Below are 72,089 nucleotides of genomic sequence, written 5' to 3'. Positions count from 1 at the left end.
CTCTCCTCCCTCCTTATTCATCTTCTCACACCCTCCTCCCTCCTCCTCCTTCCTCCCCCTGAACCTTGTTTCTCTATCTCAACCCTTTACTGCATGAAACTATGAAGGATACTACTCTCCACTTCTCAATCTTGAACTCCTTCTAAACCTTGCAACCCCTTATTGACCCTAGAACTTCTAGTTAGATTTCTCAACCCTATCCATATAATTTAGACCTTGAAATTCCCTTCTAAACCCTTGAAATCCCATGGAGGTGAGAGACTCCATCAATCAGTGTGATCAATCCCTCTTTTCACCCAAGTGTGCATGAGATTTGATTTCCACAATCTAGCCTGCACCTCTCACTCTAACACAAAATGAGGACCTATGCTACATTTGTGAACACCTATGCCACAATGAACACTAGCATGATTGTAGGTGACCAACACCCTCAGATTTGGAAATGAGAGAGACATTAACAACACAAAGGTTCAACAAGTAATACCTAACACTACAATGACTTCCATGTAAAAGAATTTACCATAGTGACATTTCATTGACAAGAAGATCAAACAATAGCAAATGGAATTGTCTTTTGCAACCACAACCTTTACTAGGCAAAATGAGTCCTCAAAAGAGGTTGTTTGACAGATGAACAACATGCCACACATAGCAATAGACACAAGGAACTACAACATACAATAAGAAACATAGTTAGAGCAAAGAATAGTTACACAAAGTACCAATTGCAAGTAGACACATGTAGCAAGGAAAGGCAGACACAACTACATCACATGTAGGCAAAGACCCAACTCTACAACAAAGTGGACTCATGCAATGTAAAGGAAACATATCTCACTTTCACAATGTAAGCATAACTAGGCAACAAACGAATAGAAAAGGAAATGATCTCTAGCATAGAGAAAACAATACTTGAGCTTCTACAAAGCATCAAGCACAAGTGATGGGATGATGCTACCCAAAATGGGGACTATCAATTACGCGATGGATACAGGAGGTATAGAAGAAAACATAACCCCAAAAATGGAGAAAATTGCAAGGAATATCACGAATCCTATACTTTTAGAAGAGAACATGGATGAACGTACTGTCTCAACATTGGGGACAAAACTAGATAATCTTATTGTTGTTGCAAACATGTATGAAATCATAGCACCTGACAATTTGGATGAGAAGCCAGCAACTTCAAGGAGAATTTGGATCTATATCCACATACAATTTCTTTGGATATGCCACGATTAACAATCATATTAGACTTGAATGGCCTGTTATTAAGTCGCTGCCTATTCAAGTCTCCAATACATCCATCTATTATGCATGGAAAAAATAGTTATATGGTTGTTCGTCCTGGGTGCATAGAATTTCTTAAAATCTTGCTACAAAGATTTAATGTAGGTATCTGGTCAACTTCGATGGAGCATAACGTACTTGATATGGTAGGAAAGCTGCAAAATTATGCAAATGAGAGCCTCCCTTTCTTTGTTATATGGTCTCAGCAAGGATGCTACACTTACAATAAGACGAGGATAAATAGGCCTGACAAGGTTGGTGTTGAGGCAATGTTCAAACCCTTAGCAAAAATCTCAAAGGCATTTGGATGTGATGCTAGAAGGACAATCCTTGTTGATGACTCCCCATACAAGGCTTGCATTAGCCCTCCATCAAATTGCATATTTCCTTAGACTCACAAACTAGAACCAAAATACTAGACCTCTACAATGATTTAGAGTGGAACAACAGATCAAGTCCATGATAGAAACATTGAAACTACAAGGCACATCGGCAAATATTTTAGGCAAAGATAGAATCCCCATAGATTCCAAATAATCTTATGTCCATAAGGTCAGACATGTGGTAGAATTCTAGCTAACCTAAAGAGATTGGTTACCCCCATAGAACCCTTGTTCAACAATTTGACACATGGCATTATCTACAACATCATACTTCTCTATTACCTCACCTACCACATGATCATGGACATGTTACTAGGCCATGTCATCAACCATGTCATCACAATGACTCAGTATCACCACATCTGCACTACCATGTGACACACATAGTGCCATCTAAGCATAGTTACACCCACCACTTGCCTCATCACCTTTTTGACCCCTCCTTAATCAAGCCATATCTCTTGATATAGAAAGAATTAGAGGGTGGTCCAAAAGGGATAGTTGATCAAAATTTTGAGCTCCATAGCCTCATCAACTCACTTGTAGTATTTCCCCCTTTTACCGAATGGTTTTCCACCTCTACTTCTCTGGCACTTTGAAGCCTCTCCATTGATGCATTTGAACCCAAATCTTTGAAAAAGAATGAGCAAAAGAAACCATTTCTCGCTTTTCTTTCTATGAAAGTTGGTGTAGCATAGATTAATTTGCCATAGAGGGGACATTTGATTTTCTCCACCCAAGCCATTCATTGCATGCTTAAGATTCCCAACTACTTCCTGGATTTAGTCCCTTTGATCATATGTGGTTTCACATCATAACTTGTCCTGAAACCCAATTGTACAGAGACCAACCAACAAAGCTCATAGGATTTTTAGAGGTAGAATTTTTTGTATTTTGCATTTCACATGTAGTCATTTTAAAGACTTATTGACTATTTTTTGGCCTTTGTACACACTTTGAGATTATAAAGCCTTTTAGGCTATTTCCAACATCTATTACCACACAAGAATTATAAAAAAATTGATTATATTGTAGTTATATCTTTACCAATGCAATAAATTGCAATTGATATAGGAAAAAATTTTCATAGGAACTTTGAGTACTAGTTTTCATCATCTTGACCACCAGCAATCTCAATTTGGAGGCATCTACTAAGCTACACAAATCAAATTATGGTACATGGAAGTATTAAATGGAGACCATAATGGTACTTCAAGATAAGTGGGAGTGTGTAAATGGGTCTACACGTAGACCCTCTGGTGACCCAACAATACATGGGTCTACATCTAAACCATCTGGCAACCCCACAGTAGTAGCAGAAGGGTATCTACCTACACCATATAGTAAACCCACATTAGCTCTAGCTATTTATCAAGCTAGGTAGAATGGAGCAAGTATGCCTATCATTTGATCAATTAAAATATTCAAGATGTCATGCATGGACAACTCAAAATGGTCCAAACATCCAAGGAAGCATGGGATATGTTCTCAACTATTTATGAGTCCAAGAACACTTCTAGAATTTTGGCATTAAGAAAATCATATCAATAAAAGGTTCTATACAATAGTAATGAATCAAATCATGCTAATATCCTCAAAATCAAAGACCATAACAATCAAGTTATAGTAGTAGGAGAGACCATCATGAAGTTCGCAGAGATGGTTCAATCAAGTTATAGTAGTAGGAGAGACCATCATGAAGTTCGCAGAGATGGTTCAAGTCATTTTCAATGGATTGGAGGGGGATTAGTTAAACCCCTACCCTCAATACCCCCCCCCTCGAAAAAAAAGGGAACATAAATTCAATCAATTTCTATCATACAACTATAGTAGCATTCGAGACAGTCAGGGCTTTTTACCTTTGTCTTGAACAATAAAAAACTGTTTTACTCCTTTGTTTTTTACTACAGAAGAGGCATTGGCATTCTTACTCTAAGGCAAAACCATGTCAACTTGTACTGGCATCTTCGAAGGTCGAGAAGGGCATTGCAAAGCCATATGCCTAAATTGCTTGCATTCAAAGCAAGCACCTATAAACAGCTCCCATTTCAGCTTGTAGAAAGCATTGCCCATGGAAACATTATTGACAGTAACTGAATAAGAAGCCGATGCTTGGAAATTTGTGTAATGCACAATACTTAGTAGGAAGATGCCCTCTCTTGCACTTTGATGATTTCTTAGCAAGAACGTTCCTACTCGGTGCTCGGGTTGTAGAATTGCTAGTTTAAAAAAAAACTAAACAGGGGTTTGTTCTACATGGAAAATATGATATGAAGACAAGTGAATGAGCATGTGTGCAAGAAAATGTAGCAAAAGAGATATGCTAACTCGTACTTATATTATAGAAAGAGTCTCAACCAATACAAACAGCCATATTTACATAGTCAACTTCATGCCTTAGGAAACTCTCTCTCTTGAGCAACATGACTCCTACTCTCCTAAGTCTATCACTCGTCCACCAGACATATGAGTGAGTAAGCTTGTTTTCTCTAACTTGGACATTCTGCTTAAATAACTCATTTTACTTGCTCAAGGGATGCACTACTAAGAAATCCTTAGGTATCATGTGCGTTCAAGAGATATTTAGAAAACCCCTCAACTAAAATTTCTCCCCCAATAAAACCACCCCTATTTATTTATGAACTAACTGGTTTTTTTCAAAAGTTGAATTAAGAAACCCCTCCTATTATTATAATCCATGCGGTACACTAAAATTTTTGGAGGCGAGAGAACTTGCTTTATTTATTAGGTGAAAAGAGTGTTGTCACAACAATAGTTGTGGTGAGAGGTGACAATTTTGGAAAGACTCTTAAATTATTGGGCTTGTGATGTCACTCCTGAAATATTAAGCAAAAACAGTTTGGAAAAGAGTGGACAACAAGGACGCTGGTTTGTGATGTCACTCATGAAGTCACTCATGAAATATAACAAGCAAAAACAGTTTGGACAACAAGGACGCTTTGACTATTGGGCTTGTGAAGTCACGCATGAAATAACAAGCAAACGAGTACAACGAGTCCTAAGTTCAGTGTAGCAGCTCCCTCATCCCTTCACAAGCTTGTATATTTCCCCATTTACAGATTCTACTTAGCATATCCCTCGTCTCTTCAAGCTCACCTCTATGGCTCCCCATGTCCTTCTTGTTCCTTGGCCTACTCAAGGCCACATCAACCCCATGATGCAATTGTCTAAGCAACTCACGGCCAACGGAATCCTCGTAACTTTTGTGAATACTCAGGTCAATCACGAGCGTTTGATTCGCTCTCAATCTCAATCTAAGCCTGCGTCTGAACGGCAAGAAGCGGGCTTTCAATCAAATCTCAGGCTTGTGGGTATTCCTGAAGGCCTCACTGCGGACGACTACGTACTATACGACCCCGTCAAGATGGCTGAAGCCATGCACAACATCGAGGGCTCGCTCGAGAACCTCGTTCAGAAATCCTCGCCTCCTGTAACTTGCGTCATAGGCAACGTGTTTCTGTCCTGCTCGCTCAACGTGGCGAAGACGCTGAACATCCCCCACGTAGCCTTTTGGACTCAGTCTGCAGCATCTTATGCTGCTTATCTAATTTTCACGCAAGATTATCATCCTCCGGCCACAGGTTGTATGTTTCACCTCTCATTGCATTTTCATGCTAATTTATGTGGGCTTTCAGCATTGTTAACCAGCATTTGATGTAAAGAGGCTAAGTTCTCACAGGCTTTCGTATTGTTCTCAGAGAATCATGTTCTTGACGGAGAGGCTTCGGACCGTTTTACTTACATCCCTGGATGTCCGCCCCTGAAAAGCACTGATATTCCCAGTTTCCTTCAACCCCGTGATCCTTCCGATGTTATATTTCGCTATTGTACCGAGTGCTTCGAGCGCATACACGAGTCTGCTTTTGTTCTCATGAATACCTACACCGAGCTGGAAAAGCTGACTTTAGAGTACGTCAGGAAAAGGGACAAGATTTATGACATCGGCCCCCTCTTGCCGTCTGAGTTCTTCGGCAGCCGCAGTGATCTGAAGGTGAAACATGGCAGTGCACTATGGGCAGAAGATTATGGCTGCTTACAATGGCTTAATCAGCAACAACCTTCTTCGGTTCTGTATGTTGCGTTCGGTAGCTTGGCAGTAGTCTCAGCCCAGCAAATGCAGGAGTTCGCAAAAGGCCTAGAAGCCTCCCAAGTACCGATACTGATGGTGATCCGCCCCTCACTGATGTCTGGAGATTCAGCAGTCTTTCCCGAAGGCTTCTTCGAGAGAATGAAGGATCGCTCATGTTTTGTGCGATGGGCACCACAGCTGCAGGTGCTATCACATGGCGCGGTGGGCGGCTTTCTGACACACGCGGGCTGGAATTCGACACTGGAGAGCATCGCAAGCAAAGTGCCGATGCTATGCTGGCCATATTTTTCAGATCAGATGATGGGCTGCAGGTGCATAGAGGAGGGCTGGGGGGTAGGGATGGAGCTGAGGAGGGAGGAGAAGGCAGGAGGGATAGTGGTGGCGAAGGAAGTGGAGGAGAAGGTGAGGGTGCTGATGAGCAAGGATGTGAAGAACGAAAGAAGCGCAATAGTGTTGAGGGAGACGGTGGCGAAGCTGGGCGATCATGCAAACGCAGCTGTGGTGGAGGGCGGCTCCTCTCACGCTAACTTTGAAGCCTTTCTCAACTTTGTAATTAGGGGACTCTAGGGGAGAACTAGATTTGCCTCACTCACCCTTTCCATCTGGCATAGTGACCACTAACTCGAACTTGAACCTGAACCCTAGTATTTAGGCAGGTAGCATTGTGGCATGATATGGAATACTTCCTTCTCGGAGCCACTTGTCATGATTTCAAATTCAATTTTTACATTTCAATAGTGTTTTTCTTTATTTTGAAGTGCAAGAAAAAGAAAATGCTATATCCCTTTGAATGCTATATCCCTTTGAAATGTAACTGCTCTAGTGGCACATCCAATTCTTTGTCGTTTCACATCTTCATCATCACTGTTTCTATGCCATTGCTCTACCTCCGTCTATTCCATGTGTCTCTCAGTCCGAGTTCCTTACCCTCCTTCCTTATTCCTTGCTCATTTCCTGTTTTTGGCAAATTCCTTTGCAACTCTCCTCTTCTCCAGCAATTTCCTTTAAACCTCCCCTCTTCTCCAAATTCAGACGTTTGGTAGTCCCTGTAGATACCTTTTTTGCACATTTTATTTCTATCTGGATGGAAATTTACAGGCAAACCTCCAATAGAAAGTTGCTCTGGATATATATGTATACCTCTAGAGTATGCAGTTGTATGTTGCGGCGGGTGAGGGACAGAGTTCACAAAGAGGGAGATTGTCTTGGATCCGAGCGGGTACTGCAATGCGAGGAGTAGCATGTGTGGCAATTGGCATACTTTTAATAAGAATTGAATCTTGCTGCGTGAGCATGGCGGGTCTATACATGGACTACATGGAAGAAATGGGCTCAGCAAAGGAGGATCACCTGATCTGGCTCTTTATATAAGTTCTCAAGGGCTGCAAGGGCTATGGCAGTCAACCATCGTGCGGTGACGGCTGTTGGCTCCCCTTGTTTTCACTGCATAGGACCTGGCCGCCAGGATATGAGCGCCTCCCACTAGAATCCAACCGTGCTGCTCTGAGTTCAAAAAATCTCACATTGAATTGCGATAAATTCTCGTGGTGTGAATCAATGAATGAATGAATGAAATAATCAGAAATCAATCTTGAGACCATACAAGGTTGCTGCCACTGGTTGAGCACAATCACCATTTGTGACAAGTTGCTACTCTATTTTTGGACACGATCGCAAGATCAATGAGCCGTATCAAATGTCGGTAGATGGAAAACTTTTACTGCCTCTATTACTACTACAAAAGCAACCAGGAGCTAGCCCACAGCGATTAGCAAGCAAGTAAGCAAGCAGTAGCAAGTCGGTGAAACTTTCAATGGAAATGAGCAGGGGATGTGTGTGTCTGTTTTTTAATCGGCGGTAAAGTCAAATGGAGAATGGAAACGAAGCATTTGGAAAGGGCTGTGTAATTATAAGGTGAGGAATATGAATGGGTCGGTGATTGTAGGTGCAAGGATTCGAATTTAGAGGAGGAAATTTAAAGAGAAGTGGCAAGGGAGCAAGAAAGCGCTAGAGATTTGGACAGTAGAATGGCATCCTGCTCGAATGCTACAGCTTCTCGTGAGATTTTCCTTTGAATCCGTTGTGGCTTGGTCTGTTAAAGCTCTTTCTCTTTTGCATGTCTCTGCGCTCTAGTTTGGATAGCTAGTTCTGCAGCAAAGTCAAAAAGCTCTTATCATTTTGTTTCTGATGTTTGCTCTGCGAAAACAACAATGCATCACTTTCAGCAAAGAAACACAACTACACATGTTTTCTGCCTATACTTTTTGGAAGAAATATAGCCATAAGCATCCAAGATTACGAACTCGCAGGGACTATCCAACAAATAGGAAGGAAAAGGTGCTACAAGAGAAATGTAGCACGTTTTCCTTCCTATCTGGATGGAAATTCACTATGCACAGTTTATTTGAAGAATCGCCAAAATTTCGCTCTCTCAGTCCCTCGCTCTCGCATTTGATCTCTACGTTTGGCATCTAGTCTAGTTCTCCGTTGTATTCTGATTCTCTAGCGAATTCGATTCCTACCCATTTCTTAATGTGGTGTTCCGTTTGTTCGATGAATTCTTTTGTTTGATACAGGCTCCATTCTATCAATTTCTTGGACGATTGTCCTTGTATCCACAATCTCTCCTGACTTTTAAAAGAAGGGCAAGCGTTCCTTCGGTGGCACAGCAACTACTCTATTTGTAAATATTACTCATCGATGTACAATCTCGGTAGTTCCACATTCTTGTATCACAACATGCTTGTATCCATTCTACGTGAGTTTCCTCTCATTGGTGCTCCATTGGTGTCCACTCAAACAAAGTTCTATTCTTGTGCTCTCTCCGTGTGTTTTGCTATGTGCAATTAGTAAATTATTGTCATTTGTAGCTGCATTGTTGTTGCTTGTAAAGCTAAGATTTTTTATTTTGATTTCAATGTCTAGGGCAGCTAAGTTGAAGCTGCTTTGTTGCTGCTTGTAAAGGTATATGTTTTAATTTTTATTTCAATGTCTATGGTAGCTGACTTGAGGCAGTGTTTTGCCTTGGCTGAACGAGAATAACAAGCTAGTGCGACCACTGCTACACTTTAGTTGCATAACACCAGGAAATAGCTCAAGGAAATATGGCCTCATAGTTGCATAAGGCTTCCTTGGATGACATCCTCATCCTTCGCGGGACGCAGCTCTTGCTGCTACAATGTTGATCTCATTCTATGCCTAGTGAAGTGTTTTCTACAAACCAGTTTTTAGAATCGTAAAGCCATGCATCAGTCTGTCGTTCATTTCAGTAGTTATTCTCCTCTTGCTTCTTGGAAGACAATGGGAAAACTAATGGAGACATGTATCTAGCTGAAATCAATCTAAACGCCTCAAAGTTCGGAGAGTTTGCGGAAGCGCTACTTGATGAAGCTAGGGATTCACATGATGGTCTAGTGGACTAGGTATACTTTGCACAGATGATTTTGCAATTCATTATTCTTGATTCATCCTAGGAGCTCTTTTTATCTTTGTGTGCATTCAATTGAAAATACTTAGTTTCTAGTTTTTCAAAAATTTTGAAGATGTAGGTCTTAGACGGCGACAGGAACCCTAGAAGAAGAAGACATGGAAATTTGCCATGTCCTTGAGAATCCCGAGTTCCCTACCGGGTTAAGCCTCCACGTCCTCACTTCATAACAAGCAAATCTAAGGGCTGCACTAGAGTCTGATAAGCACTTTTCAAGCAGAGCAATCCCAAGGCGAGACAATGGCAGTCAACAAGAGGTGGTGTATTCCCAAGGATTGGCTTATGCATCTCTAGTGAAAGCTAATGAAGAGCTGAAGTCACAGCTACACGGTATGTAAGAACGAGTGTTGAAATTGGGGAGAGTATGCAAGGCTTTAAGGTATCAGCTGTTGAAGCATCTACAGATCAGTTGCTAGAATTATAGCAAAAGTTGCACTCTGTGATGGAAATTTTTATGAAGAATTTAGATTTAGGCAGGGTCCATCTGGCTAGCTCTGAGCAAATGCTAGAGAAGATGATGCCAAGGTAAGAAGATTGAGCAAGTAAGACAAAAGGGTGACTTTTCTTTGACATTTTGCAAGGTATTAAGATCTCTTTGTCTCCATTTTGCAATCTTTAGGCCACGACATAATAAGCAAAATTTTGAAGCATTGCGTGGATTCTAGGTTGCCCACACCATGGCATTTGCTCTCCTTACTCCAATGTTTAGGTAGGCAAAAAGATTCATTTGCATTCCATTTATGCTTCACTAATTGTGATGCTCTAGCTCTTTGTTTGAATTTTCCTTAATGTCCTAAACAAGTATGCAAGTGGATGGCCTTTTGATGGAAACCATGAAACCAGCTTCTTTAAGCATGCGATGCATAAAGATATGCGTACCGATTCTCCTCCCGATTCTCCTCCCACACTAACAAGTGGTTACATATGAAATGTAAAGCACCATGTACAAAATGCAGTTCTAGGTACCAAATTCAAATTGCTATATGGTAAATGCAAAATGTTATGTGATCAATTTATAGTATTATGGGCCTAAGCAAGGGTACTTTCCTTGGTTGTATAATTTTTGGAGAGGAAGTTGCCCATACATGTGTGGTGATGTGCTAAATGCAAAGTAATATAATCCAAATACAAATTGCTATGTGCTAAACCCAAATTTCTATGTGCTATATACAAATTGCTATGTCCTAGATCCAAATTCATATGAACCCAAGGAAGGGCACATTCCTTGGTCTTATAATTTTTGGAGAGGAAGTGTGCCAACTCTCCCCCCACATAAATGTGTGGTTATGTGCTAAATGCAAAGTACTATAAGCCAAATGCAAAGTGCTATATGCCAGATTCAAACTTCTACGTGCAAAATTAAAAGTGCTTTGTGGCAAATGCAAATTGAAATGAATAAGAAGACGAATTGTGCAGAAGTATCCAACAAGTGCAAAGTTCTATATACCAAATGCTAAGTGCTATGTGCTATGTGCTATGTGCCAAATGCAAAGTGCTATGTGCTAAACTCAAATTGCTATGTGCTACACACAAATTTCTATGTGCTAGTTACAAATCGATGTGAACCCAACGAAGGGCACTTTCCTTGGTCTTATAATTTTTGGAGAGGAAGTGTGCCAACTCTCCCCACACACAAATGTGAGGTTATGTGGTAAATGCAAAGTACTATAATCCAAATGCAAAGTGCTATATGCTAGATTCAAAATGCTATGTGCAAAATTAAAAGTGCTTTGTGGCAAATGCAAAATTGAAATGAATAAGAAGAGGAATTCTGTGGAAGTATCAAACAAGTGCAAAGTGCTATGTAACAAATGCAAAGTGCTATGTGCTAAACTCAAATTACTATGTACTATATGCAAATTGCTATATGCTATATACAAATCAATATCACCCCAAGGAAGGGCACGTTCCTTGGTCTTATAATTTTTGGAGAGGAAGTGTGCCAACTCTCCCCCCACACAAATGTGTGGTTACATGCAAAATCCAAAGTCCTATAAGCCAAATGCAAAGTGCTCATATGCCATATTCAAAATTAAAAGTGCTTTGTGCCAAATACAAATTCAAATGAACCCAAAGAAGGGCACATTCCTTGGTCTGATAACTTTGGTGGGGAAGTGTGGTAACTCTTCCCCCACATAAATGTGTGGTCATGTCCTAAATGCAAAGTACTATAAGCAGAGCATAAATACTTAGTTTCTAGTTTTTCAAAAATTTTGAGGGTTTAGGTCTTAGACAGGGCAACCTTGGTCTCATATCACAGGTGCATCTAGGAACCCCAGAAGAAGAAGACATGTAAATTTGCCATGTCCTTGAGAGTCGCAGGTTTCCTGCCAACTCTCCCCCCACATAAATGTGTGGTTATGTGCTAAATGCAAAGTACTATAAGCCAAATGCAAAGTGCTATATGCCAGATTCAAACTTCTATGTGAAAATTTAAAAGTACTTTGTGGCAAATGAATAAGAAGACGAATTCTGCAAAAGTATCCGACAAGTGCAAAGTGCTATGTGCCAAATGCAAAGTGCTATGTGCTAAACTAAGATTGCTATGTGCTAGATACAAATTTCTATGTGCTAGTTACAAGTCAGTGTGAACCCAATGGAGGGCACGTTCCTTGGTCTTATAATTTTTGGAGAGGAAGTGTGCCAACTCTCCCCACATACAAATGTGTGGTTATGTGGTAAATGCAAAGTACTATAAGCCAAATGCAAAGTGCTATATGCTAGATTCAAAATGATATGTGCAAAATTAAAAGTTCTTTGTGGCAAATGCAAAATATAAATGAATAAGAAGAGGAATTATGTAGAAGTATCGGACAAGTGCAAAGTGCTATGTACCAAATGCAAAGTGTTATTTGCTAAACTCAAATTGATGTGTACTATATGAAAATTGCTATGTGCTATATACAAATCAATATCAACCCAAGGAAGGGCACGTTCCTGGGCCTTATAATTTTTGGAGAGGAAGTGTGCCAACTCTTCCCCCACACAAATGTGTGGTTATGTGCAAAATGCAAAGTCTTATAAGCCAAATGCAAAGTGCTCATATACCATATTCAAAATGCTATATGCAAAATCAAAAGTGCTTTGTGCCAAATGCAAATTGAAATGAACCCAAAGAAGGGCACATTCCTTGGTCTTATAACTTTGGTGAGGAAGTGTGGTAACTCTTCCCCCACATAAATGTGTGGTCATGTCCTAAACAGAGCGTAAAGTGGTATGTGTTGAATAAAAAGTGCAATGTACCAAATTCAAATTGCTATGTGCAGATTCAATTTTCTAAAAACAATACGTGTGGTTATATGCTAAAATTAAAACATACAAATAAAAACTATTCTATGTCAATACAACTATCTGCCCAGATCTAGTTTATCAAAATTTTAAGACAAGTAAAATGGTGGACATGAGACACACCACATGGTCCATTAGGATGCGATCCTCCCTCCAAATGTTAGGGGTGGTGATTTATTATTGATTTCATGATGTCCATATAATTTTGGAAGCTGAAATCCAACAAATACATGAATAAGGCGATACAATAATTGGTTGTCATTGAAGTCTATACAATATTATCACATGGACTATAACCATATGAATAAAGGTGTCGTCATCTTTGATCTTAAATCCATCTTGGATTTCTTTGCTCCCTCGCATCGATACCATGCATTAAAAGGGAGGAATACTGTAAGAAATTAGATTGGAAACTAGTAATTCTACTTCAAATCATTATCAACAAGGGAAAGTAAATGTGAAATGTTTGTAATGTTATTTTCAACATTGAGCCTTTGAATGTGAGGAGGAAGAACTTTGGTACTTGACATACAAAGTACATGGTAGAAATGACATTATTTTTTTAAAAATTATGCATTCAAATCTTCATTAAACATTCAAAAACTCCTTGAGATAACTCATGAACTCATTGCTAAAGAGTGTTCCAGAAAGGAAAATAAAGGTTAGCTAACAAATTTTTAATGAATCGCAATAAAACCGGCAAACTTTAAATTTCAATGAGCCAAAAAATGTATACTCTTTGGTTTCCTAGTTAACGAACAAATTTGAAATTTGAACCGGCTAGATGCTCTCTTTATGGCAGGCAGCCTAAAGGGAATTTTTAGTTTTCTAAGCCCTCCTTGAGCCATGTGTCATAAGAATATATGTTGATCTTCAAAAGATCTAATGGTGTGAATTGTGCTTTATTTTTTGATGTGTGAATTGCTTTCTCTTTCAAGAATAAAGAGAGAGAGACACGGGCTAAAAGACATGCTCTATCACAATGATTGAGTTTCTTATTCTTGGGGTGTTGCCGTTTCTTCATCCCCACCCATTATGAGTAAGCTGCTTCTCGACTTTTTTTAAAGCTTGGTCTTCGTGGTGGTTTTTTGCCATAGTTGAGCAAAGCATGCCAAGCTATTTCCCATCACAAGAGCTTAGAATGTAACTCTTCATCAAATCTAACCGAGGCCAACAACCATGGATGAGCAAGACTTGCCATCTCCAACAAAGACTCATGAATTACAAAGTTTCGAGTATTTATCTTGATGCAGGAAAATGAAGCTTCACCTCCAACAAGCTCGTATGTGAAATTTCTTTCTAATAAGGAAATAATCACAATTGCAGCCTGCATCAAATTTCTTTCTAGATGAGGAGATGCTAAGGGAGACGAATCACAAGGAGGGAGCATATGGCATGAAAGAAAGACTCACAATGACACGTGGTAAAGGACATTTACTCTCACATTTAATATAATGTTATAAAGATAGAGGTATATTAACCATACCCCACAAAATTCATGAATTACCAAGAACATAAAAGCCATGAACAAAGGGATCAAAGGGAACAAGGTAGGGAGAGCAAAATGATGCAATTTTGGGTCCAATCTACCTTGTTGATGACAATCTTTTACCCTCTCCTTTGACCTGCTACTTGGTGCGTGCATGGAGCTTGGTGCTACTAAGGATTCACTGATTAGTTTGTGTGGCACTTAGTGTCCTATCAGTTCTTAGATGTAGGAAAAAGAGTTTCATCTAAATAGGTTGGAGCAAATAATAGAATAATTGTATAGAGACAAGTAAACAAGCAAGTACATAGATAGGGTGAGGAAGTGTGTATGAAATGTCTAACTTATATTACTATAACAAAAGGATCATCATCTATTATAAATATTCATAGTTGCAATAGATGTGCTCATGAATAAGTCTCACACACTCAAGGCACAAATGTATCATTGCCTTGAACGACACTAACTAAATAGTTTGAGTAACTCTAACTCTAATCTCAAGAGCAATGAATCAGAAGCCATTCTACATTAAACTTCACACTTAAGTAATCCAAAGAAACATCTAGATTTGAGTGCTCCTATTAACCACCTTCCAAAAATTTCTTGCAATTAACTACAAATTGGCTTCCCTGGTTGGCTTCACCTACATGGTTTCCACTTGCTCTCTATGCCGCTCGGTCGCGCACTATTGTGGATAAATTTGACCAAAGTAAAAGGCATAAATATGTGTGTGTGCTTGTATGTGTGGCAATAGTATAATAAAATATAGTGTGCATAAGGCCCAGGGTTGAGGTGGCAGGGCATGACCATGTGCCACCCTTCCACGTAAGAGGACCCATAAGGTGTGTTGTACATAATCCATGGTAGTAATAATATAAAATGATAAGGTGGCATGGGTCCTCCATGTACCACCCCTCCACGTTGGCAGTCCCATGCCTGCATTTCGTGAGATATGGCCCAAGGACCATGGGAGAAGCAATATAAAATAGGTGGAGATGGATATTATATTGGATTATTCCCTCCATGTAGGATAGGCCCATGTGGGGGGGGGGTATAGAAAGTCCAAGAATGCAAGTTAAATAATGGGAAAATAGGATGAGGTGGCAAGATTCCTTGTGCCAACCCTCCACTTGTCCTCCTAGATGTTTGAACATATTATAAAATTGGGAAGAGACCAAGGGAGTATCTTAGACTTGGGATATGGGGGTTGATGTATGTGGAAAAATGAGGCAAAGGGTTGTCGCACACAATTGAGAGTGCGTAACCGCCTAGCCCACATGGGAGACTCTTCCACACACACCATGTGGGAGGATGCATTTATTAGGAGAGACCCCCTCTCTTGGCTATAAAAGGAGGGGGCTATTCCTTGATGGAACACGCTCATTCTTGTAAAGCCACCTACCTAGTACTTTGATTTCTTCCCCCCATCCTTCCTTTCAAATAAAGCATGACCCTCCTCCCTTGATGTCTCCATCTCTACATTCCTCGTCCCATTATGTACATGCTCCTCTTTCCCCTCTCCCTCTTCCCTTATGCCATAGTCTCCCTCTTCATTCCCACCCCTCTTAATTCCTTTTCCCCACCCATGTTAACGCTTCTCCCCTCACGTTCCCTTTTTCTCTATGGCCCTCGAGCGTCGCCATGCCTCGCGTCTAGCCTCTTGTCTCAAATTCTTTTCTAGTTAATAGAACTAGTGTGGCTGCTGGGATCAAAATCTCCACAGCTAGTGGCATAAAATTCGTTACTCCTACGGATGGGTGTAGTTCTACAGCACCTTCTGTGTGCAGTTCTTTGCTTCTACGCCTCGAATCTGCGTATCTTCTGCTCGCAGTTCTCCTTTTCTATGGTTGCAAAACTTCTCAGTTTTTGTGCCTTTAGCCTACGGTTCATGTGCATCTTCTGGGTTCCTGCGCCTTTAGCCTGCAGTTCCTGTGCATCTTCTGGGTTCCTGCGCCTTTAGCCTACGGTTCCTGCACATCTTTTGGGTTCCTGCGCAGCGCCATGCATCTTCTGGTTGACCACGCCTGCAAAATCGCTCCTGTGCATTTACAAAACCCACACGGCCCCTGGTTGTAGCTAGCGCATCTACGCATCACGAAAGATCATGAATCACAATTGTTTTCTGAGTTCTTGCATCTTCTAGTGCACCTGCGCATCGCGGACAAACTTTTCGGGCTCCTGTAAAAGATCTCGGGCCCCTATCCTCTTCTTCTTCTCCCTCTCTTTATCTTCTCTTCTCCTCTCCTCTCCTCTCCTCTCTTTTTATTAAGGAGTGGGAATTGAACCCAAGGCCTCCCCATTCACAAAAGGAAGACTTACCAATGGGCCAGCAAATAGGAAGTGAAGAAAGTGCAATGATATTGCTTATATGGTGAAATCTCATGAACTATAACTCTCTAACCGTAGGGAGTTTCCTCTTGTTTGTAAAAAGCAAAAGTACTTCATTTCATGTGCTCTATTCATATCTAATACTAGATTGTAGATTCTAAACTTTTTCAAGTTCACTCCTTGGACGCACGCCACACGAGGAGGATGGATATTTATGTCACTTCTCTATGAGTTCAAGGATTTGGTGCTTGGTCCTCTGCTCATTATGGCTACCAATTGGCGAGATCTCTTTCTTGATCTTCATGTCGATCTTCAAAAACTGATTGTACAATGCATTGTTCAAGGAGACAACGGGTGGGATGATACACCGTGGATGATTCAAGGTGAAGAACTAGTGATATACTAGGAGGACTTTGATTTCAATTCTACTCATTGTGCGGTGATCGAGCTACTTGCTGCATCGGAGGTAATTAAAAGGGGTGACATTCTTCGAAGGGTGGGATGCTCCCCAAGCTTGGGGGAGATTTGATGCATCTACTTATTAATTCCTGTGGATAAGCTCATCTTGAATGATTTCTTCTTGATCTCATTACAAAGATTTCTAGGGCTCAGCTATGGTTGGTAATGTTTTGACCAGGGAATCCCTTTGTACCTAATCAACCTTTTGTGCCTCATTTTGAGCTTCAAGATGTAATTCTTTTTGGTCTAAAGATAAACTATCAAAAAAGGATTGCAAGTTTATTTGGTGTTGAACGTCTTGCTCAAGTATTGAATTCTCCCCACCCTCTCCTTCTACCTATCTTGGACTACTGAGAAACTTGGGATGTCCGGGTTTTAGTCTTGGTGTGATGACATCTTGGCTCCTCCAATTTGATGGTGCATACAAACCTTCAACCAAGGCTGCTAGTGTGGGTGTGAAGCTCACTTCACCATGGGGTGAGGTGTACTGTTATAGCAAGTCTACACCAGCAAGTACTTGGAACCAAGCTGAGTACTCAGCACTCATTTTTGGGCTACAAAAGGTGCAAGAACATCGCATCAAGCAACTTGAGGTGCAAGGAGATTCTAACTCGTGTGTGAACAAGTTACTGGAAGGTGGAACGTGCAGAGCAAAGGCTTGGTTCCATGACATCAACAAGCATTGGAACTTTGCCAATAATTTGAAGAGGTAAAAATTCAGCATATCCCTCGAGCTCAAAATCTAGTTGCTGATTTCTTGGCACGTGAAGCTTGTACTTCAATCATGCATGAAACGAGCGGAAGCACCGCCCCAACAAAGCCGCAAGCCACGAATGAGGGTGATCATTTGTAAGGAATGCAAAGGTTGCGGTCATCATGAAACTAAGTGTTGGGCATATTTGATACAAGTTTACCGACTTCGGAAGATCATCAGAAAGGTCCTCAAGGACATTGCTCAAAAGAAGGATGCCAGACCGCACACCCCTTGAAGAAATAGCATGGTGATTACAAGAACTAGAAGAAGCTGAAGGTGATGTGCAAGCTCTCCAACTGTTGATATTTGTCATGGCATTCTTGTTTGCCTTGATGAACAACCTCATGCAGTGCCGTGTCTCTAACCCTCGCTTGTAAAGATGGATGTGATATCATGAGGGTTGGTCCTCTTAAGATTGTTTATGAGCTATTCTATGCTGAAGATTCTTCCCGTGTAGTATTTCACAATACACCAGTCACACCCTACCCTGCCTATGTGTGCTTTGTGGATGTATCTTCACCTAACTTTCAGTTCAAGCTACCTCTTTCCATTGTTTGCCCATAGATAAGCCTCATTTCGTCTCTCTCTTTTCCATTTTCCAAGCATGGCTGACATTCCTGTGTTCTGTGGATGGGTTGAAGAAAATCCAAATGAGTATCTTGTGGCCTTCAAGTGCCGTTGTGTTTCTCTCAACTTTCTTACTGAAAATAGGTGGCTGTTGGTTCTTCTCACATTTCTAGAGGGTTTGGCTCAAGTGTGGTATGAGAAGCAGGCCGAAGACGTTCGCCAATGCTGGCCAAGGTTGACAGCAGCGATGATTGAGTATTTTGATAAAGAAGAGGAGCCAGAGAATGTGTACCTACAGGTGGCAAACTTGAAGCAGTGAAAAGGTGAGATGGTGCATCGATATGTGGATCGAGCGACCGTGCTCCTGGGCCATTTAATTGCCACACAGGAGGGCAATGCTAGATTTTGAGTTGGAATGACTCAGCATGTGCTAGGCTACCTTGTAGCGGGAGCAAGTGACAAATTCTGCCTCAAGCTGAAATGGGAGAATCCAAAAACTATGGTGCTAGCACATGAGATTGCTCAAAAGTTTGATAAAGTTTATTCTGACCCGCTTCAAAGAAGACGATTGTCCCTCCCCAACCCCCTCAATTCTTGCAACAACCTGGGGGGTCCAACTCAGGGGCATACCCCCACCCTCATCAAGGATGTATCCACCACCTCCACCTCAAATGTATGGTCCTCCCTTAGATGCTTACCCTCAACAAGGAGTATATCCTCAACCTCTGCCTAGAAGATTTCCCCAGCCTCACCCATAAGCCCCCCTCCTTCCTACTCCCTCGGCCCCTCCTGCTAAAGAACTCGAAGTCAATGACCTAGCCAAGGCCCTGAATGATCTTTGGCTTGAGATGGTGGGCATCAGAAATCAAGCCAATCACCCTCCAAGAGAACGTGCCAATGTTGTGTGCTACGAGTGCCACCAAAAGGGTCATTATCGCACGAAATGCCCCAATATTCCAAGGGTGAATCTTCTAAGTGAATCAGACACTAAGGATTCTGATGTAGAAATCCTTGACCTTGGGAAAAGAAGTCATACCACATCGAACCCCTCTCCAAACTGTGGACCGGGCCGCCCGAGGAAGAAGGTGTCCTTCTCAGAGCCCTTAGATGCTGAGATGGCAGACCCACCAATAGAGAAGACTAAAATATCTCACAGGAGTAAGTGGTCACCCTTGGATTTTCCTATTGGCTCAGGCAAGAGGACTATTCGACCATTCAAGGCCTTGCTCATCGGTCTTTGAGCAACACGCTCCCTTAACTAATAGCATTAGGCCCTAAGGTGAGACATGAGCTACAGCAAGGGCTCTCAACAAGGAGGAGCAAGAAAAATGGAAAGGTACGAGAGGTCTCTTCTATCTCTGAAGAAATTGATCAGCACCCACATGCAGTAGATGTTATCATAGATAATTGACGTGTCAAAAGTGTGTGTGTCAATGGGGGAGCTGCATGTAATATCATGGTGCCCCGTATCATGAAGAAATTGAATTTGAAATGCATAAGGTGTTCCTCCACTCGAATCAATATAGCAGATGGTCAACGACTCGCCACCCTGGGAGTCATTGAGGATTTGCCCATCACTATCAATTGGTTGACCACCACCGTCAATTTCTATGTGGTGGACATCGACGAAGATATAGGCAGGAGTTACCCAACCATACTCGGGAGACCATGGTTCAGAAAGAGTGATGCAGTCAGCTATTGGAAGATAGGACACATGTCTTTTGGTGCTTCTAAGGAGAAGATCCTGGTGCAACCAGGTGCCACTGAACCAGAAGAAGAAGAGGAGCAAGATGATGATACTCTCTCATCCTCGGTTCTAAATCAATGGAAGAATTAGATGGAGGGGATGAGTTCTCAGAGGAGGAAGTTTACATGATGGGGGTGTCTCCGACCCCACCACCTTCAGAAAAGGTAACAGCTAGTCCTCAGCAGCTTGAATCTATGCTTTCCCAAGACCTCACACCACGTGAGAAAGACGAGTTCCTAGAAATGTTCAAAGATTTTCCTGACCTCTTCGCAACTAGCTACCGCCACCTTCGCCATGTGGTTGCCATAGAGCACAAGATAGAGCTGAAGCGTGATGCGAAGCCTGTGGCTCAGAAGTATCGGAGGTTAGGGCCCCTATAGACCAATGCTTTGCACTCAGAGTTGTAGAAACTTATAGAAGCTAGGTTTATTGTTCCGGTTCACAATACTGAATGGGTTTCACCAGTGGTAGTCACCCCAAAGAAAAACAACAAGTGGCGAGTCTGCATTGACTATAAGAAACTCAATGCGGCCACCAAGAGGGACCATCATCCTCTTCCCTTTCAAGACCTCATTCTTGAGAAGGTAAGTGGTCATGAGATGTATACTTTTTGTGATGGTTACTCCGGGTTTTATCAAATCAGAATTGTTGAGGAGGATGTGCTTAAAACCACATTTGCCACACCCTGGGGGATGTTTGCATTCAAAGTAATGCCATTGGCCTCACCAATGCTCATGCTACCTTTCAAAGATTTATGCAGATGGTGTTTGCTCCATATTTGGGGGTTTTCTTGGAGGTGTTTTTAGATTATTTTTGTATATTCTCAGCATGTAAGGAGCATGTCATGAAGGTTAGGTTGGCCTTCCAATGGGTCAATGATGCGAATGGAAGCCTCAACCCTAATAAATGCACCATTAGAGCCACTCAAAGGAGATTACTAGGACATATTGTCTCATCTGAGGGCATCAAGCCTAACCCCAAGAAGGTAGAAGCTATCCTCAAGCTCTCCTTGCCAACAACCAAACGTCAAGTACGCTCATTTGTCAATCTAGCATGATACTATCGCTGCTTCATTGATCAATATGTTACTTTGATGTGACCCATGACTATGCTATTAAAAGATGTAGTTGATTTCTCTTGGGATGAGGATTGTGATCGTGGGTTTGTACAAATCAAGAGTGCTCTGGCTTCAGAACCCATTCTATGCAATCCTGATTGGTCAAATACTTTCTATATCAATCTTGGGTTTGGTAAGTATACTTTGGCAGATATTCTTCTCCAACAAGGGGAGGATCGGTTCATGTATCTCGTCAGTTTGCTTCTCAACAATTGCTCGAAACTGAACGACGCTACTCTAAGGCTAACAAGCATGCTTTGTCTTTGGTATTTAGCATTGAAGAATTTAAGCATTATGTTGCTGGAAAGTCCTTCATTATAATCTGTAGCAATGGTCTTGCGAAGCAGGTTCTTCAATCACAAATCCCATGGGCCAGTTGGCCAAATGGTTGGCAGTTTTACAAGAATATGATTTTTCTTTCAAAATTGTAAAAGGGGGCTGTTCCAACTTGAAGAATGCTTTGATTGATTTAGAGGAGTGCCTCGATGTAACCCTTGTAGTGGCCATAGAAGTTGGGGATCCATGGTATGGTGGAATCTATAGGTTTTTGACCGCTTTCTCCTTTCCTCCGGAAAGTACTAGCTATGAGAGAAACAGAATCCGTAGAGATAGTAGGCGCTACACTCTCTTTGATGAGGTGTTATACCGTCAAGGCTTGAATGGGGTACTAAGATGGGCCATTGATGCAAATGAAGTACCTAAGGTATTGAGGCATTATCATGATGGATTTTGTGGAGGCCACTATGCCGGTGACTAGACAGCTAAGAAGATTTTACATGCTGGTTACTATTGGCCGACCTTGCTCAAGGATGTCACTATGTATTGCAAGACTTGTGAACCATGCCAATTCTTTGGTACTAGGAAGGATTTGCATCCTGGGCAACATCACCCAGTGATGTCCATCCATCTGTTTCAAAAGTGGGGAATAGATTTTGTTGGGCCCCTACCCATGACTACTCGCAAAAACGAGTATCTTTTGGTAGCCACTCAGTATGTCACTAAGTGGGCTGAAGCTATCGCCCTCCCCGTTGCAAATGGTAAGGCAGTTTCAAATTTCATATTTGAATGTATCTGCACAAGGTTTGGGACACCCATGGAAATAGTTTCTGACCATGGGAGTCCATTCGTAAATGAAGCAGTTGCTCATGGATCGCATGGGTATTGATCACCGCACTTATAGCATCTATCATCCAGTGTCCATGGGACAAATGGAGCAGACCAACGGCCTCCTTTGTAAAACCATGGGAAAAATGGCCACACGGAACAGGAGCCAGTGGGATCAGAAGGTCACCGAAGCCGTGTGGGCTTACAACATCACCCATAAAACGTCTACAGGTCACACTCCTTTTGAGTTGGTGTATGGTACTGAGGCAATTTTACCACTAGAGATAGAGATTCCGGCCTTCAGATTGGCACGAGAACAGAGGATGACAGAAGATGAACATGTAGAGGCCAAGTTGGCACAACTTGAGAAGCTAGATGAAACCCGATGCCTGGCACTCCATCAAACAAAGATCCAAAAGAACCGACAAAAGGCCCGCATGGATGCTAAGATTCACAAGGGATGGGAAAGACACTTTGCTAAGGGGGATGTTGTGCTATGCTTTGATAATAGATTGGACGACCAGATGGATAAAAAGTTCCTTCCACTATGGACCGGTCCATACACAGTCATCAAGGAATGTAGCAATGGGTTTCGTACAAGTACAAGAGCTGCATGAGCCATATGACAAGAAGGTGATCAACAAGCATTATCTCAAGCTCTTCTTTGTGCATGATGGTCCCAGGCATGGAAATGCTGTGCATTCCCTGCCTGGGGGGGGAACTGTTATGGATAAATTTGACCAAAGTAAAAGGCATAAATATGTGTTTGTGCTTGTATGTGTGGTAATATTATAATAAAATATGGTGTGCATAAGACCCACGGTTGAGGTGGCAGGGCATGACCATGTGCCGCCCTTCCACGTAAGAGGACCCATAAGGTGTGTTATACATAATCCACAGTATTAATAATATAAAATGATAAGGTGGCATGGGTCCTCCATGTACCACCCCTCCACCTCGGCAGTCCCACACCTGCATTTAGTGAGATATGGCCCAAGAACCATGGGAGAAGTAATATAAAATAGGTGGAGATGGATATTATATTGGATTATTCCCTCCATGTAGAATAGGCCCATGTGGGGGGGTATAGAAAGTCCAAGAATGCAAGTTAAATAATGGGAAAGTAGGATGAGGTGGCAAGATTCCTTGTGCCAACCCTCCACTTGTCCTCCTAGATGTTTGAATGTATTATAAAATTGGGAAGAGACCAAGGGAGTATCTTAGACTTGGGATATGGGGGTTGATGTATGTGGAAAAATGAGGCAAAGGGTTGTCGCACACAATTGAGAGCGCATAACCACCTAGCCCACATGGGAGACTCTTCCACACACACCATGCATGTGGGAGGATGCATTTATTGGGAGAGACCCCCTCTCTTGGCTATAAAAGGAGGGGGCTATTCCTTGATGGAACACGCTCATTCTTGTAAAGCCACCTAGCTAGTACTTTGATTTCTTCCCCCCATCCTTCCTTTCAAATAAAGCATGACCCTCCTCCCTTGATGTCTCCATCTCTACATTCCTCGTCCCATTATGTACAGGCTCCTCTTTCCCCTCTCCCTCTTCCCTTGTGCCATAATCTCCCTCTTCATTCCGACCCCTCTTAATCCCTTTTCCCCATTCATGTTAACGCTTCTCCCCTCACGTTCCCTTTTCCTCTATGGCCCTCAAGCATCACCATGCCTCACCTCTAGCCTCTTGTCTCAAATTCTTTTCTAGTTAATAGCACCAATGACTAACTGCTTGGATGCTTGTTGGCTATGCTTGGTACCTTGTTACTAGACTATTCGAGTTGACATTCAAAACTTACTACGGATTGACATTTCACCTTGGCTCAAAAGTTGCGCATGTCCTCATGGTCATGGAACTAGTGGAAATGATCCGTGCTACAAATGTAGGTCCTTTGGGCCGTCAAGCTTCTACCAATACTAGCCCTAAATGTACCCATGATGCAAACCATCAGAACTATGCCTTCTTTTCAAATATCCTTTGGGATTGTTGTAGTTAGCTCACTTGGGTCTAGTAGTTGCTTGTAGAAATGTTGCGGGATGGTTGGCACCAAACCGATTGCTATACGGACATGTCAATCTACAGATCCTTCAATGAATTCCATAGCTCAAAAGTAGCATAAGAAGATGAGTCGCCACTTTTTATGAGGATGTGCCACTACATTCGTGGCCTCACTCATCCTGCCCCTCCATATTTTTGGGTAAATTTCTTTGTATCTTGTTTGTAAAGTTGGAGTTGGAAAGCGCATTAATCGGAGGCTACAAATCTTAAACCCACTCTCTTATTGTGGCACCTTTTCTTGTGCATGCTATTCGATCAGCTCTTTATCCTTCTTGATGGAACACCCCAATGGCAATGTAGGACCCGACAGAACATTGACCACAAGATATCATCAGGAGATAGGTCATCCAACTCATCCGAAATGATAATATGCACCGTATTCACATGAGCAGTAGTAGGGGAAGCACAACACTTTGGGTGTGAAACTATTTCTTCTTTGATTGATGGCATTTAAAAAACTCACATTTGGCCATACGGTAATCGAGAAATAGTAGTACCAACTAATCTGCCTAGGGGACCAAGCCCATTGCCAAGGAGAATAGGGACAACTAGTGGTGGTGGGGGCTATGGCTGAATCTAACACAACTACAAGGGTTTGGATGATGATTGTCATAGGTTAAGGTACTCAACGAGCATTATATCAGCATGCTTCAATTGTGTGCATGGCAGTTTGGCATATAGCGCACCATAAGTGGCTAAGACCACATTCTTTAAGTCCATCTCTTGTTGCACCAAACACAGAGAACAGCGAATTATAAAAAATGACAACAAAATCATGCAAACGAGAACTCAACTCCATTTTTGGGGAACAAAAATATACTTCCATGTGAAACATTTTTTAAAAACCACTACTTTTATGAGAATAGAATGCATAAAATAGTACTTTTGTATGACTCTAGAACCCAAAAATGCAAAAATTTTGAATTACAAAAAGAGTTGCATTATTCCAATTGGAAACAGGAAAAATTACAAAGAATAAGAATGTCTTCCATTGAACTAGGAGAGTCCTTCCACCTTCTACTTTAAAATATCAATGGTTTTTTGGCGCAAATGTCCAGAACTTTTAAACTCAAATCCATACACAAGAATTTCTACATCCTACAAATTAAGAATGTCCACACAACAATGGGTTTCACTTTTCTTTCCTTTTTTTCTTGGTGTAATCATCTCTGGATCATACTTTCCCTTTAGTGCATCAATTGAATGAGTTCTATACCAATGTACTTCCACAGCAGTAACAACATTGCCCTCATAGAAAAGATTTGTGACTTTGGCCAGCCAAAATGGATGACTGTTTTCATCATCAGTAGCAAGAATTGCTATCATTGTGCCCTCATTTAGCTCATTTACATTACCCTCCCACATTTCCTTCTCTTGTAGATGACGTTTGGTTGATTTTCTAGGGCCAACATACATTTCCCTTGTTTCTCCATGGACCATTGCTAATAACTCTTCTCCAATTGGCATGTCATTGACTGTTGCACTACAATCCATGGTTCTTGTGTTAGAAACTTTAATTTCACACCACACAAATGGTATATTGAGCTGAATTGCATCATTTTTGAACTCCTCAATGAGTCTCTCTTACTGTACAAAAAAATTGTGCCACCATTGTAGTGTACTTGCTGGAAAATATGCATGTGCACCCCACACTGCCTCCTTAATTTCATTCAAGCACTGAAGAAAATCCATTGAACAATTATCTTTTTGGGACCTTGCTGTCTCACTTGTGGTTGAAGAGAGTAGCATGTGCTTAGCTCGAACAATTGCACGTACTGGAATGGATAATAAGAGCTTGAGTCCCTCTTGTGGGAGTCAAGTTTCGGAGTTGGAATGTTTTTTGATCCACATGAGAGTATTTTCATCCTATTTCTCTAATTTAAATTGATGTTGAAAGATATGATCATTGAGCTGCACAAATGATGCATCATAGACACCTTGTCCAGTTGCATAGGATCTGAAATCATATGTCTCCTCAATTACTTCAATGGTAGGCATTGAAACATATGCATCTTGTAAAAAACTACAAATTTGCAGAAGACCAAAGGCACTTTTCTTTGCAAGCTTGACGGAGAACCTATTGAAAATTTGATCAATCTGATCATGTATGTGTCCCACTAACAAGAACCCAATTTTAATTTTTTTGAAAATCCCTCTGTGCACTAGCATGTTCATGTATGCAAGTAGAACTTTATTTTTGTTCTCTCTACTTGTATTGTCAAGCTACAAGTAAAGAATAGGTGCTAATTAACTAGGCCATCCACTAATGATCTTTTGAAGTATTGTAACTGTCAAGTTTGGATCATTATGAATGTTAGGAAAATTGATGAACACTCTTGATGACAAGACACTGTTGAACACCAACGCTCCAACAACATGCAATTGGATGAAGTTTTCCTCCTTCACATTTTTTGGAGTGCGTATGAAGTGAGGTAACATGGCTTTTTTTTAATCCATACCATCAATGACCAAGCCCAAGTACTTTTCTTTCTTCTCTAAACATTTTTTCCTATGCTTTGCCAACTTTTTACGTTCTGTGTTTTGTTGTTCTCTATGAATCTATGAAGCTTTTTGAATTTACTCTGCAATGTATGAGAAAAATACACAAAATATGAGAACAATTTTTTAATTTCAATTATGTACCCTTTTAAAAAAATAAAAAACTTTTAAGAGAAACTAATGTACTCACCCTTGTCTTCTTTGGTCTTTGCAATATCTCTTTTTGCTTTCAATTTTGCACAAATTTGACAAACGCCCATCCTATTCTTCTTAGAAATTTTAACATGAGAGAAATATTTCCTCCAGACTCTCAAGAATGAGGGAATGGAGAGAGACTCTTGCATACTCTCGTTGAATGTATCTACATAAATATTGTAGACTACTTTCTTTGTGAAACTATATGGCAATTGAGTGAATGTAGAATTCGGGAGGACTTCCCCATTGAGCAAAATTTGAAGCCGTTGTCTCAACAATGAAAGTTGTGGTGTTTCTTGAGAGCCATAAATTGGATGAAACTCCTCAAGTCCCTTACTTGAAATTATTTTCCCCATTCTTAAGTTTCCAACGAAAAACACTTTCATGAAGCTTACTCTACAAACCATCATATCACTAATAGTTTTTGAGAACCTCAGCTCTCACTGAGGTTCTCAAAAAGAAATTTTTTTCCCATCTTTTCAACCCAAAGAAATGATGCCTTTCTTGCTTGATTTTTTAAAATCCTAGTGACCTCAAGCAATTCTTTCCACAACAAAATGCTCTACTTGCATCATGTATGGAAATTCTTGAAAGTATCCTTTCCTTCCTTGCACCTCTTGAAGTTCTTTGCTTAGCATTGCTGGCATTGATGCTCAATGTGCATGTTGATTGCCAAAATTGAAATCTCTTTGAGGAGGGGGTGTGGTCGATTTCTTCAATATCCTTGCTAAAAGTGGAAGTTTGTGAAGGAGATGGAAAAAAAAGGGAGGACTTGTTAGGACTACTTATGAGCTCCATATTACCACTCTATCACCAAACACAAATGAAATATTGCACCTTGTAAATGAGGCTTTAGAGACATGGAAAGAATTTGTGTAATCTTTTTTTATGGAATTTAACTACTTAAATTTAAAAAATATAGAAACTTTTTAAAAATAGAGAAAGAGTGCTTTAAAAGGAGGTGGAGGGCCTTATTTCTCAATTGCAAGAGTTGGAATTGGAGCTCGAGAGCACTATAAAGGCTTGAACACATTTTTGTACATTTTTTAAGCAAAGGTTGTCTTGTTTAGTTTACATTCTAAAAATATTGTTTTTTTATAGAACATTACTTAATTTGAAGTTAATGTTTTGGGATTCCACAAAGGTAGTTTTTATGAGAGTTCGTATATTTGGAAAAGATAAGGAGCAAATTTTGCTAGTCTGAGGTATAGAGTTAGTTATGAGGAGATATCCTTGTCTGTAAACTTTGGGTCGATTGTTTATAATTATTGAAACATAATTACACGTGAAAGTAAACAACATTCAAAGGAAAAAAATTTTCTTCTCAAGATGAGTCCTCCATTCCAAAAGGAAAATAAGTTAGGATTCTATAATCCAAACCTTGGAAGTCTTATTTTTAAGATTTTTTTTTTTAAAGAACTCGTGAAGAGGAAAGTAGGATTGCAGAATCCACTTCATATGAAGATTGGGATTTGGACCCTAACCATTGGTTGTAAAGAAATAGCTCTATTTGGGATTCTGGAATCTGAAAATTTGGGAAGAGTGGACTTACAAAGTTGAACTAAGATGTGAAAGATTTTGGAATCCCAAAACAAAAAGACATGTAGTGGAAAGTTTTTTGAACTTCAAGCATCAATGGGGGTTTGGTGGCAATTCCCCTGATAGCACAGGGTTCGGGGGGCAGCAGCCCCTTAGGGGGTTTGGGGACAACGCCCCCAGCAGCAAGGTTTAGGGATTGTCGGTAGACCCCGGTCCACCACGGTATGACCAATTTATTAATTTTCACTCCTTCGCTTGGGGAGTGCCTCTTCTACTTTTAGTAATTTGGATTCCAAAATCCGTGTTTTGCAAACTTGGGATACCAGAATCCCAAAACGAAACACAATCAATTGGAACACAATGCAAAATCTCAAAAAGGGTCATAAAAGCTTGTTTGCCTTGTTTGAGCCTATTGTTTTTCTTTGAAGTTGGATTCTAGAATCCCAGTTCTCTACACTTGGGATACTAGAATCCTGAGAAACAACATGGTTGCATTGGGGAGGAACACAATCATCTAGAATATAGTGCAAAAGTCTGAAAAGCGCCATTGAAGCTACTTTTTCTTCTCTACAGCTGTTGTATTGCTTTGAAGGTTCATTTCTACAATCGTAGTTCTCTACACTTGGGATTCTGGAATCCTAGTTCTTTACACTTGGGATACTGGAATCCCAAAAATCAACACGGTTATGTTAACATCAACACAAACAACTTTTACATCATGCAAAAGCTTCAAACTATTGTCTATTGCCCTTGTCTATGCCCCTTTGTTTTCATGAAATCGGATTCTAGAATCTGAGTTCTCTATACCTAGGGGAAACGCCTAGCAGGTGCTATGAAATCTTGCAAATTGTGACAAAAAGAGAAGAAGAAGGGAAAGTGGTAACAATCGTAAATCTTCTATTCCTTTCACCTCTCCCACATATTCATGAGTCTTAGTGGATCAAATTCCATCCTTCAATTCGGATTCACTGACTCTACATTCAACACACAAAAATCTCGTTCAGTAAACAAAATTATAGCACTTCCTTGTGCTCAAGTTCTATCCACTGACACTCTTTACAAAGAGGTGAAAATTCCCTACAAGAATCATGTTTAGTTTACAAATTCTATAAAAGTTGAAATTTCGTAGGTTTTTCTTGAAAAATGTTCTTTATTTAACGTCTTTCTTGCTTTTTTTAACAAGTGGAAGCAACTATTTCTATATGTTTATAATGAGAAAAGTGCTCTTTTGGTCAAAATATTGCCGTTATTATCTCCCAAGTTCACAAACTTTATGTGAATTTGGAGAGATTTCGCAATGTTCTCTTGAATTTCTATTTTTGACATGTTTTTTTGTAAATATTGCACTTCCAAATTTCTGTACCTTTCAAACTAGGCTTCTGGAATCCTACCTCTTAGATTTGCGACTCACTGTTCTTTTACAACACTCTAGGTTTCATCTTCCATGCTACTTTCCACTTCACTAGTTCTTCTTTAAACTTCTTTTGTTTAGTTTGGATTCTAGAATCCAATTTCTAAGGTGTTTCATGATGGGGCATGCTAATGTGACTTTTCTAGGAGCACTTCTTCACTAATTTCTCTTTCCTCCATTACTTTAAGTTTTCTTAATCTCAGTATTTGTTTTCCAGGCAATGGCATCACAATCCCAGCTTCTCCACTCCAAGAAACAGTCTAAAACGTCAAAAAATACATCACCTTCTGAGGTGGGAGGTGTTGGAAGAGGAAAGTTGAGGTGTTCAGGCTCCTTGACTCCTTCTCGTTTGCAAGCACCACCCATGAGTCCACCATTTGCAGAGACAATATCGATCAATTCACCAAATGCTTCATCAAGAGAGAGCTTCTTACAATTGAATAGTCTCTACAACTAAAAAGGTCATGCCAACAAGGGAGCGAGTGTCTAAAAAAAAGCCTCTTCTTACAGCAGAACAATTTCCACAGCAAAGCTAGTTGACACCATCAAGAGTGAAAGGTCGTACAGGTAAGCGCTCTTCAAATGAGATGGAGGCTCCTATTCCAAAGGCTTCAAAAACTATTGGCAATGATGATTCTTTTGAGGGAAATAATAAAAAATCAAAATATGGGCATGGTTGGACATTGACCATGGGAGTTCCTAGCCTTCCTAGGACAGTAGTTGAGCCTACTACTACCTTTTTGCTCGTGTGACTAAACATAAAGGTTTATCAAGTGATACTAATCAATTCCAATGGGCTGGACGTATCATAAATGTAATGGAGCAAAGATCAAAAACTTGATGTTCTTTCTGGTTGAGATTGAACTAGGATCTTTTGAAGTTGTTGTACTCCTCTTTCAAAAGGACTTTGAGCTACAAGACGTCAATCCCCAAAGCACACAACAAATTTTTAAAGATGCGATGCAAACATTTGTAAGAAAATTTGCTCTTCATCTCCTAGTTATTCTAACTGTAATTTGCATGTTTTTTTCCTAAGCTCCTATTTTCTTGTTGGATTTTAGAGTTTTGGCCAAGCATTCCAGAGCACATGGAAAGTATTTTTGGTGGTTCAGATTTTGCAAGTACCTCTAATGAAGATGAAGAGATGCAAGAAGATGTGGACACTGACACTAATGATTCGAGTGAAGAGGAGCTAGTTCAAGAACCTTCTATGCAAGACACAAGAACAAAAGGTAGTAAAGGCAAAAAAAGGGAGAAACAACTCTTAAGTGAAGTTGAGATTGTGCCCTTAGGTCAAGGTGCACCCTTGTCAGCTCCACAAGGTGAGAATTCAGATAATGCTACCTGCGAGATGTGTAAGAAGACAAATATGATCAATCCTTTACCTTATGAGCTACGCATCAATTGTATTGAACTACCTCCCGAACTACCTCCCATTGATCCCAAGATTAGAAAAAGGCCACTTCAACTAGGACGTATCGATGAAGTGCATGTTTCCAACCTCAAGAGAAAAATGAACAGCCATGGTGCTACCACTACTTGTTTTGGTGGACAGGGATCAATGTCCTACAAAGAACTCATGGATAAAGTCTCAACCAGATTCTTACAAGTATTATGTTCTAGCTGGAGCCCATGGATTACTTGCAAAAAAAGAACTTTGTCTAGAATATGACCACATTGACAGTTATAAGACAACAATTTGTTGGATTTATGCAGGTTTGACTGATGAGGAGTGTACAATATTATCCATGGATCACAATGTTGACTCAGATTATTGCTTACAGATGACTTTCATTCAAAAAATTAGATTCCTTCATAATGAATGAGTCAAGCAACTAAGTGAAGGCCAGATTGTTGATGATAAATTTCGAGTCACGCTTTGTGAGAGATGTGGTCTACAAGTACGCAAGAATAATGCACGTGGTGCTAACCAAAAGACTAACATCAAGCATTATGATAATTATTTTCAGTTGGCATTTTGTGATGGGGATGTCTAGAACCTATAAGAAGAGATTCTTGATTAACGGGAGTAAGGAAAGTTGAAAGGTTAAAAGATGTTGAAGGCTCCTTCTTGCTCTCATGGGGGAATTCGTGATACATCTCTAATAGTAAGAGTTCTAGCATGTGTGAAGGCTAGAAACATCTCCTTATAGGAGATGGGAGCAAAGTTTGAAAGGTATATTTCTTACTTTTCTCATTCACTCAAATGTTATAATAATCATTTTCACTCAAGAACTTTCTTTTAGCTTCTTAATAAACATAGTTTTGTCTTTGCAGGCAAAAATCTTATTTGCACATGCAAAGAATTATGATAGAAAAGTTGAACTATAATGATTGGGATGAAGTTAGGAATACCATCTTGATTCAAGTAACCCAAAGGAGCTTGAGAGATTCTTATTTCTATTTGAAAAATGTGTAAGTGGATTCCAGAATCCTACCTCCACATTTGTATGGTTCTTCTTCTAGTTTTCATCTTAACATCACATGAGCACTCTTTCAATTCTAGAATCCACTTCTAGTCTCATCAGCATGGACTTTGCATTCTAGGTTCTAGCTTAAGGTCATATTTGAGATTCTAAGATCAATATTTTCATTTTTAAGCCTTAACAATCTCAATTCTTGTCAAATGTTATGATTTACATTTTAAAATGTGAACTCTTTGATACCATTTTAAGTTTCAAGAATCTTGGGTCTTACTTAATATCTATGAAATGCAGAATCGAGACCCTCGTGTTAAGCTGATGGAAATTCCTCAACCCTTTCAACAATTCTTGTCTCATTGTCGAACATAGAGGAAAAGAAGAGAGCAAGAACAAACAATTCAAAATGATCCTCGTTTACACAAATATATTTCAGATGATGTGGATGAGCCTCCTTTGCTTTGGACAGTTCATGAAGGACGAGTAGAGGACATGGACACATTTGTGACAACTCGTCCTTATACTTTAGCAATCATTGATGCTCCATATGGTTTCAAAGCTCCAAACTCAGGCAATGATGATGTGAAGTATGGAGTAAGTGCTTATAAAAGAGTCATTCAAACTTTTCAAAAAGTGACAACTTGTGAATCATGGGCACTCATATTTTTTGCTCATGATCAAATAACGGCTACTCAAAAAGCCTTCACAGATCTTAACATGGTGAATCAGATGATCATATGGTACTATTTCTACTTTTTCTCTTCTTTAGCCCTTTCTTTTCTTTTGGTTACATTTTTGTGGCATTTTTAAATAGAATCTTACGTGCAGGACTAAACCTAACATCCATGGGTACATAATTGATCGACTTTCTTGGGCATGTGAGTTTGCAACAACGATTGGGTTTCACTCTCTATCTAGATTAAGAGCTCAAGGGACATATAATTTTGCATGAAACCAACTCGTACAAATGTGTTTGAGAGACCCAGTGTTTGCAAAAAGTTCAAGCATACGAGAGGTAAATTAACAGGCATAATTAATCCTTATCAAGAGCCTCAACTTTTAATGATGGATTTAACTAACCTTCTTTCAATTAAGGGAGAATGGATAATGGACTTGTTTACCGAAAAAGGCACCACAACTGTCAGCGCTCTAAAGAGGGGGAGAAATGTTATTGCTGTTGAGTGCGGCCCTTTACAGGTACAATTTATTGAACAAAGAGTGACGGCACTCAGAGAGTTTCCAAATGAGTACCAGGAAGTGGGAATGAAGACTACAGAGTCTAATCCAAGGTTTTTGATGCTTCTAGAGAGCCTCAACCTCCCATTGGTGAACAAGTTGTTGGGGAGATTGTCGATCTACTTGATTATGAACCAGATGCTCATAATGAGGAGGATAAAATAGTAATCAATACTCTTGATGCTAATCTTGAGCAACAAGAGGGAGAGGAACACCAACAAGAAGAAGAACATCCATTGATATAAATTAAATAGGATTTCTTGCCTTTTTTTCCATTACGCATGTTAATGAGTCTCATTAGGATAGAATTTCTCACTTTCTTGCCCATTACTCATGTTACTCCAAAACATTTGTGTTATTCATGAGTCTCATTATCTTCTTCACAATATGTTGTCACTATCTTTTTATTGATGGTTTGTAAATATTTCATGGTGAAATGTGAGCAATATTTTGTTTTGATAGATAATTTCTTTTACAATAAAAAGGCATGTCTTTGTGATTCTAATTGATGAATGAATTATATATTACATAGACATGCATGAATTATTAAAGGATTTATAGAATATTAGATCTTATCAATGAACTTCACTTTTCCAATTTTCTAATTTGACTTGAAAAGTGGATATTTTTCAATTCTAAATTTGTGATATGTGCATTTGCTCAATCAATTCAAAAAATAAGCTTATTTTGCAAAAGTTATGAAAATTATCTTTAAGGTTTCTAAAACTTTCTAAAATTGAACAATATTTAGGCCAAGTAAAACAAGAAGATGGTATGTTGCAAACAACAACTCATGACTCGTCATTTTTTATGACTCATTGTTTGCATTCGAGATGAAAAGTACTGGCACCTATGCCATCTTGAAGAATTTAAGCTTTATTCTAACTATGGCCATCAAAGTTAGAAGTCAAAGACTCATCCGAGGAGTCCATTCTACCAGACTGGGACTTGCTATGGCAACTACTTTTATGAATAAGACATGCATCATCAATGATAGCCTTAAATGTGGGGGTACTAGTATATGTAGAAGATACACCATTGTTTTAGTTTAAGGTACACCATTGTTTTAGTTTAAGGTTACAACCATGAATGAAATATGAGGTCAATAGTTACTATGCCAACTAATTTGCTTGGGGAAGCTAGTTACCGACCCACATAGGCGCCAATCATCAAGTCCTTCTGGTCCATCCATCCAAGCTTGGTGGGCGAAAATGTGGACCACGGTCTTCTCCTCGTAGTATCGAGTGAGGAATGTGCCACTGAGGGCCACAACATCTGTGAAAGGGAAAAAAATGTAATGTTAGCCCAGATTGCTGCCTTTTTTTGAATCATTGGAACAAATGTGACCATATTCAATGCTTCAAGTTTGTATAAAAATTTCCACTTTTTGAATTTAAAAATCCCTTATGTATGTATATTTTCTATAACTCCATAAACATATGAAACCCTTTCTATTGATTGTACATGCTATCTTACATATTTCTTAGTGACCCCCCACGTATGAATGGCTAAATGGCATTCTTTTTTAGAAAGTTATGCATCCAAAGCTACACTAGACCTTCAAAAAATCCATGAGATAAGTCAAGGTCGGCTAGCTAGTTTCCAGTTGAATGGCTATGAAAGCAGAGAGACAGGATGAAATATGATGCACGTGTAATCCATGTATTTATTGATGTCTCTTGTAACTTCTAGAAGACTTGGCTGAGAAAGTTCATTCCTTTTAGAGATCTATTTTGTGAGATAGATCTGTGAGAACTTCTTCTTATTCTTCTTTTGAGAGAGAGCTTGTGAGAAAGAGACTCTGTGATTTTTTAGTTTGTTGATAGCTTTGAGAAAATTCTGCTACATCGACCAAAGAGTTCACCCACTAGCAAAACAACAGTGCTTCTCTGACTTCTGCTCCTTACAATGGGATGAATATCTCTTTCAACTCCACCTACCAACTCGGCTACTCTACTCTTGTGATGCTCGCTGCAAACTTAGGCAACAACTAAAGGCCCTCCTTCTATACTTCTACAGCCATAGCGCCCTCATTTCCATACACTATCTACTGGAGTGCCAGTTTATCAACGTCCTCTGCACTGCAAACCCATCCCACAGCAGTGCAATAGCATGAGCAAGGTGGCTCTAAGCTCACCGACTTCTCCACTATCAACATACTTGAGCGCAACAGCTCCATTAATCCTTGCGCGACCCGGCAGCATGCACAAGTGTTCAACTCTAGCTGCATCTCTCCAACACAAGCCAGCAACTCCAGCCTCATCATCGACTAGCCTCTCCAAAGCAAAAGACAGCCACCTCTGAAGGGAAGAACCTAGCTACATCAACCTCCTTTGCAGCCACCTGCTAGTCATTGTGAACGAACGTTCATGGTGCAGCACCTCCTCAATGAACCTCTGCCATGAAGCTTCCGATAACCATAGCCAACAATTCCATCATCAATGAGCTCCTGCTCTCTCTCCAACCGGCAACACCACGAGCTCCTACCAACTACGACCAAGATCCTCCATCGACGGCTGTCTCTACAATGAAAGGACTCCCGAAAGCTCACTCCAACACAACGACCTCTCTGTGCAAAAAGCAGAGCAGTGACCGCTTCGCATGCCATCATCCTCCTCACCGCATCGCACCATCGCAAAAGCCTCAAAGTTTCTTTCTCTTCTTCTTCTCTAAGGTTTAGAACCTTAAGACACGTGGTAAAGATAAAACTTAACCACAGTTAGGTGTGGTTCAATTTGTGAGGTTAGGTTCAATTACTTAGACCATAGTTAGGTTTGTTTGAACTCTGGGTTAATGCAATTTAGTTAAAAGTGTGCCACGTGGTATAGGGCTACCTCAGCACAATAAACCCTTGCCAAGGACAATTTGTAATTGCATGTGAACAACCTATGACACATCATCAAAAGCCCTCTTCTTCACAGGAACTTCGACAAGCCGTAACTTCCAATCTAGGAAGAATTTGCACACGCTCCAAAAAGGAAAAGTCATCATCTTTTCAAGCCCTACATGTCTATCAAGTCAGAATCATTGTTAGCAATTAGACACTGCCATTGAAGCAAAATAAAGCTCATGGTAAGACCTTTGCAATAAATGAAAAAGCAACGCATGAATGCAGAAAGCATGCCAAAAGCACAAGTGCATGAGATGACCATAGCAGAAAGCATGGCATCCACACATAAAGCATTAAGGTACATGGAAGAACAAAGCATCATGCATGAAGCTACACAAGGAAGAAGATTGCAGATTGAAGAACCAGCAAGTCAACTATGTGGAGTCATCATCAAGCCATGAGTAGAATGACGAGAACAAAATGTATTGAGAAGCAAAAAGAAAACCTTACCAACCTTGTCTGTATTTTGTAAATCAAGCCTGACCACCTGAGAGTAGCTATGAAAGCACCCAGGGGAGGTATTGACATGTAAAAGCCACACTTTACCACCTTAAGTAGCAATGTATGCACTAAGGGGAGGTGATGGAATGTAACTCACATCTGACCACCTTGCAGTAGCCAAAGGATTATGGCACCAAGGGGAGGTATTGAGAGTTGTGGTGCCATGAGCACATGTAGAGCAAAGGTATGAGTAAAGGGCAAGCTACCACATGGAATGGAGGAGATATCCCACATGTGAGCAAGCAAATGGATGTAAGTACCCTCACCTATAAAAGGGAGTTTCATTTGAAGTAATATAAATCAAGCACTTTGCACTATCTCAAGATTCTCTTTATGAGTCTAAGCTAATCTATCTTGGAACCTAATTGACTTGAGGTACATGTCATGAGCACTCTCTTCATCATGTTTCCACATAGGTTCCATCCACCTTAGAGTGCTCCATAGATCCTGAGGTACACATGTTTTGACAATGCTCTCAGATTAGAGACATTTGAGGTGACTCCTCTCGCATGCGCCCTCAGCCTTCTCTAGAGGATAGCATATGGGAGAAAGTGTCCAGCATCACTACTTAGAACATTTGGGTTGCTCGTTACAGTTGGTCATGGAGACCATCAGGATCCCCCAATAGCCACCCTAGTCACCATCATAAGAGATTATTTATAGGCTATGCACCATATGCGAGAGTGGGACTCTGAGTTCTATAGCAACCATGGAAAGGCAGGAGCGCGATTCTATAAGACTTGGCCTTTTATGCGATTACTATGAGAGGTATTTACTGGTTGTATAGACCCCCATCCTAGCTATTAGTCCTTGTTTGAGAGATTGTGAGCTAGCTTCTCTAGAAACAGGTTGGTTTTTTACATAATCAATAGATTGTTTTCCTTTTCCCATGATCAATGCCTTTTGGATTGCTAATTTGTATGGTTGATTTTCAAGTTTAATAGAAGATCCTTTTCACTGGGGAAAAAAATAAAGAAAGCTATTAAAATATTCAAGTGGCCAAAAGTTATATGAGACTAGATGCATCATGCTACCATGATCAGGAGGGGATCAGGAAGGCAAATTCCATTATGTAGTTGTGAAGCATTTGTCATTATTATTTCCAATAAGCTAGTGACTGTGAGGAGGCTATTCATTTAGGACTTTGTTACTACATACAATATATATGATATAAATAGGGGTATAGACACCCCCTAGACACCCCTTCTGTAAACTTTTGAGATAATAAAAGTATCCCTTATGTTTGAAAACTTTCTTTTTTTAAATTAAAAAATCCCTTATGTATGTATATTTTCTATAACTCTATAAACATATGAAACACACCTTCTGTTGATTACACGTGCTATCTTACATATTTCTTAGTGACCCCCCAGGTATATATGGCTGAAATAGCATTATTTTTTAGAAAATTATGCAAATTTGAAATTTCAAACGGAAACTGACTAACTAAAAAAACGAAAATTGACTAACTAAAAAAATAAAAATTGACTAACTAAAAAAACAAAAATTGATTAACTAAAAAAATGGAAATTGACTCACCAAAAAAGGTGGGGATCCTACTAAGGCCTTGCCTTTTGGAATGTCATTATAAGTCTAAGTGTAAAGTCATGTGGGGGTGTTGAGAAATGGTGGTGCCAAAGAATACTAAGAGAAATTATGTGATTGGTAGAGTAGATTGTGTCAATGGATCGATGACATGTGTACTGAAAAAAGATGATGTTGATCTTGTACTCTAGGTAGATGAGTGAAAGAGACTAGAGAAAAGAGGTGTGTGTGTGTGTGGTGGTGGATGGTGGGATGAAGCATTAAATAAAAGTGGGGACATGGCTATTTTAGCAAAAGTGGTGTCATACAAGAGACAAAGAGAGCCTCCATCTCTAGAGAGAAATACCCAATAAAAGACAAAAGCATTTGAAACCTCCACAAGAGTACAAAAACTTGACCCTAACAACACATTAGGAGTGGATTAGAAAGCCTTAAACAACCACTAAACCAAAAATTAAAGTGGTCAAGTTGACCAAATGAACTGAAAGAAGTGGGATGTGCCTGATTAGCAAAAAACTAATCTGCCCATCCTTTAGGATCCTTGGAGGACCAAAAATCTAAAATGTTGATGAGTTGGTGCACTATTGTGTGATAATCCAACCAGCCCATTTGAGCCTAGATGTTAAGAGCACATCCCCATGGTAGGCTAGGCTAGCATATATACTAGCCCCGTGGTGGAGGAATAGAGCATGGTAAGGCATCCAGAGAATGCTACACAAGGATAGAACATGGGGCCCTCGTGCATGACGTCTCCCGCCCTGTTCTTCCTGCATTCGTCCTACATCCTAGCAGCAGGACATTCGGTAGCAAGGCAAAACATTTGTATAAACCAATTGAAGATACACGTTCAGATAAACCAGTTGAAGATTATTGAAGATGCAGAGCCTCAAAATGCCATGGAAGAAAGCCGAGTTCCCAGGGCGCAAATCTCGTGAGATCTGCAGCTCTTTTGACAAGGCTAGCTGTGGGAATGCGCATCTGGCAAATATGCCGTCGCGCCAATAACATGGTGGGAACGGCCTCTAAGCCTAGAGTCGACGAACAGAATTGAGAAAGGCCTCAAAGTTAGTGTTAGGCTGTAGTTTCCCTTAGAGTCCCCGAACAAAATTGAGAAAGGCCTCAAAGTTAGTGTGAGAGGAGCCATTCTGATCCACAAAAGCTGTCTTTGCAGCATCACCAAGCTTGGCCACCTTCTCCCTCAAAATTATCGCTCTGCTCTTGTTGTTCACGTCCTTGCTCATCAGCGCCCTCACCTTCTCCTTCACTTCCCTCGCCGCCACCATCCCTCCTGCCTCCTCCCGCCTCAGCTCCATCCCTACCCCCCACCCATCCTCTATGCACCTGCACCCCATCATCTGATCGAAAAACCATGGCCAGCATAGCATCGGCACTTTGCTTGCGATTCCCTCCAGTGTCGAATTCCAGCCCGCGTGCGTTAGAAAGCCGCCCACCGCCCCATGTGATAGCACCTGCAGCTGCGGTGCCCATTCCACAAAACATGAACGATCCTTCATTCTCTCGAAGAAGCCTTCGGGAAAGACTGCTGAATCCCCAGACATCAGGGAGGGGCGGACGACCATCAGTATCGGTACTTGCGAGGCCTCTAGGCCTTTTGCGAACTCCTGCATTTGCTGGGCTGAAACTACTGCTACGCTACCGAATGCAACATACAGTACCGAAGAAGGTTTTTGCTGATTAAGCCATTGTAAGCAGCCATAGTCTTCTGCCCATAGTGCACTACCATGGCTCACCTTCAGGTCACTGTCGCTGCAAAAGAACTCAGACGGCAAGAGGGGACCGATGTCGTAAATCTTGTCCTTTTTCCTGATGAACTCTAAAGTAAGCTTTTCCAGCTCGGTGTAGGTATTCGCGAGAACAAAGGAAGACTCATGTATGCGAGCGAAGCACTCGGTAGAATAGCGAAATAAATAATCGGAAAGATCACGCGGTTCCAGAAACTTGGGAATTTCACTCCTTTTCAGGGGTGGACATCCAGGGATGTAAGTAAAACGGTCTGAAGCCTCTCCGTCAAGAACACGATTCTCTGAGAAACAATACGAAAGCTTGTCAGAACTTAGCCTCCTTGCAAACAATGAATGCCTGTGAAAGCACACATAAAGCATGAAAATACAATCGGAAGGTGAAGCATACAACCTGTTGCCGGGGGATGAAAATCTTGCGTGAAGATTAGATAAACAGCATAAGATGCTGCAGACTGAGTCCAAAAGGCTATGTGGGGGATGTTCATCTTCTTCGCCACGTTGAGCGTGCACAACAGAAACACGTTCCCTATGATGCAAGTTACAGGAGGCGAGGATTTCTGAATGAGATCCACGAGCAAGCCCTCGATGTTGTTCATGGCTTCAGCCATCTGGACGGGGTTATATGCTACGTAGTCCTCGGCAGTGAGGCCGTCAGGAACACCCACAAGCCTAAGATTTGATTGGAAGCCCACCACGGCAGCTTCTTCCCGTTTAGACGCAGGCGTAGACTGAGATTGAGATCGAATCAAACGCTCGTGATTGACCTGACTGTTCACAAAAGTTGCGATGATTCCTGCGGCCGTGAGTTTCTTGGACAATTGCATCATGGGGTTGATGTGGCCTTGAGTAGGCCAAGGCACCAGAAGGACATGGGGAGCCATAGAGGTGAGCTCGAAGAGACGAGGGAGATGCTAAGTAGAATCAGTAAATGCTTGTGAAGGGATGAGCGAGTCTAGACATTACAACTTTGGAGTTGTCGACAATAATCAAAGAGTAAAGTTGTTCCACTGTTCACCACAACAGCTTTGGCGTGTTACTTCATGAGTGACATCAGAAGCCGAATATTTAACGTTACTTCACAACAAATACAAATACCTTTTTCAAATGCTAGATTCCCAATTTATCTAAAAACTCATAAATTATTCGCACTTGATTTGAACCATTTGAAAACTTCAAAATTCGAAAGAATGGTCGGTCCCAAAAACAGACGACCAAGTACAAAAATTTGGCTACTACCAATGGGCAAACCGCCCGTAGCCACCCCCCAGCAGCAGGGAATCTCTCCTCATCAGCAAACTACCCATATCAAACAGAATGGACTTAAGCATCTTCTGCATCTCTATAAGTCTTGAACCAAACGGCACAGACGATTTGGACACCACCGAATTGCGGATCATCCAAGCAGCCCAACAGACTCCCGCTCTGAGAAAGCTCCAACACGAAGCTAAAGTCGAAGGCAGCTTAAATACGTCTCCTATGAGTGCTAACCTCCAATCATTCCGGATAGAGTATACACCCATTAGTCCTGACCTTCTAATTGCGCGCTCTAAACAGTCCAAACCTCTCAGGGGACACTCCCAAAACATATGTAATACCTGCTCAACAGCCCCACCACATAACCCGAAAACAGGGTTGACCGGAAGCCACTTAGATAACCTGCCACGTACTGGGAGCCACTTGTGAATGATTTTCCCAAGCAAAAAACTTAACTTCCCTTGGAGAAGACCACTCCATACCTTCCTGAAGCACTTGGACCACTGATCCTCTAGTGGGTACTGAATTCGTTGGCCAGCTTGGAGGGACCAACGTCACAACTCTTGACAGAAAATTTGCATCCAATTCAGGCAACCCAAATTCACACTTTACCTCCAACGTTTTCCAGAAAGCATCCTTGGAATCCCACAGTTGGGACCAATATCTAACTCCTGCCTTGTGCAAGGACCTGGCCCTTACCATCATGAAGCATCGCCCACCCCATCAAATATGTTCCAAAAGGCTGGAGTCACCTCTCAACCCCCATCTCCCTCTCCATTAAGCCGTGAAACTTTTATATTGGCATCGAAAGCTTATATGCCCTAATAAAAATAAAGTTATGAAACATTCTCCAAGATTTGAAACTTTTATGCAAAATTTTTAAGTTTTGCTAAGATTTACATGTTTTACTTGGAAATTCTTGCTACTCTCCTTGGGTTGAAAAGAAAAAGCAACCAAATCATCGGCAAACATTTGTACACAAAACTGAGTCCCATAGGGTAGGGAGATCCCCTTAATAGTGCTAGCAAGCGGCCACTTTTTGATCAACCCTATCAATGGCATAGTACACAAGGCAAATAAAAGGGGTGCCAATGGGCACCCTTGTCTTATGGACCTGGTCAAAGTATAGTTCCCTACAACACCACCATTTAAACAAAAGGATAGTAGAGGCTCCTCCAAAGAGCGTCTCCACCATTTTAATTAAAGATGAACCCAACCCAACATGATCCAGAACTGCTCGAATGAACTCCCACTCAACTCGATCATAAGTCTTGTCAAAGTCAAAATCAAAAAACACACACCTTTGACCTGAAGAGCAAGCATAATCCAAGGCCAATGCGACATTCAGAATATTCTCCATGATTTCCCTACCTTTGATAAACCCATTTTGCTCTCTATCAACCAAATAAGAGCAAATACCCTGAATCCTAAAGGCTCGCCATAATCTTATAAGAGACATTCGACATTGTGGTTGAGAGCATCGTTGAGGGGGTAATATCTCAATTTCTCTAGTTTATCAAATCATGCTCCTGTTTGTTGGTCCTTCTCGATTCGTGCTAATGTGGGTTGGTCACAGGATATCCCGTTTAAGTTAGATAAGAGATTTCTACTTATGGAGGATTTTCGCAAACAAATTAAGAAGACTTGGAGGGATTGCACAAGTGGAGTTTTGGACCCATGAATGAAGTGGGACGTGGGGATCAGAGGTATTCATTTCATGGCTAAAGAATGGGCTAAACAGGATTTGATTAGGGCTCACACATAGGACTCTCATTTGGGGTTCATGAATGTTTAGGCAAGGTTGTAAAGTTGGCTCCTCGAGATTGTATTCTTGCCACTTTAGTACTGGAGTGTGAACAAGCAGTTAAGGAGGGGGAGATTGTAAAGTCAGCTCTAAACTCCTCTCCTTTCCTCTTATTGCTCCAGGAGAAGCCATATAATCCTTCATGATCCAATTCAATGCATTCTAGCAAACCCCAATCCATGCATAGAGATTCCCACACTTCTTTCTCCCTCCTCATAAGGCCTAAACCCAAGTGAGATATATCACCCTCCTCCACTACCATATTCCAATCACCACCCATAAGCCAGCAGGCATCACACAACAAAGCACTGAATTCAGTCCAACATTGAGCCCGAGCACCTATCGCATTCGGCCCGTAGGTACAACATGAAGCACAACCCTGAAATCACAAGCTTAGCAGCTATATACCACCCTTCTGCATAGCTCGATGATATATTGCATAATGTTCTAACCACGAAGCTGGGTTAGGACAATCACATTAAGTCGAAGCTAGCCCGGTCTAAAAATTGGTATATGACCCGGATCATCTCAAAAATTAAACCTAACTAATTCAAATACTAGGAAACACAACAATTTCAAACACCACGCTGGTAATCAATTAAACAAAAATAATATATTTCTATTTATTTTGGTTGCAAAATAGATGATGTTAATTCTTGTTCAATAACACTGGTTTAAGACAATCACATAATTGGTTTTATACCTTAACTAACACAGTGATATATTGCATGATGTTCCAACCACCAGGCTAGTTTAGGACAATCATATTAAGTCCAAGCTAGCCCGATTTAGAAATTACATGATTAAACTATTTGAAAATTCAATCAATACAACTAGCGGGATGGTTTAGGCAACTGCTGTCTTGATTTGTTGAAAACCAAAATGGATTAAAAAAATGGAATCCAAAATAGCAGGACTATTGCATGGTGGTCTTAAACATTGATAGTTGATGAAATTGGTATCTAGATTCACCCTAAATGCAAGAATTTGAAAATGTGCAATTTGTACATGTGCAAAGATCTTTTAATAAATCCAACACTATTTACAATTTTGTATTGTTTATTTTGTCATGAAATTCCTTGCTATATGGCTCATAAGAATGTCAATGGTCATTGCATTTTATAATACACAACATGAAGCTTGATAGTATGCCCTTTTGCCTATTTGTGTCACATTGCACTTGCTTGGGGAAGTATGTGGCTTCAATAGAATGCAAGAAAAGGAGAGACAACCTACTTGCAGAAGTCATTGCTAGCGTGGCAACATTTTGGGATGAGAATACGAGAGTTTCTTCAAATAATAATGACATCTGTAGAAAGCAGATGGGATGCAAAAAGTGGGCCAAGGATATCATACACATAGCTCACATTTAGCAGATATACATGCACATAAGCAGCCAATTCAAATTCATTGCATAGTATAATAAGACTTTAACATTTTATTTGAAGATGGCAATCCCTTTCAGACCTCTTACAATTGGGAGATAGTCGATGATGGCCCTCATGAATCACCCTCTTGTTGTGGTTAAAATGCACAACATCTTGTTATGTCCCCTAAGCATGTAATATGAGTTGGCACTAGAGTGGGGCTACATGCTAGTACTAGATCCATTATTTATAATTTTTTTCTATCAAATGAAAATGAGAAGAGGATTGACTCTCCATTCTCTAAGAATAAAACTCCTCTTGGTAGCTATTTGAGATATCAAGTTCAACTACGGTTCACTTTGATGTAATACCTAGGTGACCATTCTCATTTGTCCGGAGGGTAGTTGTTCGTAGGTGAAGATATGCTACCACTAAATAATACATGTATGATAGCTATTGTAGTTTATTATAGTTGCAGCATAGTAAGATTGCCACTCATGTATGGTTTGGGTTCCACTATGGACCATGTATAAAGAGTTAGTAGAACACTTATAGAGATATAGTCTACACACCCCTTTTATATGTAGTGTGTTGTGTGGATTTTACATGTAAGAAGAAAGAAGATGGTTTCAACCTCCACGTCTTGTGCCTTCTCCCTTTGAGTTTGTAATGAAGAAATCTACAAAGAAGCCTCCTCCCTCACATTCTCATAAATGGAAATTGTGCATGTAATGTGCTTCATTGTGAAGCATGAGAGTATCACTTTTATGAAACAAATCATGTAGAATTTTAATGGTTAAATTTTGATTTTGGGCCCATTTCGATGTCCCTTTATGAGTTGCAAGGTTTGTGTGAGCACTACTCTTTTTTTTTTGTGTATGCTCATTGTTCACATCTGTCTGAAGTTGTGATAGAGAACTGGTTATAAGCCCTTGATGGTGAGATTATGAGAATCATAGGCCAGTATTCAATTGCTTGTGTTTATGCTTATTCATTACTATAAGTGACTACTGGTTGCTTGCCACTATCATTAGTTGTTTTGTTATAGGTCAACCTTGTGAGGATGAATTTTGGATTTGTAGAAGTTGTGTAGTTCACATGGTGCAGTTATAGTTTGTAGTACTATAGAAATGGCTGACAATCTATCCACCATTGTAAGCCAAACGCTTGACAAACTACACAATCATTACACAAAAGGTAGCAGAGTACTCTCTATCCCAAGCCTCCACTAAAAACACCGCGCACAAAGAAACTCAATCCAAATCTCTTCAAACCTTGCTCATGAGGTGGGGGATGAAGTCAATCAAAACCCTACTACAATTTAGCAAAAAGAAAAAACCCTTGCAAAGAGTTACACGGGGAGGTATATTCTCTAGCGAGATGGACGAACCAAGGGTATTCCCCCCACTTTCCACTAGGATGAAGAACAACCTCAAAACGTCAAGGGAGAGACTTGTAGCTTGATTTCTTGAGGGACCAAATTTTGATAAGTCCTTGGTGTGCATTATTGAAGGCAAACTGGCTCCAAGTAATGTGATCTTTAAAAAATCTCAAGCCAATATGGTGATGATAGATGCAATGCCCTCCATTGTCATAGCCTAGGGCCGTTAGCAAGAAGAAAAGAGAAGTAGTATCCAACACTTGAGAGCAAGTGCAAAGAGAATTGAGGCTGCCTAAGATACAAACATTTTAGCCAGCAACCCACCACACACCCACAAGCTGACAAGTGCTACAGGGGAGGGTGGGGGGGCATGCGTTGAGAAAAGGACGGGGGACATAGACGGGTAGTGTTGAGTAGGGAGCTCAACACCCTTGTTCGAATGGCGAACGTATGCTAAGGCACGACAATTGAACAACCATTGATAATGAGAACAAAATGAAGCAATTCTATCATTTGACAGAGCAACCATTGATAGCATGGAAGTTCAAGATGAGTATTTTTCTTATGGGAATGGGATTTTGGGAGTTCAACAATGGAGATGAGTAGGTACATGTTCTTCTAAAGGTTCCCACTCTGCAATAGCTAGAGGCCTTCAAAGATTAGCACGAGAGAGCAAGGAAAGTTATGTATTGGCTGTCCATAAGTGTCAATGATGCAATTATTGTGTACATATAGGAGGCATTGGATATATTGGTGAGGATGTACAACACCATATTAGGGCATAGAAGACATACAATACCATACACAGGCATAGAAAATGCAACTTAAGCACAAGCCGCATAATGTGTACGTAGGAAAGATGAACATTAGTGACTCATCCATGAAGTGTAAATCCTTTCAAATTCTCTAGTCTCAAGTGGCACACCAGTTGATGTGATGAGGACTTGGTGCCCATGACCTTGAATGGCCTTGGAGCAAAGTATGAACAATTCTAGAACACCATTGGAATCGTTGAAACCTTTCCTAAGCTTTCAAAATCGGTTGCCTTATAAGTAAATAGATGGGGAATGTAACGGTTTATCAGCCAAGAAAATTGTAGGGAATTACCTTCTACTCAAATGTAGGTACAAGTAGAGGGAAGGTCATTGTTTAGAGGCCAGTGCAGTAGCCTTTTTGGAGCCATTTGGAAATCAAAATAAGACAATAGAAATAGGAAAAGTAGTCATGTGGAGGAGGAGGAGGCAATTCTAGAGGCAAAGGGAAGACAAAGAGGACGTGGTTCATGGCAAAGGAACTAGCAAGCAGATAGCAACATAATCGATATTACTATGGCAAAGGAGGCCACATGACCAAGCCCTACTATAAAAAGTAGAATGACATAAAGATTAGAATGTTGCATCCTCCTAGTCCTAGGCTACATTGCATCAAGGTGCCACCTTTCCTCTGCGCTTGGAGTGAAGAGGAAGGATTGCAATACCCGAAACTCTTCTTTAGAGATTTAGCAACTCTTCTTTAGACATTTAGCATTCAATCTCTACATATTCAATTGGCTTGTCAAGTCACCAAAATTGCCCAAGGTCAATGAGATCCATGGTTGCAATGCTGCTCAACTGGCAAAGGGCCTATACCTCTTGTAGGCCAATTGCCTCTCTCTCTAGTGACAGAGGAGGTATCACCAAGGGGTACATTTTCTAGGGCTTGATCAATAACCTTTTTGAGATCCATAATGTAGAACATATTCACAAGTGAAGGGAGTTCGTTATTTAGATAAATTGGCCGCCAATGATCACAAGCCTATCAAAAATTGTTGGGAGGAGTGATCAACTAGAGAAAGTATTCCTCTACATTTACTCCCTTGCGTGAGATAGGTCACTCAAAGCAAGGGGTTAATTGATAACATCCAAACTTCAAATGCCACTCTACAAGAATCTATTACATGGAAGCATGGCGAGAATGGGGGCGATTGAATAGCGAATCTCAAGTAGTTAAGAATATAGTTAAGGGAAGGCTAGGAATATAAAGTTGATTTCAAAATCACCTAAGGTGAGGTTTATAAAGGGGCAAGCTCTAAAACTCTGAATTTTTCCAAGATTCATGATTTAAACTAGAATAACCATCCTCCATCAATCCTCTCCTTCAAACTACTACACCTTCAATATTTCTCCCCTTCAAACCTCTTGCTTTCCTAATTTTCTTTACATTTCTTGTGTTCATATCAACAATGTGTATTTGAACCCGACATTTTATAAGCATAGAACAAAGTCTTAACTTTGGTCCTAAATTGCATAATCAATGACACATTTGTGGACCTTGTAAACAAAATAGATATCTATTTATAGCTAAATATTACTTGAAAAACAAAACCAATGATAAGGTCCTCTCCTCTACAAACAAATGCCTTCATGGTACAAGGCAATCTATAATACATTGCAAATTCCTTAGCTAAAACTTACCCAATGCTAGTAGCTTTAGTCATGCATCAAGATCGGCAAGTTTGGAAAGCAAGATTCGCCAAACAAAATGCATCCTTGCTGAAAAAGGTATACAAGTTCCACCTTAAATGTAAATGCATTGGCGTATAAAATCATGATAGAAATGGCCATTGAAGCCCAAACAGACCTTTTATGACAAAAAATGTAAATGACTACTCATGTAAGAGCAGTGGGCCAAAACACTATCTTTCATATCATGCACTACATAGAGCTTCTAGACGTGGAAGCATCTAAAACAATAAATAGAGTCCCTTATCACCTCACTTCGCAGAGGTATGAAAGAGCCTAAAAATAGCTAAGTACAATTTCTGCAATCTCTCCGATCAATTTACTCCTCAAGTCCAAGCAACCTGTGACACATGGAATGTGCCCATAAAAACCCAGTATCTTGGGAGCTTTACATGTGGTCTTGCAAGTTGTTGCTACCTCTAGTATGGTTCATCGATCAAGTAGATCTTACATTTCCCACACAAAAACATTCAGTTGTGATTAAATTTGACATCTGCAAGTAAAATGCCTTATACAACATCAAGAAATTTAAACCGTTCACACTAAATATCTCATGAAGCATATCATTATTGAAAGATGGATCCCACTATTTAGGATTGACTTCCTATCTAGATGTATGTAGAGCTCACAATTTAAATGAAAAGATAGCATATTTAAAATGTCAGTTGGAACACCGGGGGGAGACAAAAAGCATTGATTCAAAAATCTAAAACCCCTATTGAGCATCCATAGGGAATTCTAAATCATAAACAGTCCAGTATCAGTAACTTGGGACTCTGGGGCATCCAGATGACAAAATGTTGGGAAGCAGTGCATGCCACAATATGTGAAACCAGTTACAGCAATCATATACCATGCCATATGATCATTCCATGCTATATGGTATTAAGGTGAACAGACAGACAAACAAGCCTGCACGCAGAGGCATGGAGAAAGACAGACGGGTATATGAGACCAAAAAAAAAACCTTGTCTCTGAGTAAAATATATAAGATATGTGTGCATGTGCCTGCACTGACGTGGGCACGTGTGCATGGGGGAGTGTGCATGTGCATGTGGGCCCATTCTTAATAACAAAGCAGACAAACACAACATTAGCTTGTAAGTATCCACACACACAATCGTAGAAAACTGGGTACACTACTGCTCTCAACAACATGAGATCACTGATGAATTAATCTGAGTTTAACATTAATATCTCACAAAACAGACAATTTCTTGGAAAAGCTTTGTAAATCTTCTTTCAAACAAAATAAAGTCAGTGACAGTACTATGATCCAAGCCAAATTCAATTAGACTTATCAAACAATTTTGCATCCAGACTGAGCAGTGTCTAAGAAAAAACTTGTTTTAAACTGCCCAATGATTACAGTAAAATGTCCCAATATGTCCACAAGTATGCAATGGAATAAAAATACGCTTGAATTGCAGATGATCTGCACTGGAGAGTTGACCAAAAGCGTCTGCAGTATATAACGGGGTCACGAGCATGAATGTTTCCAAGCAATCATTCGACTGCACAGGAAGCCATGTCTCATAAGCACCGCAAGATGATGCCCAAGAGAATGCTCTGGACACCTGGGCAACAGGCACTCCAGATATCCAACTCTTGACAGTCGTCACGACTAATGGATCCAGTGTGAATGAAAAATCTATTTACACTATGACCACAAACATGATTGGAAAAAAAGTCACCACCAAACATGGCTGGCCATTTGACAAGGCTGGCCATGCACACACAAGAAAATGTGCTTGCCCAAAAGCCAGTCAGGAAGGCAACAGAGAACTCCAAAATTGAGCATTAGACCATACTTTAAACAGTTAATATCAAGGTCCATGATCAAACAAAGCAGCCACAGTACGTTGAATTTTGAGCAAAACAGACGTTCAGTAAAGACCACCAATCACGTCTTGCTCATCACATCAGCTCTCTGCCACAAATGATCGTAAAGCTTTATTCTTGTACCTAGCAGAAAATCATGTTTCAAGTATACTCATCTTCAGCAGAATCCGGGAGGATGCCAGGTATAAGCACCTTCAGAAACCTGTTCTGTGAAACTAGGCGATGACACCGTAGGCCTTGGAAATAAGCCAGCACCAAAGGGCTGACCTTCTCGATACGAGTTTGCTGCCATGTTAGGTAAGGCTCTTTGAGCATTGCTATTCCCAGGTGGAATCCAGGCCCACCACTGGCTAGAAGTTCCAAACTGAGCTTGGGGAACATATAATCCCCTTGTCCACGGATCAATTTGATTGTCCGTTGCCCAGCCCAATCCATCACCAAGAAGCTGGTTTGCACCTGGTCCCAACATACCAGGGCCTCCCCAAGGACCATAATCATGAACCTGCTCATTCATCCACACCTGCTCTGAGGCAGCGACTTGTGACCTCTGGGAAGGAGCTGAGACTGGCACACTGTGTCTAGGCCGCCTATTACCAGAGTAACCATTCCGGGATCCCGTAGATGGGTAAAATTCAGTAGCACCATGCATCGCTTGTGCATTACGACTATGAGATTGCTGACCAAATAAGTGCCCTGAATTGGCACCATGATTCGCTCCTGGATTGACCCTACAGAAAGAGACAAACAAGTCATTGCGTCACACAAGGTTTTACCGCTGCATTAAGAAAACAAGAACGGTCCTGAAAGGTGACACTAGATGGCCATCATAAAATAGACTGGTGGTCCTCACCCAGAATGAATAGGCTGAGAATTTCCAAGGGCAACCCCTGCATTATGATGCCTAGTAGGACTTGGCTGTAGAAGCCTGGCACTTGAATTGTAGCTCTGGGAGGCACCCTCATAGGACGTTGGTATGCTATTGAAAGCAAAAGTAGGTAAGGCTTGCCGCTGCCAATGGCTTCTGTGACCAGAGGAGAAACCTGCAGCTCTCCTAGTATTTCTATTGGGGCGGTGCCCTATCTGCAAAGCAAGAAAATCCTCAACATGATGCAGCGACCCTCCCACAGAAAGACCTTCAGCAGCAAGATACGGGCAGATGTACCCTGCAACTGAGATGCTTGAACCCTGTCTCATGATTCCTATTGGATCCAGGTCTGCAGTTAACATAATCCATAATCCATATCATAGAGTAAATATGAGGCTCAAAATGATCAAAGTTGAAACTTCTTGCAACGTTAAAGCATCTCAAACACATTCCAACAAAAGCCTAGCATGACAAGGGTAGGGTACTTACATGCATTCCCTATACTGTCAACCTCCCTGCAGCAAAAAGCACGGCAAAAAAGAAAAAATTCAGTGCACAAAATCAATTAAGATTTAACATGCAAAGACATTAAACAAACATCTTTGGGATGGTCTTCCCTCTTTGGCACAGTTCGCAAAAAAGGGTCAGGAACCTTACTCAAAACTTAAGGACAAGTGTGCATATGAGCCTTGATGAGGACACCAGGGTGTATGGCCAAACTGCTGCAAACAAATAAAGATCAATATATTTCCCATCCAGATCAATATATTCCCCATCAATTCAACGTAGCATATACATTGAAAGAATTATTAACTATTTTTGGACCGGTGCATGATAACATAAAATTTCAAAGATAGGATATTTATGGACTGTACCAAGAGTACAAGGGTTTTCTAAGAGAGTGTGCAGTCATACATGTATAGGCACATGTGAGAGTGATTTTCATTAGTCAGTGAGTGCAGGTACTACTCATATTTGGGCGCACCTCCTACGGCAACTGACAAAAAAAGAGGCAAGTACAGAAGATAGCAAGGAACTGAACATGAAAGCAGCCACGACAATGAAAGGGCAAAAAGCAAGCAGGTACACTAGGAGGGGACTGAACAAGTTCCTTAAATAAATGATACAAGGCTGGGAGGATATCAGAAAGACAATAAAATATTAAAGGTTTTCAGAAAGACACCTAAGTGATTGAGTCACACGTAGTTCTCCAGCAACGAGTTGAGTATGCTAAGCCTTAGAAAGGGAGGAACGGATGCCGCTCAAAGATGCACTCGCAAGGCTGTTAGGCATAGCATGTTCGACATTGCAATGCAGCAAGATTTCCCAAAGTGGAAGCTTCTGCCCAGGAAGTCCATATGTATACTTCACATTGAAGAGCAGATCAAAGGAATATAAACAACTATAATGCCTTATTACTACCTTGTTAGATAATGGTGCTTTGGTGAAAAGAAATCGAAAAAGGAGGCAGCACACAGTTGGAAAAATACAAGAATGGATTGCACATGATGGAGATTACAAAAAAATGTAGGGTATTCTGTTAAAACCCCAAATCTAACCCGATTAACCCCAAAAGGTCAAACACCTAGTATAATGTAGGGCTACCAAGTGTATAAAAACTTTCAGAAATAAACTAGGACCTTAGGTTGACGTCATATTCTAAAGCTGACCCCTAGATAATGGTTGGTGTGTGTATGTGTGTCTCATGTCTCATCTCTGCTACCTCTGTATTTGTCAGTCTCCATCTCTGTCTCTGTGCATGCATGTGTGTGTGCGTGCACCCACAGTTGCATATATATTGACACAAATATAGATAAATAAATGATTATAAGCCAATGAGGCCATTCTCCCAAACATTTCTCATATACACATCCTCCTTTAGGTTTGCATTCACAAGGGGGACTCATTTCCATCTAATGTTCTGCCATTAGTGATAAACAGCCATAAAATGGACATCTTTGCATTCACATACACTTGGGTAGCAGGTAGTCAGCATTGCTCTATTCTTAAAGCTACAAACCCTCCCCAGCATATCTGTACTAAGACATAAACAATCCTTTGCACACATCAATGCCACCGAAGAAGTGTAGTCCCAGATTTGTGTTCCCTCAGAAAGCAAATGGCTATGTGCGATTACAGAGTCCAGCAGCTGTCCTCTGCCCTCAGTTGTACAATACAAAGCAGGGCTATCTCCATGAAGCAATCGTGTTGTGGAGCCGATTGCATTTGGTACTGGTGGCATGCGAAGGCTGCTGCGAATCCGGGAGTGTTTGGAAAGCTGCATTGAGCAGCTGTATAGTCTGGGAGCTAGTAAAGGCTGTGCATATGTTCAGCCTGTCTCTTTTGCACCTTGGACACCTGGAACTGTGCACAGTACCCAGGTAGGTGATAATACATAGAGGACAGCCGGCCCAGACAGTTATTGCATTGTGGATTTGCTACTGCAGTTCGACTGAAGATAGTACAGCAGAAGTGGTTGGTTTACATTCCAGACTATCACCCTTGATAATCCTCCTGGTATCACTCCAGAGTTTCATCCTCTATGGCAAGAGAAGACCCAGCAAGTAATTGCACTCCAACCTTGGATTACTCCTCATTGAACTTAAGAATGAGTTCATCTCTCAACTCCAGCAGCCCAAAGTGATTATTCGCGAGATAAAGCGCATACAGGAGGAATTGAAAGCCTCCTTAGCACTTCAAGCCCAGAATATTCCTACTGCTGGTTGGATCAGCAATAGTGATGACGATACAAAGCATGAATTACCAAATGGTTGAATATGGATTAGAAATCAGATGAGCCCAAGCCTAAATCTAAGTAATGAGGCCTAAATGTAATGCCGTTTGGGTGTTGTGATTTGTTAAAATTATCAATTTTTGCCACTCTAATGATAATTATTGCACAGCCTTTACTAGCTCCCAGACTATACAGCTTTATACAGCTCTCTAATGTAACGTTCTCTTATAAATTCATGCTCAATACATTGAAGGACACTTTAGGCCTAGTGTTCTCACACCTTGGCTACGACTTTTCCCAAGAAACCCCCCTTCAAAGCAAAGGTGGTGAGACCCAACACCCAACGAGTATACCAAACTCACACCCCACCGCAATACTGCAAAGAGCAGGTCCTACTGTGCAACACCTTCTATGTGACAACAAGCCTCTCACTTCGCTTGTGACCGACAGTTGAGAATCTCACTCAATCACCCCCCCTTACTTTAAACTGGGTAGCATGTAAAAATCAGAAGCCTAGAACTAAGGCTCTCGCACAATAAATATTTTTTAAAAAAAACACTTTTTGGGGACTACCCAAGGCAAAGTACCCTTATTGACTCAAGTAGTTAATTGACAACTCCGAAAGCCCAATATGATTCTTGGATCATGATCCTTATTAAGTGTGACTTTGGCAACAGCGTCAATCTCATCTATCGCGGTAATCTCCTTTACTTTGTCTTCAGCTCCAAGATTAGCATGATGCTTCTCTTGCTCTTTTTCCATCTTCTTGAAGTAGATGGCCTCAATGTGTCCCAACTTTTTATAGTAGCTACACTGGATTCTTTTACCTTTCTTCCATTCAGTTTGGCTTACAAAAGCTAAACTAGAGTCTAAGACGATGGCACTTAGATCTTACTTGTTTCTTCTGTCCTTTTCAAGAGCAACGCAACAAGATCTTCATAAGTGGTGACTGCCACACTCAATATTTCTAAAGTATGCTCAGAATGAGAAATACCGCGCATACTTATAATTAACATAGCTACTTTGTCTTCATCAGCAGGCTCACATTTGAGACAAGTGATGTGAACTTAGCCAGAAGGTCACTCGGTTGTTCAACTAGTGATCCAAACTTAGCCAGATCGTCACTCAGTTCTTGACTATCAACCATCTTGAGATCATAAAACTTGAGTTTCAAAAACACTTTCGAATTGGTGATTTTAATGCCAAAAATACTTCAAGTCTTTCCCAAATCTCCTTGGTCGTTGACTTGAAGTCGATGTGGTGCACCAAAGAATCAGCAAGTCCTAGCCCAATAATGGCTATGGGACCCTGATTGAGTTTTGTCTAATCCGAGTTCAGATAGAACCTCCCAAAGGCCTTCTTGCATAAGAATTATCTCCATTTTTGTATGCCAAGTAGGGAACCCCATTCCCAAGAAATTCTCTACCAAAGATAATAGAAAGCTCAGGCTGTATGAGCTACAGGAATAAGTCGTGTTGCAATAATCTTGGCCTTTGAACTTTGGAGATAAGGCCTTAGAACTTGCAATGTGTCATAAGGTCTCAAAAAAACTTAGCCATATGAAACCTTTGGAAAAGGGGAAAATGCAGAGATACGTCGTTCGTCGCTAAAGATGAGCACAAACCTGTAGCAGCTTGATGTCAGCAGCATCAAAAGATCTTAGATGGCTGCCAAGAATCCAAAGAGTTTGGTAGGACCAGAGAGAGACTTTGTCACCGTGACCGCCGTGAGAAAGAGATAAACAGTACAATGTGTGCAGATCTCGAATGTCACAAATCGAGTAGACATCTTCCAAGGAAAGCAGCGATGTCAAGAAGTCTGATTCAGCTCTATCATCATATCAGAGACAGCCTGATGTTGGTGATGATGCATGCTAAGAAACAAATCAGTACCATCTGGCTATAGCAGTCATTTGAAAATTACAAAAACATGTAAGAGCAATTCTAGCGCAGATGATGTGCACACTCAAAAATTTTTAGAGCCGCAGAGAAAACGATGATGTCCAACGCCAAATCAACACGCCGAAGAGCAAGTGCAGTGGCTCGCATAAAAGAAGTGCCACGCTTCTTCATGACAAAGGAGTTAGGAGGTGTGCAGGGCGATGTGACGGTAAGGAAAAGTGAAAGCTACCATGAAAGCTGCATGCTGATGTGCTTAGGAGAGGCAGCGAATAGCTGGTCAGCAAGCGTCAAAGCTAAATGAGCACGGACAGAATCCTGTCCAAGGTGAGAGCGGGGCAGATTAAGCTTGCAGCGAAGATGCAGAGGCGGAGATGACGGGCACTCAATAAAGGAATTTTTGCTCTCATACCAATTGTTGGTTGAGAGATCACAAAGGAGGAGGAGGTGATAGCATACACATGATAGGCACACAAGTACATGTAGATTGCTTGATGTAGAAGCCAAGTAAGTGCACCAATTTTATAGGCTGGCTGACATTATCTTCTCACACACACCCCTCACCCATGAGGTCACCGGGATGACATCACACACTCATATCAAATCATATCTAGTCTATACAAGTGGCCCATGTGGCTCACTTAAGGACACATTCACACCCACACACATTGAAGGACACTTTAGTTCTAGTGTTCCCACACCTTGGCTCGACTTTTCCCAACAATGATGGCACTCTCTAGCAGCCTGCTCTCTGTCCTTCTGCATCCTTTGAAGCTGAAGCATCTGTGAGAAGATGTTTTCAGATTGCTGTGTTTGCATCTGCATCATGGCCTGTATCATGGCCACCATGACGGAAGCGGTCACCCGAGCCTCTGTAGGCGGAGATGCTGTGGGTAATAGAGGAGTTACGGGTGGGGCAAGCCCCTCCTGCATACCACAGTTGGAAGGCTCACTAGAACTCATGGTATTTCTGCAAGATCGTGTCTGCACCATCTCAGGCTTTTATATTTATTTATTCAAAAAAAAACTGAAGGTCTGATACCACTGAAAGCCACTCTCTCTCTCTCCTACAAACTGCTAACTAAAAATAAAGATACAATTGTAAAAGCACACACAAAACATGTGTGCTGTCACTGTGGCGGGATTAAGCTCCAATACAATACCTGCAGGAGAGAATATTTGTTGTATTACTGGGCCAAAAGGCTAATTTCAACTGTAATAAATGAATGTATACAACTGTAGTGAGCGAGAGCCTCCTCCTTGAACATGGAAGATGGCTAGGTTGGAGACCTGCCCCACGATGCCTTCTTCCCTACTTATACACCTAGATGAATCCAAGAACATTCCCAAACTCTTCCTCTAAAAACACAACATAGTGCAGTTTCAATCCCACGATAGTCACTCATAAGATTGAAAACCATAAACTCCATCACGCATAGCAGGGACTAGCTACTATGACATACCCAAGAAATGACCCAACAGAGAGTACGCACAGCGGAAGACTTATAGTAATGCCCGAGAGCTCACATAGTGTGCGGTGTGGGTGTGGAATCACAAACTTCTTTACTTATGTGCATTCAATAGATGTGCAGACTCATCAATAGACAATGAACCGGCCAGATAGAGAAACCACCAAAATATATATATTTCCGTCCAAAACTATGGACACAATACAAAAGAGACAGATCCAGAGTCCCACCAATGATGTGGTCCTCTGATCTTACCACAAGGTCCTTCTCCTATCTGCTGGCTATCTCTAGACTCGAGTCCGCGTGCTCCACCTCGAGCTTCAATAGACTTTCCATCCAGATCCCTTCCACCTTGCTGTCCTTGCACCAGCCTAGGTGGGCAGCTCTTCCAACTCTCAGTCTGCAGCTCCTTGTCACCTTCTTCACCTCCTAATATATAGGCCCAAGAGAGGGTTCCTTGGCTGCTCCAATCTGCTGGTTCCTGCTGCTGCAAGTGATGCAAAGTGAGGCCTCAAGGACCTCCTTTTATAGAGCCCCAAGGGCTGGTAAAAAACTGACCAGCCTGTAGCAGACTGGCCGACCAGTCTGTGGCTGGTCCAGCCCCATAAGGGCTCACAACCCGGGGCTTTTATGGCCCAAACTTCCAGGACCTTTGGCCCTCCATTTAAGGCAGAGGTCCAGCCTATATAAGGCATGCCTTCTGCCCACTGACAGCCATATTTGCTGCTCCACATCTGCGCCTGCACATCTTGCCATAACTGCGCCTCTGCCAGGCCCTCTCCCAGTTCTGTACAGAGCCGTACACCCTGTAGATGTCAGCGCCATGTGATTGCTTTTGTTCCGGATTCCTTGTGCTGGCTACTGCTTCGCCTTTTGCTGCTGCAGATCCATCCTAGCTCCAGGTACCCTCCATCTCTTTGATTCTTGCCCACATGGCATCCAATCAGATGCCCATGTGACAGACACTCAAACCCTAGGTTCACCCCCCCCATGCTCTCCTCATATGGGGGCTTACAGATGGGGAGGTGACCTTTCCAACACTGACTTCATCAGCGCCCAACAGTGGGTGTAGACCATAGTACAAAATTATGCTCTCACACATACAAATCCACACCCCCACACATACTTGAGCATCCTTTTATACAAAGTCTTCGTACTGAGTTTCTATCAACACTCCGGAGGTGAAGGGCGAACTCAGCCATGATGAAGGCTAGCACCAAAGGAGAAGGCTAATCAAAAAGTAGTCCAAAATCTCTTCATTCAAGCTACAACTGCTTGTGAAATCTAAACGATTTCATTTTAGTCTCTCCCAAACGAGCATCTAAATCTAGCTGATAGGGCAATGCACCATTTAAGATAGAAAGCATTATCACAATACCAACAGGCCGCAACTTGGTGGATCAAGTCCCTGCCATGCGCCTCAATGCCTCTGTGGTGGCTGCACCGAAGGTGAATGCTGAGGAGGAGCCCTGGTTCAAGTTGGATGCAAAATAGGAGGAACGAGCCCACTAATATAGGCTGGAACTGCCACATCAGCCAACAGGAACTGACAGACCACTCAACCTGCCACATGTCACTGCCAACAGGCAGTTGGCTGACATCAGGTGCTGACTGGTTGCCTGTATCTGCTGCTGCTGTGCCTGTGGATTATGTCAGCTGCCTGTACAGGCTTTACGGCTGCTACTGTGTCTGCTGTGGGGGCTGCTGTCAGCAAGGCAGCCATGCCATGGACTGCAGATGCCCATGACACCTCCATTTGTCTTGATGGCCCTGTTGGAATACAATTGCTTCGTTTGAATACAATGTTCTGTCAATGTCCATTGGTGGGGATACAGGTCAGCCCATGATTGCACACGTGTAGACCCCAAATGAGGAGGGCAGACAAAACCATCTCAAATGCTGCACCCACTCGCATCTAGTTTTATGCATTATGCTCACATCTCTCATACTTAGAGTTCTTGAGTTCTGAATAGAGATTGGGCAGCGATGGAGGATGCATCTACAAATGCTCAAGGATATAATTGGAATAAAGTGTCTTCTCTTCTTGCCTGCCATAATCTCTGTAAAGGGACTTGTAGTGGTCTGTGTGGATGCTAATATTCAACATCACAGGCACACGGGAGCAAACTCACACTTTCATGCACACAACATTTACCAGCTCCACACCACAACTATTCTATCCCTGATTGAATAAGATCTTTTGCAATAGCACAACCAACTTAAAGTCCTACCAAGCTGGTAGATCCGCTGTAAATCTCCGCATCATCTTCATATGTAAGCTCATCAACAAATTCATCATGTAAGAAGCAACTGTTTGCATACAGCCATTGTCCATGCTCAACATGTCGACAATTTGGACATTGCATCTTTCCTTTCGCATTAAAAGCTGAGCCAATGCAATCTGTAATCACACATCAAGAAATATGTTTACTCACTTTTTGACAAAGAGATAAGTGCTCCAAAAATAAACTTCAAAACGGAATCAATATCTTCACTATATAGAACTTTGCACACAAATATGTAACAAGAAAAACATTTCTGCATATGTACAATGATATTTACATAAGTGGCTCCATACCTCAGTATCACACGTGCTGGCTCAACCAGCAATAGATTCATATACCTAGATGAATCCAGGAACATTCCCAAACTCATCCTCTAAAAACACAACATAGTGCAGTTTCAATCTCATGATAGCCACTCACAAGGTTGAAAACCATAAACTCCATCATGCATAGCAGGGACTAGCTACTATGACATCCCCACTAACATCATCAGCGCCCAACAGTGGGTGTAGACCATAGTATAAAAATATGCTCTCACACATACAAATCCACACACCCACACATACTTGAGCATCCATTTATACAAAGTCTTCGTATTGAGTTTCTGTCGGCACTCCGGAGGTGAAGGGCAGACTCAGCCATGATGAAGTCTAGCACTAAAGGAGAAGGCTAATCAAAAGGTAGTCCAGAATCTCTTCATTCAAGCTACAACTGCTTGCGAAGTCTAAACATTTTCATTTTAGTCTCTCCCCAACGAGCATCTAAATCTAAATCTAGCTGATAGGGCAACGCACCATGTAAGATAGAAAGAATTATCACAATACCAGCAGGCCGCAACTTGGACGAAAACTTCACAAGGTGAAATCTGCCTGTCCGCTAATACGGCAGAAGCATATACCTAGATGAATCCAAGAACATTCCCAAACTCATCCTCTAAAAACACAACATAGTGCAGTTTCAATCTCATGATAGTCACTCACAAGGTTGAAAACCATAAACTCCATCATGCATAGCAGGGACTAGCTACTATGACATCCCCACTGACGTCATCAGCGCCCAACAGTGGGTGTAGACCATAGTATAAAAATATGCTCTCACACATACAAATCCACACACCCACACATACTTGAGCATCCATTTATACAAAGTCTTCGTATTGAGTTTCTGTCGGCACTCCGGAGGTGAAGGGCAGACTCAGCCATGATGAAGCTAGCACTAAAGGAGAAGGCTAATCAAAAGGTAGTCCAAAATCTCTTCATTCAAGCTACAACTGCTTGCGAAGTCTAAACATTTTCATTTTAGTCTCTCCCCAATGAGCATCTAAATCTAAATCTAGCTGATAGGGCAACGAGCATCTAAATCTAAATCTAGCAATAGATTCAATACAAATTAATATTCGAATCCCATAAACCCAAGAATAAATGTCCTATATTTCACCACAGCAGTTGAACATGCGCAGTCAAAATCAAGGATCAAGAAGTCTTTCCAGTTTTGACAATGAAGGGTGCCAGCATATGGGCATTGTGTGTAACAAGAACCAACATGAACATTATCCCCACCTAAGGTTGAAATTTCTATGAGAGTAGAAATTGCAACATGTGCAACTACCACTTGGATCCTTAAAAGCATCACCTTCATTATCCATGGTGTGGCATGTCTACACACAAAAAAGAGCATGCTAAGCAGAGACCTACGCATAGACTATACTACGGTATGCCTCACATGAAGGTGTCATCAGAAGTAGAGGTCTACATTTTTGCAGCACGAAACAATAATTATATCCCTTCGATAAATGTAAAATTTGAAAAGCCTATATTTTTTCTCTATTTTTTTCCCTCCTCTTGTATATTTTAGTGTAAGCTGAAATAGATGCTACTTTTGAGAAGAAGTGTTGTATAATTGAATAAGACACTTTAATTTGTGTTTCACAGAGATGCATGCTTTACATTCATAATAGTACCTAATAGAATGTATTTTCAACTTTTTATCTTTGCGATTCCCAAAATCTCATGTATTTACTTCCTTTCTAGTTTTGTTTCCCTTGCATGCTCCCGAACTTGTCACTAGGTACCAGAGTTTTTCATGAAGTCACTTGAATTGAAGCATGGATAAAATGCAACAATCCTCAAGCTTGTTGACAATGTGGAGCATTAGAACATATTGTGAGCCTAGAGACTATACATTGCATGACTTCATTCTCTAAGCATTCTGCTAGGGGAATTGTAGACCATGTCAAGAGACCAAAGTGCTTTTGAGGCTAGATTGTTTAGATACTATACATTGCATGACTTGATTATCTAAGATTGCAGATTGTTTCAAGAGACCGGAGTGCTCTTGCAGCTAGATTGCTTAGGTACTATGTATTACATGACTTGATTCTCTAAGCATTCTTCCAGGGGAATTGCAAACTATGTCAAGAGGCTGGAGTGCTCTTGAGGCTCTAGATTACTTAGATACTATACATTGCATGACTTGATTCTGAAAATAGGGCTTTTATCTAGATGAATCCAAGTACATGCCAAACTCATTCTGTAAAAACAACATAGTGCAGTTTCAATCTCACGATACTACTCGTAAGGTTGAAACCATAAACTCCATCACGCATAGCATGGACTAGCTAATATGACATCCCAGTAATGTCATTAGCGCCCAACTGTGGGTGTAGACCATTGTATAAACATATGCTTTCACACATACAAATCCACAAACCCACACATGAAGGAGGAGGGGGAGGAGGAATGGGACATGTGGGAGAGAAGGATGGAGGAGGGAGACAGGAGGAGGAGGGAGATAGAGGTAATTCAAATTCAAAATATTGACTTTGAGAGAAGTGCCCCCTCCTTTGTGTAAGAGTTGTAAGAGGTGGCCACCTCCTAGTTGTAAGAGATGTAAAAGGTGGGCTCAAATGGACTTAACCCACCTAGGTAGAGGGAGTTAGGACTCTCTTGGATCCCACAATAGGGCTTGCATTAGTCCTAATCCATTTCTTAACCCATTCCTTCTGAGGTGCTCTTGAGACAACAATTCTCTCCTAATGTTTCTCGTCAAAGCTAGCTGTTGTTGCAAGCAAACACATTTGATCTATCCATAACCTAGGTAATGGAAAATGAAACCCCGGTACAGCAAGCAAATAACAATTCTTCTTGTGCATATCACGTACAGTCATTTTCTTGATTCTTCTACACCTGCTACCAATTTGCTTGCTGACTCACAGGAGTCCAAGTCAGTGCAACACACATACCATTTCTACATTTCAGATGATAGGAAACATGACACCTTATTTGTGTAGCATGCTTTTCTACTGCATTGGGAATGGCTAAAAAAAGGAAAATCCCCATGCAGAAAATATAAACCAACAATGGGTGTGGTCAGATGGTGCTGCCTCTCAATTTAAATCAGCCCGTGGATTCTACTTTGTCTCAAGGTTCAAATCGCTGACCGGTCTAGACATGATGAGGAATTTCTTTGGGTCTAGCCATTGCAAGAGTGAACATGATGGATGTGGTGCTGTTATTACGCAAGCTCTGTTTAAACACCAATTTACATGCCCTCAAGAAAGCATGTTCGGCTAGGTGGATGCATATATCTAGATTGGGATCCGGCACTTCATGAGAATACCCATCAAGAATGGAGCTTGTCCAAGCCTATCTCCCTAATCGCATATATGCACTTATGGGGCTGCACAACATGGTACTTGTAGTCTTACATGCGAGTTCACCAGTCCGAGGTTACCTGACCTCTACACCAAGGATGCTTGCAAGGATCTATGGTTAGGTAGTGGCACGCTAGAATTTAGAGTTTCCGATTAAATGTATTGCTATATTCTAAATTTTACATATATTAATCATGTGTGTATCTAGGCGAATTGAATTTCAACTGAAAACCCACAACCCATTTCTAGAAACGGTCTACCTCCTAAAAGGACATTGACCATAAGATCGAGCTTGTGCCTAGTGGGCAACCTGAGTTCAGGCATCCTTACAAGACTAGTTTGATTGAGGAAGATGATACTACACGGCATCTTCACAAATACTTCCGACTAGGTCAAGTATGACCCAGTAAGTCACCTTGGGGTGCACTAATGAAAGACACTTCCATGCATATATGCATAGATTTTAAGAGTCTTGACAGACTGACCATCAAGGACACATATCCTTTACCAAGGATGAGCAATCTCATCGATCGGCCGCGTGCAACCAAGTATTTGGCAAAGAACAATTTGAAACGGGCTATCATTTGATAAGGAGATGTATACATACCTTCATAAGACTATAATCTATCCAATCTTACAAATTTATAAAACAAGCAAAGAACAAAGGAAAGAAGGAGTTTGTAAGCAACTTTAAACAAAAATACGAGTAAATGAGAAAAATTGAAAAGAATAATAACTTAGTAACCAAAGTCACTTATGCTCTCATCCCAAGCATAAGCTGCCATCTGGGTAGAGATTTTGGAATCTCTTGGGTAAAACTAGTGCTTATTAAGCTTTGAAAATGCAACCAAACAACGAAACTTTGATAGCAAAAAGGAAGAAGAAAATTAGAAGAAGAAATGAAGAGAGAGAGAGAGAGAGAGAGAGAATTAAATTAGGTTAGATTTCCATCACAACCAAACCTAGCACAAAAGATTTTAAATTGTAGAAGAAGAAAGAAAGAAGGGAACAAAGATAAATCAACGTACATATAAGAAAACAAACAAAACACCAACGCAAACACAAGAAAACAATTATTATCATTATTTTTTAATTGGTTCATTTTTTACTTGTTTGTTTCAAATTCAAAGTAATAATAAATAATAAAATAAGAGAATGGGTAAAGAACAATTCAACACACACACACACATACACTTTTTGTTTTTGTGAATACACACACACACACACACACATATATATATAGCAAAACTAAACAAGTACCTAAGAGTAGATGGGCTCCAAGCATACAATAAACATAAAACTAAAAAGAAAATGGGCTATGAAGCTCCCTACTTTGGATTTTGATTCTAAGTTCAAGGATCCTAAACATACCCAAAGGCGAAATTCCGCAGATATAACGACTACACTGAAGAATAGAACGGAGTTTCTTCATTACCTTTCTTGTATTATAGCCCTTTCTGAAAAGTAATAGGATTAAATTACTAAATTGAGCGACGACAGAACCTACAAATTGGAAGTAATCACTCCATATTTAGCCATATCAGAGATGTTTAAGTCAATGTGAGGCATTCGTACAACATTCAGCATAGCATACTCAGATTGTTGTCGTTTACATCAACTCTAAACCTAAAGAAGATTGAGTAATGATAAGATCCAAGAAACTAGAATAGCTTCCACTACCTATACAATTAAGTTCAGAAAACTCTCGAGGATATATTACTCAGCCAAAAGAGTTCGGATCTTTGTACATAAAATCTTTGAAGTTTGAAAAGTTCTGAAAAAGAAGTCTATAAGAGCGCGTTTTTACACAATTTAACCATTATGAATATTTAGTGCTTCTATTTGGACTCACTAATACACTAACTAGTTTCTTACTTCCATTTGCTGATTGTATATCGGTACATTGTCATTGCGGGGGATCGGGTTACTTGCATGTATTCAAAGGAGTGATGACCAGTTCATGTAATGAAAATTGAGCCATCAGAGCATGCACTATCGCAGAGTTCCTTTTCCTATGTATGATACCTCGTTTGGATTTCAGTAAATATCTTACTCTCAAATGCCACACTTTCTTCCATCAGAGCATGCACTATCGCAGAGTTCATGTAGGTCGCCTGGGGATATATTTCGGGGTGTTTAGTTTGTCCTATGCGGAGCTTTCAGTAGGCCGGGACCCACCCTGCCAGTCACCAGAAAAGCTGTCTGCACTAAGTGGAAAAGCTTATAGAGAATTGAGACGTGAACCCCCCAGCTGGGGATTGAACCCACGACCTCTCCTGTGGAGGTTGTAAGCTTTTGCCACTAGGCCACGAACATGCTTGTGCACATAAGTAGACAGATTATAAACTTATGTCTATAAGCATGCTTATAGACATTCCGGCGCCAGGAGAGAGCTCCGGGGACGCTGGGGCCCGCTGCCTGCGCTAGCGACAAACTAAACACCCCGAAATCTATCCTTAGCCCTGTAGGTCTAGAATGTGAAAATAAGTTTGCAGGCAAAGGATGAGACCTTTGGTATGTATGCAAGGTAAAACTGCAAAAGGCTACTTTTATAGCGTACACTCTCAGCTTACAAGTCTCTAGGAAATGTTTAGCATGAACAATTTTAAGGAGGTACAGAAACTGCCTGTGAATTGCTGTCCACAGTTACACAGGTTGTAAAGTCAGGAAAAACCCAGTTCATCCCCATCATGTCCCTCTTCTTGTTTGGCTGCTTTCCCTTCTTATGGCCGTACTGACAGAACAACTGATTATTAAAGGGTCATGCTGTGCATAAAACTGCAGGCAGACAAACGACAGCCTTGAGAAGCAACATTTACTTAAGCTCTTTTTCTTTTCTTTTTCTTTTTTTTTGCAAAGAAAAGAACCTTCTATTAATGCTTGAAAAACTTCATACAAAACAGCAGCCCTGAAGCTAACAGCCGGGTGGGGGGACTATACAACCGGCGAATCCCTCGCGGAGTGGATATGTAAAAAACTCCTGCAAGCCAAGCCTTGTAGAATCGAGCGCGCCTCACGACAGTTGCCCTAGAGCCTAGGGTCCCACGCTCCCAAATGTTCCACGTCGTGATACTGGCTACTACCTCCCATACGCTGTCCTCCAGAGGAGAATGAGGAACGAGGCTATCAAGAGGGATCGCCTCATGGAGCTCTATCCTCTGAATTCTCTGACCTTGTATCCAATAAGTTGGGGAGACCTCATCAATCTGGAACAAGTGTCCTCCCTTAGTCAACCAGGCCACCATCCCTCATGTGTAGTCCCTCTGAAGGCTCTACATACGGGTCATAATCCTGAGGGCTCCCGTCCAAATACTCGCTGCGCTACGACAGCTCCAAAGGTAGTGAGGGATCGTCTCCAAAAAACCAGCAGAGCAACACTGACACTGCCCCTCCGCCCGCATCTACTCCAACCACGAGCTGATGGGCAAGCCTCCGTGGGCGACCAGCCAAAAGAAGTAGGAGATCTTCCTCGGCCGCAAACTAGACCATAACCACATCCAAAACCTGGAACGGACCTGCACCTTGTCCACTTGCTCAGCAAGGCCACCCCTGGAGGACCAGAACCACTCTCCCGGATCCCATTGGACCTCCCTCAAGGGAGGTCCTGCCCTCCAAAGCCAGAGACGCCATCAGGGGGGATCCTGCTCTAGGATACTGGGAGGATCAATGTGCCACTCCTTCCCCAATCGTCCCACCACTCTGATCATCTGCCAATGGATCCCATCCATCTCTCGGTCTCTCTCAATGAGTGCTTGGAGTGGGCCTCCAACAGTTACTTAAGCTCTTACACTAACTATATGTGAGGCAAGGTAGGGGCCAGTCAAGGACTGCACTAGAGCAAATAGGATGAAAAAACGAGACTAGAGGCAATATGGAGAGCGCATCAGGCCACAAAGAAGGGATATTTTGTATTCCAAAAAATACACATGCAAATTATGTGAATGTGACTGAGCCCTAAATCGGTAAATTGGCAACTGAAACCAGCCACCTTACCTTGTGCATCTCCAAACTCAATGAATTCTCTCCAATTGAGTAGACGCAACCTCCATCCAAGTCGAGACCTATGATACTAAAATCAGCCACCTCACCTAGTAGATGCCAAACTCATAGAGAGCACCAGGGACATGGATATCATGTCTAAGCCCAATCGGTGATCCCCTTCTTCATACATATTGTCATCACTCCCCAATAGTGATTTTTGCTAGTATGCATGTAGCTACCTTTTGTAGGAGAATAGTGGACCATAAGAAGAATCAACCAACTCATCTGATGAAGCCAAACGAAATCAAGAAACAAGCTACGTTGTATACTAGAACGTCACTTTCAAACGAACCATTCAATCACTCCTTGCACATAGCCGCTTTATCAACAACAAGCGTGTCACGACTCACAATGTCCATGTTCCGTGACTGTTGCTCTTTTCAGTGACCCCTTCATCCCAGGAACCCTGGGCAACATGAAATACAAGCTCCTTATGTTGGAAATAAGCCTTAGAAGCCTTAGTGTGGTCCAACCCCCTCGTGATGCCTAAAAGAAAGTATGTGTGGATATTGAAATAAAAGGGGGCTACAAGCCCATGATACGCGCGGATGACACATAGCATTTGGGGGATAGAAGTTGGATATAATAAGTGTGGTGAGACCCTCCTCAATCAATCCCAGCCGGCTCTTTTGGGTGATTGAGGAGGCATGCATGGATAGGAAGCGAGGGAGTGGGACCCCGTACTCGGCGCTCCTATGACTGCCATGTGGCAGCATTTGCAGTGATGGCCGGATTTCCAACACCTTACACCTAGCCGCTCTAAAAAGAGCATGGCCTTCCAAAATTTTGAAGCGGCAATTCTTGGTTGACCTAAGTCAGACCTCGACTCATTAAGACCCAACAGTTTATAAGGAGAAAACTGCGTTGATACCTTTGAACTCTTCCACAACCTTCCTCGGCATACTCCTATAGACTCCCTACCTCCTTAGGTACTGCGAACCATAGGCACCAAGCTGACACAAGTAGCCAATTAGGTAGAGCTTCTTCTGGCAAGCAATGGTAATCTTGGGAGGTAGTACTTCTCTTAAGTCACTCTCTCCCTAGTAAAGTATTTTATAACACCTACATGCATGACCCCACTGTACGAAATTGGGTGTCAAACCCAAGAAGGCCTTGGGAATAAGCCATGACTATCCTTGCGTTACTCAGTGGGGATTAAATCAACCCTGGGCCCTGGCTTACCCTTGGTCTCACAGTATAAGGAAATGTAGAAAGGTTACAAGATGATAAATGCTGCGTCACTCTCAGATCACCAATGAGTCGGCCCAAACCAGCTTATTGTAAGGAGCAGAGTCTATAAAAGCACAGGAAAGCGTGCCATTCTAAAGTTGTAATGGAACTAAGCAAACTGCATCTTTTAAAGGAGTCCCATTGATATATAGCTCGTGCTCAATCCAACCTGGTCTCATAGTTAGTGCCAAGTGGTACCTTTTGGAGGAAGTACTTGCATAGTGGATACAATTAAAGCTACAGAACTCTGTGCGTCACAAAACTGAAGCATGTTAAAGTTTGCCTGAATTTGTATGGCTTCGTATTGACATGCCTTAGGAAAAAGTCACGACTTTTTGTGACGTTCGTGCTTGTCATGCTCATTTATAAGGAACGGTGTGTAGGGATAGCACTACTGTTTTAGAGTAGAACCGCCCTTGGAATATGCTACATTGCAGTCACAACTCCGGTAGATGCACGAAAATTTAACAAGGTATACTCAGCATAAGTAACTCTCGGGAAGAAGAAGATTCTAAAAAAACTTGAAAACACGAACGACAACAGTGCGGGACGCAATTAGACTTTCCCCCAAAGGTCCACATTTACGAAAGCGCACGATAAAGTAGATCATGACTAGAGCAAACGAGCATTCCGTCGTGCCAAAATCAAGATACTCGACACAATCAGATCTTGCTACTCACGCACACGGTCATCTGCCAGGACGTGGTTTAGAAAAGCAGTAGTGTCCATTGCTCGGCTATAAACATCGAGGTCGAACGAGAGCCTACCGAGGTGGAAATGATGACCACATTTAAGCTTGGCGATGGATCGTTCTCCAGCATCGGTAACGGACTCCAAGCAAACGGAACAGGAAACGGCCCCGGGGCAAGAGAGCTGACTTTTGGAGGAAGTGGAGCCGTCGGAAAGCTTCTCGGCCGACATGGTGGCAAGATCCGCGAATGGAAAAGCCTGAGGGGGGAAGCGAAAGGACCAGGAAAGCTAGGGGCAAGGAGGGGGAAAGAGCAAGGGGCAAAAAGGCGAATGAGGGAGGGGAGGAGAGGTCATGGTTGAGGAATCCAAATCGTGGAGGAAAAGGGAGGGAGGGGAAGAATCTGAGCAGGAAAGGAGCAGGGGAGGGGTCAAGGGGGGAGGGAGTCCGCCATGGAAGCTCGAAAGGAGGTGCAGGGGACTATGGCAGAAGGGGGAAGCTTGATGATGAAGATGAAGCTCATTAAGAAAACAAAGAAGAAGAAGAAGAATGATGCAGATAACGATGATGATGAAGATGAAGATGATGAGGTTGCTCAAAGATGGATCATAGATTTGTAGCTTACCACAAAATCAGCGCTTTTTTTTTTTTCAGAGTTTACCACCACTTTCCCCCCCCCCCCCAAAACCTGGCCTCTCACCCTTAGGCCCCGTCTCGTCGGTTTGCATCACCACCACGGACATGTCTGCCCGGTATGTGCACGCATATCACACCGCACGGTGCCCGCGGTCTTTTGAAACGAAGGAGCCTCTCTCCTCATCATCTTGGACCATTCGGGCCGCACATGATGATGTACATACCAGGGAGGGACATGCCCACCCCGTATATGAACATCGCCCAACGCTAGCAGTCAAATGGTCTTGTGCCATGTCAATGAACTCCCCTTTTACAAGGACTATGTATGCCCCACCTGAACCCATGTAAATCTCAACCATCCCCTTCCACGACAGCAAAGAATGGTAGGGGCGTGGCTCTCTTCACAATAAATGCTAGTGTGCCATCCTCTAGCATGCACCCTACATTCTATCTTTACAATAGTTGTTAACATGGCAACCTTGCTCTCCAAATACAACAACATGGCATCCCCCGCAGTCCTCCACATGTGTTACTCAAGGATTCAGCTGAAGACCCTCCAAATTCTAATAATTGATGTTCCTCACCTCACCAGAATCCTCTCTTGATGATTATAGCACAAACACAACCACAAGGTTGCAGGGATGAGATAAGCCAAACGCATTCAAATCCTCAAGGGATTGCAAATATGACCGCTTGCCTTCTATAATCAATTGAGCTCAAGAAGACCAACCTTTACAGGGCATTACGCATCCACATTCACTTGAGATGGGTTATGGCACCAATAAGTAGTTGAACTCCCTAATAGTTAAACTGGATTATCGGCCAAGGAGGGGTTGGGCAATGGGCTCGTCTTGCTACGTCGTACAATGGGGTTCGTCTTGCTTACATCATACAATGGTGTGACCTGACCAACGTGTAGTTGAGCTTGACTCACCTTAACCAAACATGATTCATAGTGGACCCCCATAGTCTAAGTTCACAATCCCTTGCACCTATGATGCAAACATCTATACCCATGGAGGGCACAATGGATAGCCTTATCAAGTTGAGCGTGGCAAACATTGGATAGCCTTATCAAGTTGAGTGTGGCAAATATTCTCATTATTATTCACCCCATCTCACCATAACGCACTAACCTTCCATTGGTTAAACCTACCCATTAACAAACCCATCACATCAGCTTTTCTTTCTTTTGCCTCGTTTGCAAGTCTTATATGCAAGTGAGTTTCCATTCCCTCTAATATTCTTGTTTGCTCTCCTTGACTAAATCATAGGCAAGAGTTAGCGAGGGTGTGGAAAACACTCGATAAACATTCTCATGTCATGATGCTCAAACTACCAAGTGTGTGTGTGTGTGTGCATGCATGGGTGTGGATGTGCATGCACGAATATCATTTGCAAAGGGTGAATGGACCCTCTGTACTGATGTTCACAAAAGCATCCATGTTAATGTTTACAAAAGCATCTCTCTTAATGATGCTTCCTACTTCTTTCCACCATCCAACCAACCACCTTTCATGAATCTATGGCCCATCCATGTGAAGACAGAAACTATCAACATCTCAACACTCTAAAGAAAAGTTGTGATGTTGAGAGAAGAGAAACCTTTGACTTACATTTTTTAATTTTTGTATCTTAATAATTTTGTTTTTCCTTAATGTCGTGTTGTTTATCAATATATAGTTCTTTTACTTGTAATAACGTACCAATAGATTAAGTTGTCACTATTGGCCTACATAAGTTCAAATACCAACAAGTATTACTCTTTCATAACATCTATAATTAATATATAGTGTGATTTGTAAAATGAAGGTTACACTTTTATAAATAGAGAGGAAAAAACATGATGTTAGTAAGGATAGGGTTGAGAGAAGAAAGGAGAGTCCAATGGGCATTATCTTGTGGTTTGTTAGGAGTAGGAATGAAAGAGAGAGAGAGAGAGAGACAGAGACAGAGAGAGAGAGACAGAGAGAGAGAGAGAGAGAGAGGCGGGGGCGGGGGGGTGGTCATTGCACAAGCCATGGCGGGAGGGAGGGAGAGAGGCACACACACACACACATGTGAGTACACTTTACTCTAATCATATGCCCCCAACCCCCCCCCCTCACCTACCAAATCTCCCCTCCCCTTGCAATCTCCCCTTCCTTTCTCCCCCCCCTCTCTCTCCCCATCCCAACCTCTCTGTTTGTCCCTCCGCTCCCCATCCATAGTCCTCCCCCTAAGGGTGAATTGTCTCTCCTCCTCCTAGCCTTT

General features: G+C 41.4%; 3 protein-coding genes and 1 pseudogene across 5 annotated transcripts; 2 read left to right on the top strand and 2 right to left on the bottom strand.

Annotated features, from left to right (window-relative positions):
- The first annotated feature begins 4,726 nt into the window (after positions 1 to 4,726).
- LOC147889393 (UDP-glycosyltransferase 85A2-like) lies at positions 4,727 to 6,433 on the top strand. The gene is made up of 2 exons (XM_087391862.1): positions 4,727 to 5,275; positions 5,393 to 6,433. Exons 1-2 carry the CDS (start codon positions 4,795 to 4,797, stop codon positions 6,349 to 6,351), a joined length of 1,440 nt encoding a protein of 479 aa, XP_087247988.1. The 5' UTR covers positions 4,727 to 4,794; the 3' UTR covers positions 6,352 to 6,433.
- A 24,924-nt stretch (positions 6,434 to 31,357) lies between these two features.
- LOC147889392 (uncharacterized) lies at positions 31,358 to 31,885 on the top strand (annotated as a pseudogene).
- A 7,086-nt stretch (positions 31,886 to 38,971) lies between these two features.
- LOC147889391 (linamarin synthase 2-like) lies at positions 38,972 to 41,139 on the bottom strand. Its single transcript, XM_087391863.1, has 2 exons — positions 40,581 to 41,139; positions 38,972 to 40,470 (listed from the first exon to the last, which is right to left on the bottom strand). Exons 1-2 carry the CDS (start codon positions 41,068 to 41,070, stop codon positions 39,515 to 39,517), a joined length of 1,446 nt encoding a protein of 481 aa, XP_087247989.1. The 5' UTR covers positions 41,071 to 41,139; the 3' UTR covers positions 38,972 to 39,514.
- Positions 41,140 to 49,792: 8,653 nt separating this feature from the next.
- Positions 49,793 to 69,799, bottom strand: LOC147889390 (uncharacterized). Of its 3 annotated transcripts, none has more exons than XM_087391851.1 (6): positions 69,280 to 69,798; positions 59,536 to 59,705; positions 51,861 to 51,925; positions 51,693 to 51,718; positions 51,189 to 51,552; positions 49,793 to 51,066 (listed from the first exon to the last, which is right to left on the bottom strand). In XM_087391851.1, the coding sequence occupies exons 1-6, from the start codon at positions 69,431 to 69,433 to the stop codon at positions 50,496 to 50,498; spliced, it is 1,350 nt and encodes a 449-aa protein (XP_087247977.1). In that variant the 5' UTR covers positions 69,434 to 69,798; the 3' UTR covers positions 49,793 to 50,495. The 3 variants fall into 3 exon arrangements, with proteins under 3 accessions (XP_087247977.1, XP_087247978.1, XP_087247979.1); XM_087391852.1 differs by having other exon boundaries at positions 51,861 to 51,922; XM_087391853.1 differs by lacking the exon at positions 59,536 to 59,705 and having other exon boundaries at positions 69,280 to 69,799.
- Between the last annotated feature and the right edge of the window lie 2,290 nt (positions 69,800 to 72,089).

This window comes from Dipteris shenzhenensis, chromosome 20, assembly GCF_047967505.1.
Source record: "Dipteris shenzhenensis isolate YYH24624 ecotype China chromosome 20, Dip_SZ_1.0, whole genome shotgun sequence".
Classification (NCBI taxonomy): Eukaryota; Viridiplantae; Streptophyta; class Polypodiopsida; order Gleicheniales; family Dipteridaceae; genus Dipteris; species Dipteris shenzhenensis.
This window is presented reverse-complemented; position numbering and strand designations above follow the sequence as displayed.

Coding starts and splice junctions, on each gene's coding strand:
- LOC147889390 (XM_087391851.1), bottom strand. CDS start 69,433: ATGTCGGCCGAGAAGCTTTCCGACGGCTCCACTTCCTCCAAAAGTCAG. Junction 51,719..51,860: donor CACTTGTCCTTAAGTTTTGA/GTAAGGTTCCTG, acceptor TTTTTGCTGCAG/GGAGGTTGACAGTATAGGGA. Junction 51,067..51,188: donor TCTCAGCCTATTCATTCTGG/GTGAGGACCACC, acceptor CTCTTTCTGTAG/GGTCAATCCAGGAGCGAATC.
- LOC147889391 (XM_087391863.1), bottom strand. CDS start 41,070: ATGGCTCCCCATGTCCTTCTGGTGCCTTGGCCTACTCAAGGCCACATC. Junction 40,471..40,580: donor TTTTCATCCCCCGGCAACAG/GTTGTATGCTTC, acceptor ATTGTTTCTCAG/AGAATCGTGTTCTTGACGGA.
- LOC147889393 (XM_087391862.1), top strand. CDS start 4,795: ATGGCTCCCCATGTCCTTCTTGTTCCTTGGCCTACTCAAGGCCACATC. Junction 5,276..5,392: donor TTATCATCCTCCGGCCACAG/GTTGTATGTTTC, acceptor TATTGTTCTCAG/AGAATCATGTTCTTGACGGA.